We start from the raw sequence: 72,089 nt of genomic DNA on the forward strand, positions 1-72,089 counted from the left end.
TCTACTAAAGGAATGTCCAAAACACTGGCAGTGATCTACCCATTGTATTGACCGGAGTTGTTGAGCTTCTTTTGGGGAGCCAGACTGGGGGTACAAAGATCGGCCAGGGGTAGATCGTGATCGACCTGTTGGACAGCCCTGCTCTACTTGAACCAAGACTAAGACTCTGCAGTGGAGGGAGGTTAATCTTGCTCATCCTACTGCCCTTCAACTCTTCGAGAGTTCCTGGAATTGGAGGGATCTTTTCACTCAGTGGATAGACACATCAAGCAGTGGTCAGGCACCAAGACCAAGACAAACCCAGTCAATGACTTCTGGCCAGAAAAGGGAGCGGGAGCAATTCACTCCAATTCCATGGCCCTGCAGAAGAGGACTGGGGAAGCCTCAGCAAAGAGAGTGTTCTCCAGGCGTCATGTTGCTATTGGGTGAGGATCTCAGATGGGAGACGGGATAGGCACAAGAATGCCAAAGTTCTGTCACCTTCCTCCCTTCGGTTTTTCTGTTGTTATCATTTCCCCAATCCATTGGGGTAATTTTCATTGCAGAAATGAGAATCTTCTGAGCAGGATTCAAAAGATATCCTTTAGCTGGGCCCTAGACGGCTTTTATTTGAATTTTAAAAACCCAACCACTACACTGGGCTTTGCACTGGATTATGGCGGCTTTTATTTCTTGCTGTATCTGTTGAAGGATCTGCCTAATTTTATTTGCAGTTTAACACACTGTTGTTTCTCTTGTTTTATTTTGTTTGCTATTTACCCAACAAGGCTTTCGAAAAGAAACACAAAAACAGTCATTTCGCAACAAATTATTTTTGAAACTCTACTCGGCTTCTAAAGAGATGCACCACGTAGCATAGAAATCCCAAAGTCTCTCTGGGTGCATGGAATTAGTTACACAATCCTTTGGATCCCAGCCCTGGTATCTCAAATTTCAATTAACTTTCAGAGTACAAACTTAATATATTAAAGAGAATTCAAAGCCATTACCCCGTCCACACACAAACACACATATGGAAAAAGGAGAGGACACAGTATGGCTACATTTCCTGGCTTTTCCTCCTCCTTTTAAAAACAAGTTTTCATGGTCGTCTCCAGTTATATCAACGCTCAGAGACCAAAATCACACATTAATGGTTGCTTTATTACCTACAAAGCCTTTCAAAGCCAAGAAAGGTTAAGTCTCTATAGAAGCAAATAATTTTACATGGTAAGGATATTTCACTGTTTTATTTTATGAACTGATAAACACCTAGCCAAGTTACAAACAGAGAGGTGGAAAGGCAAGCATCATATTTAATATTTAAATTCATAGAGACCTTGGCAAAAAAAAAAAACCCTCCCTTTTTCCGACTGGGCAGGTGCTGCTGTTTTGACTGTACAGCTTTGTTTTGGAAATATGTATAAATTAGACATCTTTAGAGAGGAAATACTGCAGATTTCAGGATTGTTGGACAATGCTTTGTTAAAATGAGTTCCCTCTCAACCTTCAAAGAGACCGTCAGTAAGAAAAAAGGCATCCTTGCTTGAACCAAGAATCTTTATATTAACCACCACCTGAAAACCCCCCACTAGTTTTTGAACCGCTTTGGATTTCATCGGTCTGAGTCACTTTCACTCTCCTCCTTGATTCCACTGTCTTCTCCAGCAGCGTTTTCCCCATCACTCTGTTTATCCCAGTCTTTCATGGAAGCTCCCATCATGAAGTCGTCTCGCAATATACTCCAGGCTGGTCCCTCTTCCGATCTAGATTCATCCTGAGGGTTGGGAAAGGAGACGAGTGAATGGTAATACCAAGCAGAAGCAAATTAAGTTTCCTTAACTGGAAGCATCCAAGACAGACTAAATTTAGAATTATAGATATGCTACCTGATCCCTACAGGGATCTTGCTTTAAAAAGTAACGGAAACCTTTAAAAAGTAATGAAAGCACTCCCGGGCAGAGGGCCTTCTTAGTATCACAGTAGTCTCCCACCCATGGCTGTAGAACGCCCTCCTCTCAGATGTCATGGAACGAAACAACTATCTGACTGTAGAAGACATCCGAAGCCAGCCCTGTATAGGGAAGTTTTTAATGTTTGATGTTTTCTAATCTGTTGCAAGCCATCCAGTGTGGTGTAGTGGTTAAGAGCGGTAGACTCGTTATCTGGGGAACCGGGTTCGTGTCTCCACTCCTCCACATGCAGCTGCTGGGTGACCTTGGGCTAGTCACACTTCTCTGAAGTCTCTCAGCCCCACTCACCCCACAGAGTGTTTGTTGTGGGGGAGGAAGGGAAAGGAGAATGTTAGCCGCTTTGAGACTCCTTCGGGTAGTGAAAAGCGGGATATCAAATCCAAACTCTTCTTCTTCTTCATCCAGAGTGGCTGGGGCAACCCAGTCAGATGGGTGGCATATAAATTACTATTATTAATATCTTCACTCAAACCCCACCTTACCTAGCTCACTACTGACACCTTCTCACATGGCTAGAGCTTACAAAAGAAAGGCCCAAGATCCAATTTAAAAAAAGAAATTAATGTACGTAAGACAAACCATCTTAAAAGCAAGAAAATCAGTAAGTCAAAGAAGCATCAAAAGGGTTCTTTCTCCAGTAGCTACTCATGACACCCCATAGAGTGGAGGTACTCAGAGAGGACTTGCCTCTACTGAAGGTCGTGGCAGGGAGTCCTTCACAGTCCTGAAGTCAACTAAACCCAGACTGGGCGCTTGCAGAGCTGACAAAGCACTGCTACAAACCGATCATGTTGCCTGGCCCAGGCAGCCCCATGTATGGTATTACAGAAGCCCAACCAGCAGGTTACTGAAACATAGGTTATCAGAAGAACATAGAACACTGAAGTTGGGCTATATCTACCCAAAGCAGACCTGTACCTGGCATGCCTGGCAACCTAAGCTGGTGAAAGGCAACCTGGCCTACAGAGGTAACATGTGTCCTCACTGACAATGCTGGAACACCCCCAGACAGCCCACCCCCTTTTGGGGTAGCACAACCCTGTCAAGAACAGGGTAAACCACCCATCAGGGAGACACCAAAACATGAATGCAACGGAGTAGAAGAACAGTCTGCCAGCACATCTTTTTGGAAGAGGCCACTGAACAAAAGCACTTGAAAATGGTGCCTCAAATTCCGAGCCATAGGATACCGTGGTCAATTGCATTTAAAGCTACCGAGGAGAATTGCACGCAAACTCCTGGTGGTCTTGGTCCCTCGAGGTGACCAAAAGCAGGCCTAAAGCCTACAATAAATGGCTCTAGAAACTCAGCCCTCATCCAAGAGTGCTTGGCATTGTATGGCAACCACATAAGCTCCGTGGATCCCCAAATAAGGGTGATTCCCACCTCTAAAAACTAAAGTTGTTTAACCGGAGACTTCTTCAGTAAATAGTTTACAGCATACTCCATTATCAAACATGTTAGAGAGCTTATTTTGACATCTGTAAGAAATGCAGCGTTTTAGTAGTAATCCGAGGGCTGGCTCATGCATGACATACATCACTTAATCTCTCAGCACTCGAGGACACGCAGTTGAACGCAAAAACTACATCTGGGATCTACAGGAAAGCACAGAGTGCTGCAGAGTATATAGGAATGCACCATGACTTCTCCCCCATACTCCCAAATCTCTCTTGGTGGATCAAGTTAAAAAGCTTTTTGATCATGCATGCAACTCCCAACTCCATGTCATTCCAAGAGATTTCAAAATACATGTGAACTGAGGACCAGCTTCATTTTATTTCTGCAAACAAGGTGCATGCAAGGACACAGCGTTGGATGCTTAAGTAGCAAGAGTGCTGGCTATTTTCAGACAGGCTACAAGCATGGCATGGTGCACTTTGACCTCCCCCCCCCCCAATGGATTAATTTATAGTTAATCCAGGGAACAGTGTCTTTAAAAAAGGCTTCTATGTGGCAATCCAAGCTGCCTCTCTTTTATTACTCTCAAGATACAGCTTCATTAAGACATTTCCTGGCACATTTCACCAACACAAAACATGGGTTTCATAAAGCCCTGAAACAAAAAACTCACCCCAAAGTTAACATTTAGCATATCTGGTTAGTTACCCAAAAGCCTCCTTGGTGTCAGCCAGTCATATGGTGCAATATCTGATGATAGTCACACTCAGAGGAGACCCACTGATATCATTGGGTCTATTCAGAGTATGACTTAATTGCCTATCATCCACAGCACAAAGCTGCCATGTTGTTGTTGTTCAACAAGTTCATATCTGGATAGCAATACACTGGTAATTTTACTCCAAATTTGTTTTTGGTGTTTTTTTTGCTTGGAAACAGGTAGTATGAGGCTACTTTGAGAAGGTATAAAAGAGACAGAAGAGAGATGCAGTTTGGTTTTCATTGAGGATTAGAACTTCACTAGTTGTCCGTTATTTGAGAATGAAGAAGCAAAAAGGACATTTTCTACAGTGCAACAGCACCACTTTGTGGTGGTCACAATTCAAGCAGTAGCATACCAAAGCATAGCTATATGATAGGCTTTGCAGCAAAAGCTAAACGTGTCCTGTGGCTTAACAAATTTAGTTTGCATTCCTATATACAATTACGTGGGGATAAATCCCACTGAACTCAATGGAGCTTACTTCTAGATAGACATGTATAGGAACTGCAGTGCTATTGCATCAACAAGGCATTTAGCGCTTTCTTTTTAATAAACATTTACCAAAGAAAAATTACAGAGAGATCCACTGTTATGATTCGTTTTCAGTCCTATTAAATACAGCTCAGCCATGTTCAACATCAAACTAACAGCATAATTCTAACCACATCTAATCAGAAATTCCCAAGTGCCGTTGAGTTCCCTGGTATGCAGGTATAGTGGGACTGCAGCCTAAATATATATTTTTTAACTTAAAGGTAAGTATTAATGAAATACTTCATATCCATGACTGCTCCAGAAGGATGTCATCTTGCCAAAAACCAGACCCACCTGCATTCTTCCTTCCCCCTGCCCCTCACATCCCACTATTAAATAGCATTTTTTACAATTATTGTTAGGTTCCATTGTAATTAATTCTATGGATTGGTTTGGTAAGCTTTGAGCCTTACACAGACCCACCGAGAGAGTTCTTGCTATTACCAAGAACCATCGTCAAGCTGTAACACTCCCTCCTAACCAAGCCCCATCACCACCATTAAGATCACTTCCTTTCTTTCCTGCAGGGTAGAAACCAGCACAGATCTCATGTGTCTAGCGTTTGATGGGTGCACACGTGTATTCATGAAATCAGCCAGGCACCAGGCGCATTCTGCACCTGGCTCTTGGCCACTTGCAACCAAGTCAAGATGCCTAGACACCAGGATGGTGCATGACATCTCCACCATCTGGAGGTGCCTGCCTGGGGATCAATGGACCTGGACTGTTTTCACACACTAATGCCACATCCTGTAGCATTCTACCAGTTATATTTTTATCTGCACAATCAGAATGAATTTCAGAAAACTTTTTTCTGTGCAGCCTGAGCAGGAGAAGCGAACAACATTATAGTTAATTGTTGTATCTTGTCTTCACTTACCCCAGCCCCTGCTCACAGTTGTGAAGAATATCCTTATACTATGAATTGTCTGTGTCACCATTAAGAAGAAGGGGGTAGTTGAGACATTAAGGAGAGAAAGGGGAGAGGAGGTGGGTGGGATGGGGGGGTGGTTGAGGTGGGGTGACGATGTTTTTATTTTCCTTAATATATGTAGGGTTTGGTGTCAGCGTTGATTGTGTAGGTTCTCTGTTGTTCGCTTGTGTTTCTTTGGCGATGGGAGAGGTCGGGATTGGCGTAGGGTGTGATTGTTCATTTGTGGTTGGCTGTGGTGATCTTTGGTTTTCTGTGTGAGTGGGGTTGGTGGGACCAAATCTGATTTGTAAAAATGTTACATGGGGGGGGGGGGAATACGAGAGAGAATTGCACACACTTTTGTAAATCAAGAAAATCTTTAATTAAACAACAACAAGAAGATCTGCTCCAGAAAAAGAAAAAAAGAGGAAGAAGAAGGGGGTAGGAATAGGCCAATAGGTATGTGGACAGTCCCTGGATAAAGTGACTTTTCTTCTTTTCGTTCTCAAGGGTTGTCATCTGAAGTAGCCAGATGTTTAACTGATAATCAATCACAGTCAGTCAAACATTTGAAAAATAAGGCTTTAGAGCCGTCTTGCCCCCAAATGGCAACTAGACATTCTATTTTGGTGACTGTAACCTTGGTTTAAGGAGCTATTTGGCATCTAGCTTATATATCTGAATTTCTAACACTGATCTGCTATATGTACAGTGAGAGGTCCTGGGTTTCTGTACCACATCTACATAGCAAAATAGACATATGCACTTTTCATACATCACTGTGTATATGAAGAGTATGTGTGATTTTCTACGTGGAAGTGACAGCCATCGGGAAAACTTGTCTTGTGGGAGGACACCCATAGACAGAGAAGCACTGTGGGCCACCTAACATGTTTTTAAAACTCAAAGCCCACAAACACAAATCAGCACATCTGATGTGCGCACTGACTTCACCCCATGGGCCAACATGTGAATCGATTCTGACCCAGTTCTCCTAAAAGAGAAGAGAAAGAGTCCAAAGAACACAATAAGGTCCTTGTCTACATGATTAGCAATTAGCTCACATCGACTCTCCCTCTGCAAAAACGTATTATCTAATGCCAGAATCCAACTTCCTCTAACAAACTTATTCCTGGCACCTGCAACATGACGCAAGTTTAATTCTACCTTATTAAGCCAAGGCCTACATTCCTTGCCTCCCAAAATGGCACATTCCTGAGAAGCCAAAACAATCCGTATCTCGTATATTCCCAAAACCTCACACCTACACAGGCACTTCTTTTTGCATTTTTGTAAGAAGAATGATACAATCATACGGCCGAAGTACTAGTGTGCAAAATTCCTCACCCACCTAGAAAAGAAGGTGACTGGTCTTCCACATTTGCTTCATTGGTGCAAAGCAAAAAAACTGTAAATTTCATTTGGTGCTTGGGTGCAGTGTCTCATCTCTGTCCATGTTTCCAACAAGTTGTCATTTACTAGGCATCAAAGCATGCAAAATTTCAATGGGGACTGGATAGTCTTGTCTTATTTCCTAACATTATCCTTGCAGCAAAGGCCTGCTTCTGGTGGAACAAACTGCAGAGCTTTACCTCTCCTCTCCTCATACGCACAGAGCACAATGGAGGGCCGAAATCCCAAAACTGGTGCTCATAACAAACCATTGTTTATTGTTGCTTACCAACCAGTCCAACGTGTATGTGAGAAATACTTCTTAGAAACGGCAAACTTAAGCTCTTGTACTGAAATCAAAAGGACTTACAAGTATTTTTTTTTTAAACAGAGTTTATTAGCGTTTTCATAATATAACACAAACCCAAACCCACACCTACAAATACAAAAACAAATACAAATACACATAATGCCAGGATTCTTCTTCTTGTTTGTATACCTTACATAAAAAAAAAATTTCTAGTTCTGAATCTTGACTTTTGACTTCCCCCGCCTTTTCACCTTCGGTTTTAAATCGATATACTACTTTCTTAACATCTTTTCTCTATATAAAAAAAAAACTTTAACTTTAATTAAAGATAACACAATTATCTTGATCTTTCTATTATAACAAAAATCTTAACCAAATATTCTTATAAAAACTAAACTTATTTCTTCTATCCTTTATCATGCTGCTTTTAACTTAAAATTCAATATCTCCCTACTTGTTTAAAATAAACTTATAATTAACAGACTTCACTCTCCGATTTCAGATACCATGACAGACCATTTGGAATATACATTTAATACTTCAACCCACTCCCCCTCTGTCCATTGTCTTTCTCTGTCTTTCACCAGAACCGGATCTCCAATTCTCTTCTTCTAGATGTCCACAGATCCAGGCAGCATTCACAACAGACCTTGCATCAGGCTTCAGGGTGTCCATCACTTCTTTTTTGGGCTCCTCTGTTTCTTTGTACCATACTTCTTCTTCTTGTAAAAATCTTAATTCCATGTCCCTTGCCCCCGAGCTCCCACCTCGGGGTCTGGATATTATAAATTTTCCCGTTCCGGGGCTGCCACCCCCAGAAATCGGTTCCTTTTCCCGGAGTTGCCCAGCCATTTCAAACCATCCTTCAAGCACCCCTCCCAGCTCTTTGCCAAGGTTCGATTCCATTGTATAAAACTTTTGAAAAGCCTCCTCTGTGGAAGTTAAGTCCATTTTCTTTAAAATCCCACACAAGACTTGTAATTTCCGATCAAGCAGTTCCAGCTTCAAGACAGTGAGCATTTCCTCATCTTTTAAACCAGAGTTCAATACAAGTGCGAGCACAAAGTCCAGCATTTTGAAAGGGAGGGTGGGTATCAAATTTCAGCTCCTGTCTCTTCCTTCCTTTGTTTCAATTTTTTCCCACGACAGTCCAAATCGTCGCCATTTTTCCGAAGCCGGAGTGTAAAGACCAAAACTTCAAATGGAGATATTTTTTCCCCAATTAATCCCCAAAGGGAAATCTCAGCAGTCTCAGTTTTCAAATTCCAGATACTTTCTATCGATTATTGTAGCAGCAGTCACTTAAACTGGTTAGTTTCTTTCATCTCCCGAAGGGGAGGGAGGCGGGCTGCCTTTCCTCTTTCCCCCAGATCGTTCCAAGATTAACAAAAAAAGTCAGTCAAGTACTCACAACCACTGGGTTCTTATCAGCTCATTAAAGACAGGTAGAACTTAGACGCTCATCACAGGCTTTGTCGCCGCATTTACATCCCGGTTGGGGCATGTCCCCTATAGCCCGGCTCCGTCGTCCCTTCACCCCCACTCCCCCTTTACAGGGGGAGCGGGGGAAGGGTTCGGAGCCACAACGGGCACAGCCGGGGAGCCCAGGGTGCGGGACGCTCTTCCCGCACCCCAACCGGAGCCCCGCTTTGCGGTGGCGGGGCTCCTAACCCCCGGGATGGACTGGGCGCTTCGCAGCCGAAGCAGCCCACGACCACCCGCAATGGCGTCGCCGCCGGAAGTCCAAAAAGACTTACAAGTAAACATGTTTTGCTCATTACTCTGAGGACTCATTTACCAGGGCAAACTAATCTCCATTTAGTAGAAACGTATTGGCAGTACAAGCTCAATTAGTAAAATAAAAATAGAGACAAGACAACCCTTTGGAGGCAATAAAACCAGCCCCAGTTGGGGCACTGCAATTTTTACAGGGTGGCTTAATGCCAACCATTGGAAAGCATTCAAACCTCCAACCAAAAAAAATAAGGAGGTGGGCTTGTGACTTGTCTAGTTAGGTATGTAAAATCTTCATTTGGCCTTGCACAGGATTGTGGCCAAACTTTGAAGCTGAGAATTTACCTAGGAATTCTCCTGTCACCGAGTTTGCCAAATTACAGCACAAGTGAGTTTCTACACATTTTCCCTGCTTTAATTCTTGATTGCATGAGAAGTCTTTGGATGTAAAAACAATTCGAGTTTTTGATAGGCAAAGACATCAGCTGGGACACTGAGAGAATGCTATATACTAAGAATGGCTAAATACAACCGCTGCAAGCTCGAACATTTAAGCTCCCTATAAATCAATGGGACTGAGACTGAAAAGGGCATTGCTTTCCCAGCTATATCGACTTAGCATCTCTCCTTCATAGCAGAAAGAGATTTAAAGAAAATCTTACGAAGGCTTTTCCTTCCCACCTGCGTTTGTAGCTACCATGTCTATTGCACATCAGGAACAAACCTGACCCCCCTCCTCAGTAAAAACAGGTAACTGAAGCAAACAGTACGCAGTGGGAATCAATGGCAACACAACATTTAAGTGTTCCCTAATGCTGGCTGATAGGTCTTGAACTTGCTTCATTCTTAAGCCATTGTGACTTTGGTGCATTACTGTAATAATTACTGTATATCCCAGGTCCCCCAAAGGAGGAGGAATATTAAAGACAACTATTTCTTTCATGTGGCAACTTTGGTTTATCAGGTCGTTTAGAATTTCTACCATGAAGAAACAAAAATCCCTCTAGTGCCTCAAAGGGGCAGTGCAGCTTTGGAAATATGCAAAATGCATTCAAATTTAAGCAAAGGCAAGTGATAAATCATTAAAAAAGGGGCTTCAGTCAGTTGAGAGCCATACTGAAAATAAACTCCAGTCCTCTCTGCAGACTGTTGGTGGGTGGGTGATGGAATTGGCCACTGCTGCCTTGGAACAAAACCCAAGCAGCAAGTTATACTGGCTTCAAAACACAAATGTGAAAAATGATGTACACAATTGAACACCCACAGTCCCATCAGCAGCTCTTAATCAGGAGGCTCTGCTGCAGCTGCTGGAAAGCATTCCCAGTAAGCAAACATCGCAGAGAATTGTTTACAGCACCTGGTCTCCATTCTATTCTGGATAACTTCATCTCCAGCACACAAAAGTGTTGTGTTTGTCCTGCTTTAATTAGCCACAGAGCTGTGGAATTACAGGTTCGCGTTCTGAGTCTTTGCTGGGGGACCACCCAAGGAAGGCAACCTGTCTCCATGTACACCCAATATTTAACAGCCTCACTTGGGTCCTGTTTCAAACCATGTGAATAAACGCATGCTTCAGATTGACATTGACCAAGGATGAAGCTCCTGCAAGCTTAAGCCCAGCACTTAATCAGGGAAATGCACAGAGGGCATCAATGGGCCATAGAGCATTTCTAGGATCAGAGGAAGCCTGCCTCTGAATGCCAGTCACTAGGGATATCGTGCTCATCGCCTGCTTGGGGTGCTTTCCCAAAATATCCCTGTAGTCTCCCACTGTAGGAAACAGGATGCTTTGATAGACAGGCCTTTTGTCTGATCTGGCAGTTTCAACCCATCTACCTTGCTTATGACAGTTTTTCCCTGGCCACATTCACTCCGTATCAGCTGGAATGTGCACAGTTTCTACAGCAGTTCTTTGACATGGAGGCAATGCTGCTTTAAATGTATGGTGTACAGAAACTCTGCACAATCCAACTGACAGGTGAGTATTCCCAATTAAGATTCAGTCGCTTCCAATACTATTCCTCTCCAGCTGCTGACTCTTCCATTTTTGGCGTTCAGGATTCAGCGGCAGCCCAAGACCACCTCTCCTCTACTCCTCTGGTTTATGCACTGGTACATGTCAGTGGCAGCTCATTTAATCAGGTCAGATATTCAGCACATACATTAAAAAATGGGCAAATAACTCATGTTTTCCTACCTCCAGTTCAGTAGTGGTTGGTGCCCTGGTTTTCCCTGCTTCCTCCTCTACAAAATCAACACTGAGCCCAAGAAGCAGGATGCTGATGGGCAGTGCCACCCCCTTGACCTGGTTGCAAGGAGGCAGGCAGGTAGAAATCAAGGGCAAAATGTGTTTGGTGGGGCAGCGCCCCACTGGCCCAGTCCAAGCTGCTGAATTCCAGGGCACTAACAGATTGATGGGATTTGCTTCTGAATAAACAGGGATAAAACTAGACTGCTTTCCAGCCTACAGAACTTTACTTTGAACAACCAAATGGCAGTAGAATTATAGAAATGAGCATTCATAAAGTCACGTCAAAGCAGATACAGTTAAGCAGCAGCAGCAGCAGCAACCGTGGCTTTCAAACTACAACGCAATGAGCAGACAAGTGGCAAATTGCACCTGCAAATTAACCTGGAGGGGCCTTAGAAGCAGGGTCCTAATTATCCTTTTCAGTCCCATGGCTCTATGAGATTTGCAACACTGCCAGATAATTTCCATGTGACCCACCAGTGTTCAGCGCTGTTCCACCCCTGGGATTCCATGTTTGAAAATATATACAATTAGTACTGGGGCAGAAAAGCTTCATTGTTCCATAAAGGAAAAAAATACTTATTAACTTAAATCTGCATCACTAAACTTGAGATGTTTTCAATAGACCAAGATTCTCTGTAGAATTCCCCCTACTTTTAAGAATGCACTCCTTATTAGGGGAATATGTGCAGAGCCTGTTGAGAGACTGGCAGTACTAGGGTCTAAATTCTCTGTTCATGAGCCAGGTAGGGTTAACGAAGGCGTAATGCTTTGTTGAACATCTTAATCCTGACCTGGAAAGATCAGACCGTCTATCGGAAAGAATCCATTTTTATGCTAGCTTAGCCCTTGGCCTCCCTGGAGAAGAGCCTGCCAAATCCTGGCCATTCTGTACCAATTCCTAAAGTGTGATATGGACCATATAAAAGGGCTTGGGCTGTGCTTTTCCAGTTAATTCCAAAGCCTCTATGATCTTTCCAGGTTGTTACTAAGATGCAAGCTCAATAAGGCACACAAATACACACACACACACACACACACACACACACACACACACATCAAAACTGCTTCCCAAGGTGCATTGCTTACTGATGGTTCAACATGAGGCTCTGATTGCAGTAGGCTGGCTACTGAAAAGCAACAGGATGGTGGGTGCAAAGTCTCATAAACGAGGACACATACAGCTCGATGCACCACGAGCTAAGGAGCAGGGGAATAGAGAAAGGCATCCTCCTTGCTTCCCATCTTCTTCTGGCTGGTTTGCCAGAAAATGCATTTTATTGACCACTTTCTTAAGAGTGAGAGGGATAAAGTCACACTTTCACTACCACGGCCTTTCACTCCACATTGCTGAACACACGCCCATGACCCTGAAGAAATTTGGAGGCAACGTTCTGCAAGAAAAAGGCACGTTGTCTATCTATACAACTGAATCCAAAGCTAGAAGTCAATTTGGAATTAAAATGACACCTAATGAAAGCTTGGGAAGTTTATATTTCAGAATTTACTATGGTTACGGTAGTCCACAACAACGTGACTCAACAAAGATCTGAATGGTGCCATTTTCAACTTCAATGTAAAAGACAGCTTAGGGTCGGGGGAGCCTAAATGAGAGATAGTGCAGGTGAATGAGCATTCGAGACAATCATGACCACAGGAATAACGGAAGCTGTTAGTATAATACTGTCAAGTTAAAACTCAAATAAAGTATCTGTGACTATCATGCTTCTAAAGTTCAATAAAGCAGTCCTAATTGAATCAAGAGATTTTGGATGTCTGTTCATAATGCATGTACTAGATCAAAAGGTGTGTGTCACAGGTTGTTCCAAGTTGTTTTATATACCATTGCTATATTTAAACAAAAAACAAATTCTGGCAGTAATACCAGGGGGAAATAAGGTAACAACCCAAGTTCCCCTTGCAAGATACTTCAACACAATGGATAGTACTGGTCGTTAATTTAAGGTCCTGCATTACATATGAACACATGTACAAAACAGGTCATGTAATTGTTGATTTATCACCACTATGATTTAATACGTTTTTTTTTCCTGTTGCAAGTTTCTACAATGCAGTCCTGTTCTTCGGGCTACTTAACAAGTTCCAAACATCTCCCTAGCTCATATATTATAATAGCAGAGGGAGATTCTGGCATGCAGACAAACAGCTACAGTGCTTCTAGCAGAGACACCCAGCAGAAGCACCTCCACTTTTGCACAAGAATTGTTAGGATATATGAGGTTCAGCTACACTTCGCAAAACAAACTTTTAAAAAGCACAGAGGAGCTTTTTAACTGCTCCTCTCCCCTAGTGGACTTGGATGCAGCCTGTCTACAGAGTGCAGATATGCAGATGCTGACATACAACACAACTGCAGGAGCAAGGGGAGCAAAAACACAGACCTTTCCAAATTGCAGAGGAGGTGCATTATGATGAACAAGGGAGGAAGATCCTGACCAGTAGGGAGGGAGACACTCTCTGCATCTTGCATCTAGGGGCAGTGTAGAAATCAACGCTACGGCACAGCCTGCCACTCTTCTTTCTCCACTGCCAAGTTCTTGCATTATCTCCCTCCAAAACCACGCTGGTGCTCATCCTCTATCTCCCAGATGATTGTATCTTAGTACTCCCTGTGCAAAGGGGTCCAAGGCAGGGTTGGTATTCCTGGCTGGCCCTACAGTGGGCACTGGAGAGGTGGAGATAAAACTCTTCCAAGTATTGGGGGATATCCAATAAAGATATACTCAGAGTAGACTCAGTGGACTTAAGTCCCCATTATGTCTCTGTGAGAGGCCATGCTCAGAATGATTCAACTCAACGCTGAGAATACACATGTTCCAAGCCTGCCACCCCTCACTGCTACCACACTCTAAATAGCACAGCACTAACAAACCCTGCTGCCTTCTCTAAGCAGGCTTTCCAGATAAGGAAGATGGGAAGGGGGCAGAGACCACAAGATCCTGCCCAGAAACAAGCAGTATGGAGAGAGAAAAAATATATTACAAAAGTCAGCAGGTTCAGCGAGGATTAAGAAATACTTTGATAAACCGTTAATGATATGAAAGGCAAAGTCCTTGGATCCTGTTCAAAAAAATAATTACTCCCATCTGAGCACACAAAATCTGCAGAGAGGGCTACAGTTTTTAAAGAAGCATGAACAAGTTTTTAAACACCAGACCGTGAAACCTCACTGCAGCTGTAGAGGAGACAGGCGATAGGAAAACCCTTCTCAGCTGGTGAACGTGAACGAGCATGCACAGGATCTGCACAGGCAGCAAAATTAGGTGGCACAATAAAGATGGTATCGGATTGTAAGCAGGGGTGGGGAAGGAAATCAAACTGTGTTCTCCCCCCCCCCCCCAACACAAAACACTGGCTTTTTAGCTGCATATAATTTTAGGCAGGGAAACTTCCCACACTTCCCAAACTTTGGGACTTTACCACCTTATTCGGCTTCATGTAAAGATCAGCCTTACATCTTTTGCAGTTGTAGAACTCTGAAAGCTTCAAAAAAATCAAAAAAATCCAGCTCAAAATGTAGCGAGGAAGATGTACCACAAACCCTTCCTAGGAATGTACCCTCCACGGCATTAAATTCCTCTATTAAAGAAAAAACAAGGCACTTAGGTAGCGAGGCTGGTGTTCAACTACTTCAGATCCTGCTTGTGCCACTCTCTTCCACCTTGGGTCCCCAGATGGTGTGGGGCAACTCCCATCATCTTTGAACGCTGGGCAAAGCTGGCCGTGGATCATGGGAGTTAGAAGCCAACAACATCTGGGGCCCAAGGTTGAAGAATTCTGCGTTATAGCATGCTCTATTATCTAAGGATCGCATGTGCTAGTTTGAGAACATGGTGAGATAACGTGTATGCTTGAACACAAGCAAAGCAGGTCTAACCTGCAGCATGCAGTTACTTGGGAGAGCTATACGGAATCGCAGGCACTGGAGAGGTCTTGCTCTCTGTTTCAGGGTTTTCTCAGCAACACATCTGCTGGCCACACAACAGTTCAGGCTACAGTGTGTACTGCTCAGTAGGCAGTGTCATAGTGGAGAGGCAAAACAAATATTTTCTTCATGACTGAGGGCTTCTGAATGACCTGTGGCTGACCTTAAGCTACCATAGTGTAGGAACTGATAAGATTCCTTCCCTGTGGCCTTGAATATCGGCACTTACAATTTGGCCTACCAGAGCATTCATTCTTCAAGTTCAATTAAAACTTTTCAAGTTCAATTAAAACTTGTTTTCCAAAGCTGGACTTGCCAGGTTAAGAGAGAGAGAGATCTGCTCAAAGCAGTTTAGAAACCTAATAACCATGCATTTATAGGTATTCCCACACCAACAAAAGGACACAAAGTGATGGTGCACTTTTGACAATGCACGGCACAAAAATGCGTACAGTTCTGACATCTACTCATTGCATGGAGCTGAAGGAAATCTGATCTATGGCCACAATCAAGCTTCATAACCCACCTCTCTCCCCACCTGTCGGAATACGTTTCACGGATCCGCCATGGATTCATATTTATTTGGTTATTTAATGAGGTTTTCGAGATCTACTTTTGGTATAACTACGCGCAAAAGCGAAAGTGAAAGCATGAATGAATAGTGTGGCTCACTTATGAGATTAATCCGCCTTTATTTTATAGTTCCGGTCATGTTCAAAGTTGTTAATGAGCGTTAAACTTGCTTCCCGCCTTTTTGGAGGGCAGCAACAGTGATTTTATTGGTTGAGGCATTGATGATGATGTCACGTTTGTTCCCTAATAAAAGGCAGAGGCACCCCCGCTTAGGCGCGTTTTTCCTTGGTTTCTTTGGTTTAGTCAGTCGACGTTCTTTTACCTTAGTTTAAGTTCAGGGTTTAGTTTAAGGGTATTGGGAGCGGGCTGGACGGGTTGGATGGGTTTTTCTTTAGTTAGAGTTAGATCGCGGAAGATCATTCGGTTTAGCCTTAGACAGGTTTCTTTTAGGTTTAGCCTAGGGCTAGATTCGCGGAAGATATTTCGGTTTTAGTGTTATTTAGCTAGCCTCGCGGAAGATTGGGCGCGCAGGGACTTTAAGCTTAGGTGAACTTAGCTTAGGGGACGAGCCTATGCGGGTTCTGCCGAAGCCACTAAAGATACAACCGGTGTCTGTCTTCCTTTGGGGTAAAAGGGGGAGTAAAAGGTTTAAAGTAAAATTTTATTTTTCCTAAGTTGGTCCATCTATTCAGAGTCAGGGTATATTCTATTTCACGAGGCAACTTTTCACTAAGAAGGCAACTAGGAACTCATACACCTTCGGAGTCATCAATTGGCTTACTCAGCTTCCTTCGGATTGTGAGACTTGGCCGGCGACCGTGCTCAAAAGCACGCGGAACGCTGGCCGCTTTCCCCGCAACTGGTACCTCGTGCATGACTAGTTCAAGTTGTGCACGAGGAGCTCCAGCACCCAAACCCCGACACCCACCCCCCATTAATATGTTGAAACAGTACTTCTCCATTGCAAACTGATTACCCTGGAGATATTCATGCAAATTTGCGGTTCCACTCAAGAGTTTAGATGCATTAACAACCTACCTGTCACATAAAGGCTGCAGAAATCCATAAGGAAGGAATGTTTAATATGCATGTCCCCAAAATACCTCCATCCACAAATATTTGTGTTCTGAGGTCAAGTTCCTACCTGATGCTGAACATTTCAATTCCCATTTATTTCTTAAAAAAGTGAAGGGTAGGGAACAAAAGCAAAACCAAAGCCAGCCTTGACCGAGAGCCGCATAGCAAACCCCCCTCCCCAAGGGTTGGTTTAGTTGAAGAGATTTAGAGTTCAAAAAGTTGCAGGAAGTGAAGGGGGGGGGGGAGAGAAGAGAATAGCCACAAGTACCAAGGCATTACTGTAAAGGCAGATTTTGCCACAAATGCATATGATCTAAAAATCCAGGATTTCACACACCTCCCCATCAGCTTTAGAACATTATTTCAACTAAGGGGTTGAGGGCAAGGTATCAGATGTTAGGTTTGGAAAGGTGACAAAAGCTTCTGCCATCCAAAATTGATTTGGCAGGGGTGGGTGGGCAGAGAACCAAACACCCCACATCATACTTTTTACCATGCAAAAAACAACAACCAGGACATTTCAGCCGTACAGAAGCAAGACGTCCTCCAGCACCCGTTTCGCTCATCAGTTCCACGGGTAAGATATGTATGGGGCCTAGTCAAACCACAGGAGTCTCTGCTTGGCAGCTATGCATATTGGCTAGATACCGTGCACAGCACACCTGCATATGCTGCCGAGTTGTGCACGGTCTCCATTTAACCCAAAGTAAAACTGAACACACACACACACGACTTCACAAGAGAAGAGGAGCTTGTTCTCTTCTCATTCTGCAAGTACTCCAGGCAAAAGGAGAGTGAAGACCCTCTCAAACGGGAGCCTGCCCAGGTCCCGTCACCATATACCATAATGGCATGGGTTTCATTCTCCTTGGCTAGGCACCGCTTACATATTAACCCCTCCTTATTTCCAGATAGCTCCTGGTCTGCCTTCCCACCCAACCTCAATGATTTTTAGTGACAAGACTTGCTCTGTCAGCAACCAAAGCACCAACTCTGACCACAGTGCTAGCTATGCAACACGCCCTGTAAGTCAGTTTTAAGTTTCTGTGTACCAACAGATTACGAACAGCAGCACTGGAGAGCTTCTATTACAACATCAAGCTTATTATTCTAATTTTTCCAGCCTTTGAAATCAAGCAAGCCGGACAGATTTAAGGAAAAATGGAACACTTGGCGACAGTCTAAGTTACTCTTATTACCCAATGAATTTTTAAAATACTTTAATCGTACACTTGCGTGAAATTCAGAGGGTTCTTCATGCCACGGAGTGTTTCGGCATGCTTCCCGAAAGCACACTAAACAAAGAACGCATGACAAACTGTTGTCTCCCAACTGATTAAAGTATTTCTTGCTGGCACAGGGAAGCGCTTAGTTAACTCCAGTGGCATGGGGCCAAGAGAAGTATTCCACCCACTAGCGAGCACAAAGTTCAAGCATGAACGCAAATATGCATTATAAACATGCAGCTTCTGAAATTCTAGATTCCGAAACCCCAAGTCTTGCCCCCTTTCAAATCTGACTGATCCAACATCTTTGCCCTTGAACGACTTTTTAAAAGCAGATTCCTCTCAGAAGGAATTCTTGTGTGGGCAGTAACCCTGCAGCTGGGCTGGAACACAGGTAACTCAGCAGAACTTTTAATGAAAACTAAGAAAACTGCAGATAAAGTATCTCCCCAATTCAAATCAGTGTGAACAAATGTCATTCTGAGGTCTGAGGTCAGCCCCAGAACAACTCATTCACAAGCCCACCACAGGTAATGGTAAGTACCAGATGAAACGTAGGAAAGACAGAATTTCTAACCTCCAACCTGGCATTTCAAGTTTTCAACAGTCTTAATATACAGAATGTAAACAATCCTTCTGGTTCAGATCAATGGCCCATCAGTCAAGTATCCACAGCAAGACTGGTTGAATTGGCTGGGTTGATACACAACACAAACCCATGATTTGCTTATTTTAAACTGTAGTCCCATAATGTCTGAATGTGAGCCTACTCACGTTTGGCACTTTCGAACTCAAAGCATGGCTTGAAGCTAGGATAAGCTGTGGTATACTTTTATGTTTGAATTGACAGATCACTGATAAGCTTGTTTAAGGCCACTGCTCCAGCTCATGAGGCTCATGGAGATAGGAGTGAACTTACGAAGCTGGATGATGAGCAAATAGGAAACAATTCAGATAAGCACCATCGTTTAGCTTCTTAACTATGGCTTGGCATTATGCCTGAACTCAGCCAATGCATGTCACAAAGATGCGCAGAGAAGGACAATAGGTGATAGGCAGCACCATAAAGTAGACCACTTGCAAGCAGATAAGGTAGCTTGGAGTTAGAACAGCGCTGCCATAAGATCTCCTTTTTCCTCTTCAACCAAGATGAGAGAGCCAAGGTTTCCTGCAAGTGCTGGCATAGTTTCTAACTCAAATTTCAATACCATTTCCCAGAAAAAATAATCTGTCCAAGAATGAACACTGAAGGACCAAAAAGGGGAAATCTGTCTTAGAAAGTTAGCAGTACTGAATACGTTCATCTCTCCTTAAGATGCTCCAAAAGAAGATACCCAGGACTCTATTGAAAATGTGAAGTGGGGACTTCCAGTGGGGCATTTGGTGTCAATGGCTGTGTTCTTCTAAGTTCCATTGCCCCACCAAGCCCATTCAACGCTATCCAGACCCCAAGGAGGGCAAAACAAAACTGTGAACGAGATAAGGAGTTTGCTTAGGGAAAACCTTAGCAACTGAAACTGTACGAGCTCTTTGAGAGTGGACTAGACCGCCTTGGGAAATGGTGGGCTTTACTTTCCTGGAGGTATCCAAGCTAGACTGCCATGTGTCAGGGGTAATGCAACTGCAGAAACCAGCACTTTCTAAAAGTCAGCAACAAGGGTCATGAAACACCGCATGTCTGGGGAACCTTGGGCCCTCCAGGTGTTGCTGAACCCTCATCTTTGCTGGCCAAGCTTGCTGTGGCTGACAGGAGTTTTAGTTCAGCGATATCTGGAAGGCCAAAGGTTCCCCAGACATACTATATAGCTTCCAAAACTTTGAATAACATTCAAACAGTAACTTACCTGACACTGAAGAAGTTCCATAATCATTTGAAGCCAGGAGAGCAAAATTACACAAACACGCAAGTTGAATGGCTCACTCTGCCACATTAGAACAACTGCTCCAAGAAGTGGTGCCTACCTGTTTGCTTTTCAAGGTCTTCCTGGCAGCATTTTGCTCTGTTTCCGTCCCTTCCATTCCTCTCAATACGTTGATAAAGTCTCTCTTTGAAACAGACGAGATCAATTTTGCCCGTTTTCTTTCGGAACTCCCCGCTTCTTTCACCTTCTCACTGACGTTCTGTTGATGCTTCCGGACAGCATTAAATAACTGAACGACTCCCCTGGCAGATGAAAGGAGGAGTGGTTAGGCACCTGTGTTTCATTGCCACACCTGCTAGGTAGCATGGCTTTGATAACGCGTCTCCTCAGCCCCACTGCACCAGACACACACAATAATGACAAGAGGAGTCAGCGTAATAAGTCAGAACACAAGTGGGTTTAAGACACCATTCAAAACCCAAAGGGGATTCAAATTATGGCCCACAATTTGTGACAGCATCCAGTAAACATTCTAAGCCCAGTTTCACACCACACTACAGTTTGCGCTTGGAGAGTAGCATCATGTTAAGGAAAATCAAATTTAGAGTCATTGCAATCTTGCGTGTCATGACCATTGGTTATCTTCAGGCTTCCTTGTAACCTTAACGAAACCCACGGACCAGCATTGCCACAAAAAATGACGTGGCCCTATAGAAAAAGCAAGGAATATTCCTACCATTAGCAAAGTGTCCTATGAACCAGGCTGTTGATGCCCATTTTGTGTCAGTGAGTTTGGTTTGTGTGCTGTTTGCTGAGACGGAACTAAGCCTCATTCCCAACACTTTTGTCCAGTAGGTTGTGTGGAATTATTCTCAGTAATTTACAGTACCTTTCAGATGGCCTATAAAAATGTCTCATTCCTGAAACTATTTACATGGATGCACAGGATTCCTCCCCTTCTTTTATAGTGCCCCTGGGTAACCGTTCTCGAAGAACACTGGGCTTAATTCATAAACGGCATATTTTCAGTGCACTGTGGGGGGTCACCTCCCCTATTGTTTTAGTGCCTCTTCACTTTCCCCCAGTTTCTGGGAACCAGGTGGCCTTCTGTGGCACCCAGTTTGAGAAAAGACTTAGTAAAAGTTATTGGTCCCATGTTTTAGCAATTACTGGAAGAAGTGTGGGTGCCTCCCTCACATTCCAGAGGAATCTCAAGCAGAGTTTTTTTTACCATCTCCCTTGGTCTGAGAGAAGTAGCTATTATTAGCTGCATCCTCCTGTCCTTAAGTCAAGACGCAAGTCACATCTTCCTCCCAGGACAGAAAAACCAAAGAACCTCAACGCGCTCACATGCCTTGGCTCTGTAAGCAGTCTCAGCACAGAAAAGGCATTTGCTTCATGCAAAACCTCTCTTATTGGCATGGAGTGCACACACTGGCAGAGAGAATATCTGTGTGCTTGTCCATGCAACCTGACAGGTGTGCATACGCACAATGGAAAAAATATTAAAATGTTTTATTCCTGCTAAGGGTCAGCGCACGCAAAAATGACAGAAGGGAAAAGGAACGTGGAAGCCGTTTGGCCAGACAAACACCAACAAGTAGTAAACAAACTGAAAATTGTGACACTAGGTTTTGGGACATACCAGAGGAGTCAGCCAATGACTTAGCACACCCACCTACGCAAAGTTCAGAGGCAAGCTTTTAAAGCAGTCTCTGCGGAGGTAAGGATGTCAAAAACAAACCCACTGATATGATCAAGAAAATGCAAGACCAGAGCCATGTGGTGCAACGCTAGGTTAATGCAAGACAGTAATCTGACCGCAAGAACAGCGAGTTTTGGTGAATGCACTTTAGAGAAATACAAAGAGTGGGAGAAGTGATTGATCTGTGTATTTTCTAAGTATGGAATTAACAAAAACGATGAGCTCAGGCCCAGAACTCCTGCTGGGCGAACACTTAACACGTTATAGTCTTGTCCAAATTTTAAGCTTTCATAAGACTTCTGAAATCTTTTGTTGAACTTGATACTGTACGAGACAGAACTAGGTATAAATCATTTGACTCCCACGAGTCACTTCTTAAGAGTTCAATTTGATTAGAAGCAGATTACTCAGGCATGCCTTTAGATCTGTTTTCAAAAGCCCAAACACACACTCTTACCTCGTGGCAATTCTCTGAAGGCTTCTCTCCATTTCTCTGTCTTTCGCAACATCTGGCTTCACTCTGCACATCATTTCCCACTCCCGCTTTTTATCAAGCTGCATCATAAATATTGTTATGCGAAAGAGCATTAGGCATTTTAAAAATGCAGCATGCACATATAGATATTTCTTAAGAAAACCAAGTTGATAAATCATGTAGGATGACGTTAGGTGAGGATGGGGAGAATACAACTACGCTTAACAGCATCACTCCTCTAGTGCCAAGCAATAGGCCCAACAGGTCAGTGGTGTGGGTTTTCACATAACAGGCTCTCCACTGAACCTTTCCAACTACATTAGTGCCAATGGATCAAGCAGATTCCTGAGCAGGGATGTTCTGGGCGTTGAGTTCTCCTGCCAGTCAAAGTCAACAATTGCAGTGTGACCTGGACATTTGGGTGCTCACCCAGGCAGGCGATTATTTGTTCTCACCAAGAACAAAGAAACTCAATCAAACAACATCACACCTACTTTGAACCATTTATCCTGGGCAAGCTAAATGTTTAAAGCTGATCTGCAAGGTTGAAATAGTTAGCCTAGAGCATAGCCTCTTGTGAAATGAATTCTAAACTAGAGTTGAAGGGTATGCAGGTCCCAACTCATTTGTGGGGCATTACCCCCTTCCCAGGTGGTTTGCAGCACCATCTGGCCACCACAGATGAGTAATATACAGGGCAGCTCTTCAAGAATGACTTGAGTAAGTTTGCCTGCAAATAAGCAGTGGTGCCCAGTGACAGTGACCTTGTATTCAGACTCTAAATGTTTTGGGAGCAAATGAGCAACCTCAGTACTCTGACAATATATGCGACTATTGCATTTTATGGGGAACCTTGAACAATCTCTAAGACTGGAAATCATTCCAATGGTACAACCATCCAAGCCTGAGACACTGGAAGCAAAGCAGCTTCTAGATCAGTGGTCTCCTAACTTTTTTCAAAGTGGGCTAGATTTGATGAAGTCAAAGGCCATGAGGGCCAACCAGAGGGCCAACCATAGTTGTTGACCTTTTTTCAGGATTGAAGTTGTGGAATTTGTGGAGGTTTTTTAGGATTTTACACCAGGAAATAAACTGAAAAAGACTTTGGAAATGCCTGTTCTAGATACACTAATACACACAACTTTAAATTGGAGTATAATACATATAGCTATGCTTAGCTATTGTCCAGACCTTTTTTTCAACTTTTTAAGGAGGTGTGACAGAGAAGATACTTCCTTCCATGACTCAACTTCCAGTGTCTGTCTTACTGAAGCCGAAACGTTTTTCAGTTCATCATCTATTTTGTCAGACACTTTTAAAGTTGTTTGACATAGCTCAGAACAAATGCAGTTAGTTTTTCAACAAATAAAAGGATTTCCACAATTTTTAAGTGGGGTAGAGCCATCAAACTTCTTCATACCGCCAGACTTCAACAAATAAACACAACAATTATAGCAGCTTGCTAAAAGTTTATATTAAATATGTGACACTTGAGAGAAAGAGAGAGTTACATATTTAATATAACATGAACCAATTGTTTCCCAGTAATTAGGTACAGTTAAAACTGGAGGTTATGCGTTACATGGGAGAGCAGACAGCTTCAATGCCAATATGCAGATGTCTTAGCTGCAGTTCCAAAGCAAATATGCAGAAGCTTGTCCATTAGAGGTAAAGAGCAATATCATGATTTTTGGAATACTGGAGACATTTCCCACTTTATTTTAATAATGTAGCACTTTACTTACGAAGATTAAGACTGGGATTTATTATATTTTGAGATAGCCCAATGTTTAGTGAGAAAAAGAAACTAGCTTCAGTGTGTAAAGATTTCTTTATTTAGACACGAAAACCAAACCCAATCACAGTTCCTGCCTTTATCGACAGCAATTTCATACACACACACAAAACACACACATCTATGTATATTATCCTGCCTTTCCCCACACTCTACTTTAGCGAAACCGATTGTCATGCTTCTTAAAACAATTGAACAGCAAGTTAACATTGTTTGAACTCTCTTAACACTAAGTCTCCATTACCCACAGCCTCTTTTTATGAAGTTATAGAAAACTCTTATCTTTATAATTCCAGGCAGACCGCTATGAATTCATGTCTTGAGGACTATGCTCTGGCCTCTGATCAAACAGCTAACCCTATTTTAGTTTTCCATCAGCATGGAATCAATAAAAGGCAGGCTGTTTCAAGTTTATCTCATGATGAACAAATCAGTTTATAGACTAACAGCACACCACCAATTTGTGGTACCCCACATATTTATCTGATAAAACCAGATTCAGAGAGCAAACAGTGACTGAATAGATCCTATATTATAGCCTTACATTTTCATCCGAAAATATAGGGAGTAAGTAAAGCAGCCACCGTGGTCTGGTAACACAGTGCTATTGAAATGAAGCCATTTCAATACACATTAAACCTTCATTAGATTCATACCAAGTAAGAGCAGCTGGCTTACTTGGTACCCTGGCTTACCTGGGTAGTGAATCACACCATATAAATCAGTTCAGTTTATACAGCACCACTGTGCAGTCATTAAAAGATGTGAAACACCAGACCCTAGAATTTTAGCCCACCCTATCCCAGATTCACTGTCATTAACAGAGTGGAAAACCTAAGTGCCTTTCTAAAGAGACTAGTACCTTGTTCACCAGGTGTATCAGCGGTGACCTAAGGACGTCTTATTAACTCCCTGAAAAGCACTGCTTCCCAAAACTTTACACTTTAACACAGGGAGCACTGTCAGCCGTAAGGACCAGGAACCATGCAAGCCGCGGTCCTAAAATACAGGCTACCACATACTACACAAATTATTACAGGGCCAGGAAACCAGCATCCTTCAAACAATAAATAACTTTAAATCACCAAGTGCCACTACAGTGGCAATCAATGGCCAGCTTTGAATTCTGATTCTTATTGAGGGGCGGGGGGGGGGGGAATGCTCCTTCCTGGACTCTGAGACACAACAATGCAAAGGGTGAGTATGCATCATCTGTTTTGAGCAACATGTTCATTATGCATAGATAACTTGCCAGAACTTGTCCCAGTTTCGGTTTTCCCAGTGCTAATATGCCAACTGAGATGGAATCAACAGTCTGAGGTTGAATTCAGATGGTACTTTTTAGTAAATTACGGGCATGGTCCCAGGGCAGCAGCTAGGGAGCTTTGAACTTCTGCACAAGCATAACTTTGCTTATGTTTTGGCTGCTAGTTTTTACCTTGGAGCACACTAGCAATCCCTACCATGACAAGCCAAAGCATCTGCACAGAGCACAAGCTTGAGGCGTCTCTCAAAGTGACCTTTCATAAATCACTGCCTGCAAAAGGTTAGCAATCTGGCTACTGAGAGTACCGGTAAGTGTGAATAAATACTAAAGGGGAGGACTGTTTTTATGGTGGACATAATGTATGGTATCATAATGCTGCATCTGCTTCCTTACCTTTCTCCTCTTCTCCAGCCTCTCCTGCTTTTCCTTCTCTCGTTCCCTATCCCGCTCTTTGTTTTTAACCAGTATGGTGGGCTTACTCTTGGGAACTTTCTTACTGAGCACTTTTGCCATGGCATCAGCCCAGCCAGCATTTCCTGCATCTTTGTCTTTGGTGTCTGGGGTCTGAGGCTCATCCTCATCGTCGCCATCAAGTTCTTCACCCCCCGAAGAGAAGCTGTCCTCTGGAATGCCTGAGCTCCACTCAGAACCTAAAAGAAGAGCAGAGTGGAGAAAAATCAAACTCAATGAACATGTATGCAACGGTCTTGTTCTGCTAGCAAAAGAGACCTCTCTTTGCTGGAGGGAACGCAGCCCCTGGGGGGGGGGGGGACTCTGGAGCAGATTTTAGGGGCACAAAGCAGGAGGAGAGGAAGGCGAAGTCCCACTACACTTGCAGAGTTTCAATTGTAGAGCTTTGGATGCAACCCTTCATATTTCAAATGGATTTTTTTCTCCAAGTAAATTACAAGTTTCCCTTAAAGGATACCAATACAATGGGATAGCTCGGTTGGTAAGAGCATAAGGCTCTTAATCTCAGGGTCATGGGTTCGAGCCCCACATTGGGCAAAAATAATCCTGCATTGCAGGGGTTTGGACTAGATGCCCCTCATGGTCCCGTCCCTTAACTCTATGATTCTATGACTAATATTAAAACAATCTAAGATAAGTGTGTTGGTCCTAAAGTTCATCTCTAAACAGAACCAATGCCTCTATTACATACACTGAGATAAGGGTTTTCTCCACAAATGACGAACCAATCAGATCACTTCTTAATACATGATAAACTACCACCCAAACACAGCCAGGTATTTCACATTCACCTAAAAATAAAGTGTTCAAGTTTGTCCAGCAACTACTCAGAAAGTGCTTCAATCTGTCACTCACAGGGTTTTGTAATGTTTTCTTTGCTTTCTGTTTTTGTGAGGGTGGGATTACGCCAGCAGAATGGAGCAACTCTGGGAAGAGGAAGAGGAAGCAAAGTTTTCCAGTGCTCAGGGTTCCTATATTCCCAGACTTTGCCTCACAAGCTGCCTTGGCTGCAATATCCTATATGGCAGGAGTTTCTATCCCAAGGCCACTTCCATTCTGGACGAGCTTCCTAGGGGCACATGCCAGGCAAAAGTGGGTGGAGGGATAAATGTGAGTTTTGCCTTTGTACAATAGGCTGGCTTCTACCCACACCCCTCTCTACCCTCCATCCAAACAAGCAAGAGGCAGGACTCTAGGGCACATTCCTAGAGGCAAAAATGCTTAGGGTGCAAAGCAGAGTTATGGAGGAGAGCGTTCCTAAGGGCAGAAAAAGAGGCTGTGTATTTGGCCCTCAGGTCTGCAGTTCTCTAGCCCTACCACAGTCATACCTTGGTTTTTGGAACAGCTTAGTTCCCAAACAATTTGGCTCCCGAATGCCGCAAACCCAGAAGTGACTGTTCTAGTTGGTGAACTATTTTTGGATGCCAAACATCTGACAGGGCTTCCAACTGGCTACAGGGGCTTTCTGCAGCCAACCAGAAGCCACACTTTGGTTTCCAAACGTTTTGGAAGTCGAACGAACTTCTGGAACGGATTCTGTTTGATTTCCAAGGTACGACTGTATTTGGAAACATTTAAGAGATATTCCCTCTAAAGGTAGAAAAGCAAAGCATGCAAAATTAACACAAAGCATACAACAAAGAAATGTTTTTTTTTTTATTAAAAAAGTTATAAGGTTTTTACAATTTATAACATAAAACATTACATGGTTAAATTTTTTCATACTCCCCCTTCTCTCACAAAGGGGAGCAAAAAAAACCAAGCCCCCCTCTCACTGGAGCAGTTACCAAATCTTTTCAAATTTAACCAATTAACTTGCATAAATCATTGCTTGAGCCTGGCCCTTTTCCTGGGCCAGAAATTCTTACTTTCCTTAAATTCATCATCAATTGACTTCCTTGATCCCCCCCTGTTGAATTCCAAATCAGACCTAATTCCCAGTTTTCCAATTCATCCTCCATTCTACTATACACATTATAACATTCTTCCTTATCACTTTTAAACATATTTATTCATCCAACTTAATTTACTTATAATTTTGACTTAACCTCAGCTTCTTAGTACTTCTGAACTCTTCTATAACCTTAATTAAAATTTCAATATACAAACAAATTTTGTTTAACTAAATATTGCTTTTCCCCACCCCCTTCCTCCCTCCGGTCTCAAAAATTTTGGCTCATAATTATGAACATTATCCAATACCGCAATATCCATATCCATCTGTCAAAACCATAAAAAGAGAAAATATCCATAAACATATCCAGTTTTTCAACCCACACCAACCCTTTCAAATCCCTGAACCCAAAAGTCAAGGCAAACTGGCTTCTGCTTCTGCATACAACAAAGAAATGTAGTGGCTGATTGTAAAAATGAAACAATAGTGCAAGTAATTCTCCAGTAAGCTATTTTGTTTAGTGGTCAAATTTGCACCATTACAAAACTATCTACAGGAACCTTTATTTAATTAGACAATAGAAACTGTCCTGTCTCCTTGCTGTTAAATCATGATTTAAACTGCAATTCACCCTGAGAGGAGGTATGCCCAGTTCCTCGCTTCTTGGACAATATCTTTAACCAAGGATAATTTGTCCCAAGTTACTGGAATTCAAAGGACCAGTCACCACTTCCTGCTGTAACTAATCTGCAACAAACTATTTGCAGCAAATTGAGAAAATATGAGGATCCACATCACGCAAAATAAAAAACAAACACAAAATCCTCTTCAGAACAAAGATTTCAGAAGTCATGGCAGAAGAATCAACAAAACCCCAATACTTTATTATGGAATTAATAATGTTTTGGGTAAGAGCAACACATTTGAGGAGGGAAATGTGTTTCTGGTTTATTTAAAGAGATTACAATCACAACACTGACATCTAGTGTTGAAATGCCAAAATCAAGATAGATTAAAATAAGCATGTGAAGGATAGGCGTGCCTGGCGTGCTCTGGTCCATGGGGTCACGAAGAGTCGGACACGACTGAACAACAACAATAAACCAATTTCAGCATATACATGCCAAGTGCATCTCTGATTTCACTTGGTGCAAGTTTGATTAAAACGGTCACTGGTATTTTCTCCATGCAGAGAAGATAATCTGAGGCTTCGCTCTGCTGCAATTGTCCATCCCTTTGATTCTGATACCTCTTAAAGGAATAAAGCTAAGGCTACTACATCTATGTTGTAAGAATTTAGTTGATCAGGCTGTAAGAATTTATAGTTAGTTAGTTAGTGGCTGATAAGGGGAAGAACACATCCAGCAGTCCATTGGGAAAGGAGAAAAGATTACTAGCACACATTTTCTTACTGCTCTTCCCACTCAATAGTTTCAGAAAACCCCACAGGGAAGCAGGATGAAAAGACAGCCAAAACACCTTTCAACACACTTTGGTACAGCTTTCTTTCTTGTTTTTTGACAGATTAAGTAGATGGCAACATCAACCACAGCCTACCACCAATCAAAATCCTCACAACCCTTAGCTAACATTATTTCAGAAAAGACTAAACACAGCTCATGTTTAATCAACTCTAATTCTCATACAAACCTCAGCCATTCTAAAACACAAATGATGGACAGAAGAATGTACTTTGGCACACAGCACAGAATTTGCCCCTACAATATATAGCAGATAGCACTTTCAGTCTGTGAACTGGCTGACAGACATCTGTCACAAGAGATGTTAAAGTGACAATGCAGTAATAATATTTTTTATTATTTATACCCTGCCCATCTGGTTGGGTTTCCCCAGCCACTCTCATCAATAACATTTTTTCATCAATTTCTGGCTACCAACAACATATGCAAGTCTGAGTAACACAGCACTCTACATGATGTTCCTGACCTATTATGTATGCTATGTTTTCAGAGAACAAATTATCAATTGTCCATATTATCCTGTCATGATATTTACTGCCAATCATCAGGGAACAAAGTCCCTCCAATACCCAAGGTGCAGGCTTGCTTACAAGGTACGTACTAAAATTCAAATAGTGTAGACCACTGTCAATCTGTCAAAAAGTAGACATGAAAAACACTGCTTAGCATCTGTTAACACTGAATGACCCCATCCATCTTTATGAAGGCCAGAGTATGCAGACTAACACTAGCCAGCCACTAGAACCAAACCAAATTAACCACTAATCAACCTTTGACATTCAAGGGGGATGCGGGAGAGAGCATTTTGCCAGTCAAAAATATTAAATGAGTTTCATTCTAGTGAAAGAGCATCAGATTAATTTTGCATCCGCATGTATCTATAAAAACAATATGTGTTGGTCCAGAAGAAAAAAACTGCTAAGTCCTCATGTTTGTAATACTTTTATTTGGGCCAACCAAAAAAATCACAAAAATGTGGAAAGTGACAACCCAAAAATGGACTGTAAGAATTAGCCTATTTTCCTCACTGCAGCTGAGCAGCACAAATATATTCATAAGCACAATAAAATCATTTCCTCAGCAGCTGAAGTTCAATATTGGCAAGTACAAGCAGTTCCTGGCTCAGTTAATAAATTCACAACAGGATGCCGATTTATCAGCAGCCAAAAAACATCCCCTGACCTAGGACAAAGTTAACTCATGAGTTTCACCATTATTTCTAGACTGCAGTACATGCTTTCAAGCACTTAATCCCAATTATCCTTAGCGTAGAGGTATTTCTTATCACCATTTGACAGACTAATTTGCCAAGCATCAGGTGATATCACTTAAGTAGATGCCAGCCTCAGCTATAAAGTAATAAAGCACTTGTATAGAAAGCATGTTCAAGATCACAAGTATATAAAAACATGAGAAGAGGCCAGCTGGATCAGAGCAAAGGCCCACCCAGTCCAGAATTCTTTCCTCACAACAAACCTTCCTTTGTGTAGGTAACTGTCTGTACAACACAACTGCATGTCTGATGGCATGATACTAGACAAACTTATCAAGGAGTAATTCCCATTGTGTTCCATGGAGTTTAACTCCCAAATGGGTACAAGACTGCAGAATTAAAATTAGGGTTTCAAACAAATAACCCTCAGGGTCCCTTCCAACTCTACCATTCTTGGATTCTAAGTTACAGGATCAGTACACAATCACACCAAATTTGTCTTCACTTGTTCCACTCTATATCACCTTTCATACCAAAATTTTGTAAGGCGTAAAACAATCCTGAACTAGCTAGTAAGTTTTTAACAAGGGCTAAATCTCTTTGACACTGGCTACTGCAGTATTATTGGGCCAATATATAAGTCAGTAACACACTGGGTGATCTTCTATTTGCAACTACCCTTACTTTTCCTAGCCAACACTTGACTGCTGCTCCATTTTTGTCCAGTCAAAAATGTGTGAAATCTAAAGGTTTTCAACTTCACCAGTAATGAAAAATAAAATAAAAAATAGTACAAATAATTTGAAGGACTAAAAAATGAACCAAGTCATCAGATTCTGTCTCCCAAAGCAATTTCCATTTCTACAGAATGACAATATGAACCTGAGCAATAATACGGATGCATCATTAGGGAAAGCAAAGTTCATTACTGTTCCCTGCTATTCAGAGGAGAAAGCCATCCTACTACAGTATTCTTTCTCCTCACTACCCACAGTGTGGCTGGTGCCACCTCTCCTAGTGTGCTGAGAGAGATAGAAAAGGGGTATATATGAAGAGCGGGGAGAGTAAATACATAGCAATCTTATCTTCCGGGGTTGGGGGTTGGGAGGGGGAAATCATAGAATTGAACAGTCCCCCAAGGCTCATCTAGTCCAACTCCCTGCAATCCAGGAATCTCAACACGTGGTCCCCGATCCAATTTGAAACCATACCCGACCCTGTTTAGCTTTGCAAATAGGCTAGCAGGTTTTTGTTCTTGTTTGCTGCACCACATAATCCAGGAAGCTTAGAAAAGACAACGGCGATCAAGATTCAGGCATCCTGGATAACAAGTTCGCGTTAGGCACAGAAATGAAACCAGCAGTGCTTTTTTTCGGGGGGGGGGGACGCATACCCCTACACATTTTGTGAATCTTTGTACTTCTACTGTATTTATTTTCCCCGATTTGAACTATAAAATAGTGGTTTTCTTTAGTCAAAATGAGAGTGCCCCTAAACATTTTTTGGGGGGGGGGCCACTGGAAACCAGCATACAACAGTGGGCAGAGAGAAGAACACGGAACTGTGTAGAAGGCAAGAATGAGGCGTAGAAACAAAGAGAACGAGGAGCGAATACCGTACTTGATCCCAGGCACTTTCGCCCCATTCCACCCTTAGACGGTGCAGAGGAGAGTTTCTCCATCGCTGCACATCCACGCGCCCCTTAACATCTCCCTTTATAACACCTGACCGCCACCCCCTTCCGCCACCGGGGTTCCCCACCCAGCGCAAACAGGATCCTCGCGCCCGTTACCGCTATCGCTCTCTTCGACTTCGGCTCCGGCAGCCTCGGCCTCCCCACGTGAACCCTCCATGGCAGCGGCCATCTTGCCTAAGGTATGTCCCTCTTCCTAAGCGGTCCGGGTGACCCGCGCGGCTGTCACGGACGTTCCGGGAAGAAACAAGCATCTCGAGATGCCTGCGGGGGGGGGGGGGGCGGGAAGGAAGCTCTCACGGGCAGCAAAGCCATGCCTCGTTTTATTTTAAAGGAGCTACCAACGCACACGCGCCGCCTCCGCTTCTCAGTGAGACGTACTCGGGGTGACGGATACGAAAACAGGCCTGGAGGCATCAATAACGTCGATGGGAACATAGAATGGATTACCATAGAGACATGGGGCTAGACCGGCTCCCTCGCGTACGGCGGTACATATTGGAATAAGAAACAGGAAGCGGGGGCTGTGCTCTCCGCTTCTCCTTCCCCCATCTTTGTGGTTGTTGGGGGTTTCCGCTTCATGCAAGGGCGAAGCTGAACCCCTCCAGATGTTGCTGGACTCCCAGCCCAAACCAGCAGTGCCAGTAGTCAAGGATGGTGGGAGCTGTAGCACTGCGACATCTAGAGCAGGGATGTGGCTCCCTCTCCAATCCCTGCTCATTGTACTAATTGGAGCTGGTGGGAGTTGATGCCCTGGCCATATCAAATACTGTATCATATATCATACAGTGGTACCTCGGGTTACAGAGCTTCAGGTTACAGACTCCGCTAACCCAGAAATAGTACGTCGGGTTAAGAACTTTGCTGAAGGATGAGAACAGAAATCGCGTGGCGGCGGCAGTGGGATGCCCCATTAGCTAAAGTGGTACCTCAGGTTAAGAACAGTTTCAGATTAAGAACGGACCTCCAGAACGAATTAAGTTCTTAACCCGAGGTACCACTGTATTTATACCCCGCCTTTCCCCCCCAACAGGGACTCAAGGCGGCTTACAGATAAAATAAGAACAGCTGTAAACATATATTTAAGGGTCTGGTGACTTCCGTTTCAGTGTATCTGAAGAAGTGTGCATGCACATGAAAGCCCATACCAAGAACAAACTTAGTTGGTCTCTAAGGTGCTACTGGAAGGAATTGTTTATTTTATTTTGTTTTAGCTGTAAACATGAGTTTGCAAATATATATATATATATTAAGTAAACTAGAAATCTGTTGTACTTTGCTATAGGCTCCCTACCCCTTATCTGAAGGACCTCATGTTCCCCATCCCTGGATTAATCCGTGCAAAAACGTAAGTGTTGCCTCAAGCCTGGGTGGACACTAAATTGTCCATCTATTCTAGCATCCTTGCCACCTATCTACTGTGGCTACGCAGATGCATGGGCTGTTATTGGGGCTCAAGGACACAAGCAGGGCCAGCCAAGGGTATGTTCTGGGAAAAGTTCTGGCCACCAAAGACAGGCCCAGGATTGAGGTCCCCCACACCCCACAGTAGATCTCCACATCAATATTGTTTCAGGCCAGATAATTTTCGGTGCCTGAGTTGTAAAATTCAAATAGTGACCCCAGTTTACAGTGAAAATAAATAAATGCCACTTTATACTGAGGCAGCTACCAAAGAAAGGGCCCTCATGATCGAGGCATCCCAGTTGCGGAGCATTCTCCACAAAGGTTTGCCTGGCACCCATTTCATTCACTCACTCATTCATTATTAAAAGTACTTGCAGTCTGCTCTTCACCCAAAGGTCCCAAGGGTAGAAAATTAGAGTCCAAATCAAAAGTTAAGCAATAAAATTCAAACACCACAAAGCAAAATAAGCAACAGCAGCAGACGTTCAAATTCCCAATATACCTCTACTCTCTTCACCTGCCGACAAAAAGGTATCAGTGTCTTGGTGAGATGCAGGGGTCGCCAAAGAGAAAGCTTGCCAGTGGGCCCTCGGACCACAAATCTCATAAGGCTGTTGGGACCACCAGCGAAGCTTCCCTTGCAAATCTTAAAATGTACATAGGTTGGTGTAGGACAAACTTCTTCAACTACTTGTGGCTTAGGTCATTTGGGGTCTCAAACATTAACACATTAAATTGGGACTGGCAACCACTACAATTGTATTTAGAAATTATTTATTTATTTATTGCACTTATATTTCAAATCTCCTCCAAGGATTTCAAGATAGTGTACATAGTTCTTCGCCCCACCCCCCATTTTACCTTCACAACAAACCTGTGAGGCAGGTATGGCTGAGAATGAGTTAGATGGCTGACCCAAAGTCACCAACTGAACTTTATGGCTGAGTGGGGATTTGAACCCAGGTTGCCCAGGTGCAAGTCTGACACTCTAACCACTACCTCACACTGTGGACACCCGCTAGCAACCTGGCCGCAACAGTTGCAACTTCCAGACCATTTTCAAGGACAGCCCCTTGTATAGTGCATTTTCATTGTTCCACCTAGATGTTCCCAGAGCATGAATATCCAACCTACATCTGTCCAGGAATGGCTAAAGCTGGTGTACCAGCCACTGCAGCCAAATGGTGAGCCAGTGTAGTGTAGTGGTTGAAGTGTTGGACTAGGATGGGAGACCAAAGTTTCCTACTCAGCTGTGAAGCGCATTGGGTGACTCACAGCCTAACTTACTTCACAGGGTTGTTGTGAAGATAAAATGGGAGGGGGGGTGAGGAGAATTATGTACTCTTCCTTTCAGGAGAGGTGGGATACAAATGCAATAAATAAAAAGTGACAAAAGTGACTCCAAGAGCCATATGCCTGTACCTTCAAGGGGAATGCAGCCCTGTACAGAACAGGCTGCCCCACCTATGCCTGTACCCACCCACCCACAGAATCTCCATAAATTTCCACCTTTGACCCATCGGTACAACTTTAAGGAGAAATGTTGCAACTCAGTGGGAAAGCATTGCTTTGCAAGCAAAAGGTCCCAGGCTAACTCCCTGGCCTCTCCCGGCAGTGCTTGGCATGCCTGGCTGCCAGTGCTGTCAAGTATCCCGTTTCCCCCAGGATTCTCCCTTATTTCAAGCAGTTTCCTGCTGCTCTCCCTTATTTTTTATTTCCCTTAAATTTCCCGTTTTTAATGGAAGCAGCTCCTCCCCTGCTGGCCTGGACTGGGTGGGAAGACCTCGCCTACTTGGAGAGAAAAGCCTCAGCCCTCAAAGCAAGTGGGAGCCGTTTCCCCGTGCTTACAGGGGGGTGTATTCCTCCCCCTGCATCAGCCCCTGTCCGTTGCCGCCGAGCCCCTCAGCCGGCCAATAGGGTTAGCTGGTGGGCGGAGCCTGGCTGCCTTTGAGCAGCTGCTGCTTCCTGTCCTGTTTTGATGGGATCAGACAAGAAGACAATGGGGCTCCATCGCGCGGAGCACATGGCTGCCCTCCTCTTTGCTTGCTGCCCTCCTCTTTGCTCCGCTCCGAGCCCGAGCCTGCTTGGAGTTTACATTGCTGCTCCACCCACTTTTGCTTCTGGCTCCGCCCACCACTGACATGTGACTGTCCCCGGAATAGGTGAGACTGCTGATCCCTTATTTTCAAAACCGAAACTTGACAGCTATGCTGGCTGCCTGAAACTCTGGAGAAGTGCTGCTAGTCAGTGTAAACAAATACAAAACGTGATACAACCTTTAGGTCAGGCTGCCTTGATCTTGTGTTCTCCCGTTGTTTTAGCTGTGGTGGTGGTGGTTGGGGATGGTGGGAGCTGTTGCCCCAGACAAGTGGACGGCTGGGCACTAGACTGGAAAAAGGTTTCTGAACATTGACAGGGAGCAGAATTCTGACTAACAAGCTGCAGCAGAACAACAGCAGAAGGGAGCAATTGCTTTTGTGTCCTGCTTGTGGGCTTTCCAAAGGCATCTGCCTGAACACTTTGGGGTAAAAAGAAGCTGGGTTAGATGTGTGAGCTGGGAGAGCTGCTCTTAGGAACAAAGGAAGCTGCCTTTAGCAAGTCAGGGCATTGGTCCATCTAGCTCAGTATTGTCTACTCTGACTGGCAGCAGCTCTAAAGGGTTTCTGAAACACGTCTCTCCAGCCCTACCTGGAGATGCTGGGAACTGAATGTGGGACCTCTGCAAAGTGAATCCTCTACCACTTAGCTATATCCCTTCTCCATTCTCCCCACTCCATCCTCCTAGATTTTCAGCAAAATGCTGCTCCTATCTTATATGCAGGGCAACTTGAGTGCATAAAATTTCACTGCAGGACCAGGCCAGTAGATATTACAGCAAAGGACTGGTGACATCATTCCCAGATCAAGCCTGAAAATTAGGCCCTGTGCTTCCAGGGTTGTGACAAAGATAAGAAAATATTATCCAGACCCTTTTAAAACTAATTATGAGAGGTGTGCATGAGAAGCCCTGATGGAACCTTGCAAAAGGCTGCCTCCTTTTTGTCTTCAGGAAAGGGTGTCCCTTTATATTCTCTACACAAGTCCATGGCATGTAGCTACGTAATGGATTCTCGCCCCCCTCTCTCTCTTTTTATTTGCATGTGTTAGCCTTTTTTATTGCAAATAGGGTTCTAAATCTTACTTTCGAAAAGAAAATTGCACTGTATAGGAGTGTGTGTTCAAAGGAAGCTATCAATAATGTTAGTTATGAAAACCTGATCATAAGTGTTTTTAGTCCATTAGCCATTCCGGTTTATTTATGTCCCCTTTCCGGCACAGTTTGGAGCCAGTAATTCAAGAGATGAAATTTGGAAGAGGCACACAGTGCACAAGGATATAAAACACTGACATATCCTTTATGCTAGAAGATCCCTTTTATTTTCTTTAAACTCTGCAGACACCTACTTTGGAAAGACCACGGGATATTAACCTTCATCTAATCTTTGTTTTTCCTGGCACTGTTAAAGCATAATACCTCTCAAGGATCAACTGGAAGAATTAAATCCAAACTAAAGTAATTTCCTGTGCAAAGTTAAAGCAAAGAAGCAACATTAAACAAGTAAGCCTCTATCCAATCAGACCTGGTGCCCAGGATAGAATTGCTGGCGGAAAATGGCGGAAATGACATAGCAATATCCTTAAAGGTAAAGGGACCCCTGACCATTAGGTCCAGTCGTGTCCAACTCTGGGATTCTGGCACTCATCTCGCTTTACTGGCCGAGGGAGCCGGCGTACAGCTTCCGGGTCATGTGGCCAGCATGACTAAGCAGCTGCTGGCGAACCAGAGCAGTGCACAGAAATGCCGCTTACCTTCCCGCTGGAGTGGTACCTATTTATCTACTTGCACTATGACGTGCTTTTGAACTGCTAGGTTGGCAGGAGCAGGGACCGAGGAACGGGAGCTCACCGAGTCAGGGGGATTCGAACTGCCGACCTTCTGATCTGCAAGCCCTAGGCTCTGTGGTTTAACCCACAGCACCTTATTTGTATTTAATTAGTTACTTAATTATTTGTAAACCGCACTGCAAGTATGGTGAAGAAGTATACAAAATAAAAACACAATGCTACAATAGCAACAGTAAAAACACCAACAGCATATCAACAAAAACTGGTTGGTAAATAAAAAAAAAAACCACAAAATAAATAAATCACATTCTAAACACCTGTCTGAAGATTACAGTTTTTAATTGTCATCTGAGAGAAAACTGAACTTCTGTTAGCAAGAAGTTCCACAAGGCAGGAACTCAGTAGCTCTGACGGATAAACTACATTCATCTGTATGTATGGTTATGTGTGTGTTTGTGTGTGCTTTCAATGAATGGTGTGTATGCAGCTAGAGAGAAGGGAGGGACAAAATTCCAACACCCTAAACCAGGACCATGCAACAGAACACAGGTTGGGTTGATTCCTCCGACTCCACATTTTCCCAGGCCGTTGTTACGTTTTACGAAGGGTAGTAAAAGAGAGGCTTACAGCAATAACGAAGAAAAGTTGCTGTGAATCAGATTTTCTTTGAAATGTTACCTTTATTCCCCAAATCAAGAACGGTCTTCTTCTTTTTGCTGTTGTTGGTCTGAGGGCCTTTTCAGGTTTTTTTATTTTTAAAAAATGCTTTAGTTGTGCTACACAGTAACACAATTTGCAATTTATTCCACTGGGCCATGTTCGAAGGCACAGTAACCTCTTGCAAGTAAGGGTCATACCAAACATCACCTTTAAAGCTTGGTGGATGGGAGTGGAAAACATGTTGAACGAGCCTCTCTCTGCTCCCGTCTTGAACTTCTCTTCGCTGGCCTTGGACTCACGGGCCTTGGCCCTTGGATTTTCAATCGGGGTCTTCTCCGCCAACCCTTTGCCTTGTGAGAGCTCTGGGCCCGGATTAGCTCCTTTCCTGCTGCTGAGTCTGTAGCACTATTCTGCTTAATAAAGCTCACTTCCTTGTTCTTACTGTATTTCATATCAGTTATATACCACTTGATTGTAGGGGGGGGGGGCGGTGACCTTAAAACGGTTTACAAGTAAGAGCATCTGCTGACATGTTAGGAGAAGCACCACCAAGACGTTGGAATGCATTCCCAAGTGGGGCTCATCGTAACTCAGAATGCTGCAGCACGATTGCTGAAAGAAAGGAAACCTTCACGTTACACCAGACCAAATTAAAGGTTACTATTTGTATAAAAAAGTGTTTAATGGCTTGAGACCAGTTTGCTCAAAGGATCACCTTACTTCATATATGCCCACTCAAGTGACTTCGGTCTGTGGAGCTGCCATTTTAACAATGTAATGTTTATTCCACACTTATAAAGAACCAATCTTTTCACACCCATGCTCTGAAACTCCCTGCCCATTGACATCATGCAGATGCCTTCATTGTACTGTTTACGGTGGCTGCTAAACACCATTTTTTAAAGGCAAGTCTACCCAGATATGTAATACCAATACAGTATGTATTTTACTATGCATTTTTATTTTATTTTTTATATTTTAATTGATTATTATAATTTAACACAGGGGAAAACATCGTAGTCCAACTGTTATTGTATGACATCACAAAGTAAAAATTTACATACAACGTTATCTTGTCTGTATTTTGTCTTTTGTATCTTAATTAATCCCCTTTTATTTTATTTTTTAAACTGCTGCTTGTATTCCTGTTTTGAAAAATCTTTTTCACTAACTTGTTTTAAACTTCTGACTTTTATCGATAATTTTAATGTATCTTTTATATAAACCACTTGGAAGTTTTTACAATTAAACAGTAAACAAATTCTGTTAAATAAAACACACAAATAAATCCCGATTTTATCTTTTTTCTTCTTAGGCGATGTATGTTGCATCTGGGTTCTATTGAGTCTGGTTTTTGCGTGTATTTAACTGCCGTTGCTTCTGTTGGTTTATTTTCTTTATTAAAAAAAAATCAGTCACTTCAATTTGTTTCTGACCTATGATATTCGGTTAACCTATCATGTTAAAAGAGATATACCCTAAATGAATAGCAATAAAGACAGCATTACAGGGATGCTAGTGTCCTCACTAAGGAATCCTTAATAAGCTTCCCAAACTCCTCAGGCACTGCTGGAAAACAATCTGAAGACCCTTCGTACACAAGGAGATCAGCTGCCCATTGAACCTGGGAGCAGGTCTGATTAATACCTACTTAAAAATCCACATTTTAAATCTCCAGTTAAATCAATTGATTAATTACACCAATTAATCAGATAACGCTGCCAGCCACAATAAAAATTGTATTTGGGTGACATAAATGGCACAGCCAGCGTTTTAGTGATGTGTCCAGCTCCGAGGCGGAAGTGCAGTGCATTTTTCTCTGCGCGGGGATAACTTCCCCTATACTGTAACTTTCCAAACTCATTTCATTGAGGAGATGATGCCACACTTTGGGACACATAATTTAGACGAAAACGAGCTCAAAGGCACGATCCTTGAGCCACCGAGTCCTTCTCACCGGAATTGTTTCTAATTGAATGCTAAGATCAAAGTTTAAGTTTATAAGAGTGAAAAACAAGCACAGATAAATAGTTATTATCTGACATCCTTATGAAAATTCATGACCTGCAGCTTTATCGGGGACCTTTTAAGAATTCTAATTGTGAAGTATGCAGAACTGTTAAATGGCTAGTGCTCCAGTCTCTTGATAAGAAGCGAGTTAAATAATTGTCCTGTTTAACTTGTGCTTGTTAACCTTTAAGGTCAACTAGTTTGAACATACGTTTAATGAAATCCTGGAGCCAGAATTTATGATACTGCTGCTGAATGTTAAATTGGACAATTTACATAAGCAGGACATTAACCTTCTGAGTACTAAATAGCATTTTAGCACTTAGCCGCTGGGGACAATAAGGGACATGTTCTATATATTTGTGATTAGCTTGCCTGGAAACTCTCATGATGACCAATTGGCCTACCAAGTTTAGCAGCATAATTAAATGAATGGACTCAGCCTAAGTAAATTATCATTGCTGTGTACAGTATATCATTATAGTCCTAAGGAGGAGGGGGAGGGGGGGGAGAAAGGATATGAATAATTTAATATTACATTACTAATTTATCAATGCTAAGTGACTGTGAGGAGACTCTCTGTAATTCATTGGTTTAAATTTGATATTTGATTTACTGGTGGTGTGATTAAACTTGAGCCTACTTAATTTCTTTATCAGAAATTTATGGTAACTCAGAATTTATGATAGCGCTCCCAACTGGCCCCTCCCCTCACACACACACACCTTCCCTTTCCGGCAACGGATGCATTTTTCGTTTTCTTCTTCTTTGTTAATAACACCAAATGCAAAATATTACGCATAATCAAGCTTGTCATTAAGCCATTTTTCACAGCTTGCAGCAGCTATTTCCCCTCCCTGGCTGGGTCTCTCGTAAGAGCCACCTTCAGCTTCACCTGCGGGGAAAGCGGCATACAAATTTAACACGTTAACCAACTGATAATAATTAAATGAATGAAGTGCCAGCCTTTGGATTCCTCTGGGCTCCAAGCTTTCCCTATACGAAAATGTCCCAATCAGATCTAAAAGATAAAGCCAGCCTGATACCCTGCTCCCTCTCTCCCTGCCTCACACTTACCTCTTTGGCTCCTCCTCAAAGAGAAAGCTCATTGCAGTAGCCAAATACGATGAGTAATCAAATTTGTCATTTTTCACAGCTGGCTGCCTCTCGCTCCCCCTGGCTACACGCGGCATAGAATAGTAGAGTTGGAAGGGACCCCAGGGGCCATTCAGCCCAACCCCCTGCAATGCAGGAATCTCACATAAAGAATCCCTGGAAGATGGCCATCCAGGCATCCCCAAAACTCGGCCCTCCAGCTGTTTTGGGACTACAACTCCCATCATCCCTAGCTAACAGGACCAGTGGTCAGGGAAGATGGGAGTTGTAGTCCCAAAACAGCTGGAGGGCCAAGTTTGGGGGATGCCTGCTCTATGGGAAAACCTCCAATGAGGGAGGTCCTTCCCCAAGGGAGTCTATTCCACAGTCATACGGCTCTTACCAGGGCCGTCTTTACCCAGGGGTGCAAGGGGTGTGGGGCAACCTGGGCACCGAATTCTGGGGGGCGCCAGACACCTGCCACTGAAGCCGCATAAGCGTATTGTATTGAGCTGCTATGCAGCAGCGGGGTCAGTGGCGCCTTTGACATGACTGAATCTTCCCAAGAAGAACTCGTATGTGTGCGCTCGCAAGGGCCCTCCCAGCTCCTCTAGAAATAAGGTTGCTCCCACAATGAAAGGCTGCCCAAGATGACTGTCCCACGCATGCGCACAATGCCCTCCCATCTCATCTTTCAGACACCTCCCTACGACCGTAAGCGCATGCGTGGAATCTTTACACCGACTCCCAATGTGTTCTTTGTCTTCTTTAGAAAAGCTGGATTTAAACACAAAACACACAAAAAAACCCTCCTTTTGGAGCCGCACAGGCATGAGCGCTATTTATCAAATGATAATAGTGACACAAGCATAATGAAAGTTAATTTGGGGGCTAAACTAAATTTGGGGGCGGGGGGCGGATCTTTGCACCCCGGCAGCGCATATGCTAAAGACAGCCCTGGCTCTTAGCATCGGAAAGGTATTCCTAATGCTGCAGACATGACTCCTCTGCACACCCAACCAATCACTGTGCTCTGTGGGAGAGGACATCCTACAGATACCATCATATCAGGAGGTCCAGTCCACATTGGGACTGTAGTGTGACAGCACCTGCCCCACATTGCCTATCAGAAAGGCACCTTCTCTATTGACTTTCCATTGCCTGCTAAAATATCCCACTTTGTTTCTGCCCTGGATCTAAATTAATCTTATGTATTTACTGCTGTTGTTGTTTTTTAAATCTTTTTATATTTATAGTTGTTTTCTAAAATTGTTTTAATATGCAATAGGGTTGTTGTGTTTTTACTTTCCTATTCCAGAGCAACCCCAGCTGCTTTTCACCACATAGAGAGGAAAACCCCTATGTATTCCCCCCCCCACACACACTCACATGAAGAAAAGCAGCCCAGAAGGATTTTGAGTGGGAAAAGAGCCCAAAGGGGAAAGGGCTGAGCAGCCCTTCTCCGTACAGTGTTCAGCTCAAAACAGTATCTTCCAACCACATTTCTTTCAAAAAGACAGGGGGAGAGAAGACTCGGGTAAATTTACTTGCAATTGCATGCTATGTATAGTTTGGCCCTCAGCCATTAAGGTGACTCAGGAGTCCAAGTGGAAGAACTGAGCAAGGCATGATGGATGGCAGTTCAAGAAACTGTGCAGACTTCCCGGCTGTTGCTGCTGTGCCTTATATAGGCAGAGCAGGGCAATTATTAGGCCCTGTGTTCAGGTTAAGCCTTTGTGGCTCTGATGAAAGGAGAGGCGATGGGAAGGCCATGACTTGCTCCCTAGAGTCTCCATTTACGGCGGACATGGCGGCGATGGGAAAGGAGCACCGAGGCTCCATAGCCTAAATGCTCTTCCTGGTGCCTGCTGCTGTTCCTTAGTCATAGGGGAAGGGGGAAGCCAATGGGGTTGCAGGACCCCGATGAAACCGAATCTGTCACTGTCAAAGCAGGAGAGCAGAAACCTCACGAGATGATTTATACGCTTCAGCCTAGATGTGATGGATCGTGCAGATGCCGAGCCCAACTGCATTAGCCCAGCAGCCAGGGTGGGCGAGAACCAACCAGACACCAACAATGGCACTTGACAGGGAGCGGGGGGTGGGAAGGAAGGAGATGTCAACATAAAAAATGGCAGCGTTGACATTTATAGTTTGAATCTGATGCAGTTTTGCAGAAGCTCAACAAATTGCTCCAGGATGGATGCATGATGTTAATAACGCTTCTCTTAAAAAAAAAAAAAAACCACACATCTCATTTATAGTGGGGTTAGAAGTTATGCAAAATGATCCTATTTCAGAATCAGAATACTACATGCATTGTTTATAAATGCATTGTCTCAGTGGCCGTATCAATACTGTAGAAACAGCTTGTCTGTGATGTTCAAATAGCTCCCTCTCTGACTGCCTTCCTCTGGCTTCTGAATGCTTTGCAATTATCATTTCTCCGGGCTTTTAACTTGACACACTGGAATAGATGTTTCGTGTCCCAGCCTTTGCTTGGTTGATTTTTGCACTTCTGATTTCATATTGTGATTTTTAACTACTGCAACCCTCCTTAAGTAATGCATGTGTAAATATCAGAGTATGCATTTTTATAAGAAAAAAAACAGACACACTCAATCAAGGCTGGATTAAAGGGGAAAGGGCTTTAGGCTGAAGCATTTTCTTTGGTCTCTCCCACCGCCAATCCAAACGCTATACAGGTACATTGCTTTCATTAATTTTCCTGAGACAAGTGCCACAATGTGCACCTGTGTGTGTATAAGCGCGCGCACACATTTTCAACTTCACAACTTCTGCTCTCGCCTATCCTGCTTTGTCTTCTAGCATGTTCTTTGGCTGGTTCTCGGATTCCCACCATTTGGAAAGGAGGCCAATTCTCCGCTACAAGCAGTACTCAGAACTGCGTGCACATTTTAAAAGCATATAGTAAAACAACCCAATAAAAACCAGCACGGCTAAAACAATCTGCAGTCAAAGTTAACAACAGGTTGGGACGACAGCAAAGGAAAAAGAATGCTGAGTGGGCACCTTCTTAGGCAGCATGCAAAAAAAAACCCCAAACCCCCACAATAAACCCTCCAGACCCCCTTAAGACTGGTGGAGTTTTTGCAGGCATATTCTGCTGTGTGTCACTGAGCTGTGCATTACGGGGGTGGGGGGTAGGGGGCTGGGTCCCTTCAAACTCTATGATTCTATGGTTGTTACAATAATACAGTAGTGCATTAGTGCTGTATTCATACTGGATCATCCAAACATCAGCTACATTCATACCATATATTTAAAGCACTGTGATACCACTTCAAGCAGTCATGGCCTCCCCCAAAGGGTTCTGGGGACTGTAGTCTGTTAAGAGTACTGAGTGTTTATCAGGAGACTCCCTAGTCCCCTCACAGAACTACAAATCCCAGAGTTTCCTGGGAAGAGGAATTGATTGCCAAGCCGCTCTGGAATTATAGGTAGCTCTGTGAGAGGAATTGGGAGGCAGACGCCCCAATAAGCCAACCATGGATTATTGGGGATATAGTGATTTCTTAGTTGACTTGGATAGGGAAAGGATGGCGAAGAAATAGCATAAATCCCCAGCAAGGACCCAAGGAGAGCCAGTGTGGTGTAGTGGTTAAGAGCGGTGGACTTGTAATCTGGTGAACCGGGTTCGCATCTCTGCTCCTCCACATGCAGCTGCTGGATGACCTTGGGCTAGTCACACTTCCTTGAAGTCTCTCAGCCACACTCACCTCACAGAGTGTTTGTTGTGGGGGAGGAAGGGAAAGGAGAGTGTTAGCTGCTTTGAGACTCCTTTGGGTAGTGATAAAGCAGGATATCAAATCCAAACTCTTCTTCTTCTTCTTTAGTGATCCCATGTGAGAGTAGAGATCTCTCCACTCATTTGCACAGGGGAAGGCATAGACCCATGTAAAAAATGCAGTTTTTAATTCCTCCCCCAAATCATTGCAGTTGCCTTGAGGAAAGAGTTCACTGTGATAAAAAGCTCGACTTGTTCCTCAAAATGAAAGGTCAGGATGTTTTTTTAGTCTGCTTGGTCTCATATCTCAGGAGGTGGGGGGGGGGGGGTCCATGCGCTTTTGGGACAACCAAGCCATATAGCCTCCCAGAAGCTTAGGGAGTCCATGATCTGCATCAACACACTTAGTTAACAGTGGGATTCAACTCAGAAATGTGAAAATTGCCTCCAAATTAGCCCAGTTCACCTGGTATGCCCATACTATCCTTATCCACCTGAACTATTTCTTAATTGTTTCTCCAATGTAACATCAACTTAGCCTGTGCAGTGTTGCAATGGATATAACAAAGAACCAGGGGCGTCGCTGGGGGGGCAGTGGGGGCGGTATGCCCCGGGTGACAGGGGATGGTGGGGGTGACAAGCAGCGGCCCCTCCCACCACTCCCACGCGCCCCACTCCCTCCGTCACCCCGGGAGAAACAGCGCACGGCTGAGCGAGCACCCTGTCCGTGCAGCGCTGCTGCTCCCGGGGTGACCGGCGGTGCGTGGGGAGTGGCGGGAGGGGCCGCCGCTCGCTGCATCGCCCCGGGAGCAGCAGTGCACGGTGTGTGCAGTGCTGCTGCTCCCGGGGCAACGGAGCGAACGGTGGCGCGTGGGGGTGACAAGCGGAAGCCACTCCCACGCGCTGCTGCTCCCTCCGTCACATTTCACGCAGGCGCACTCTGTCGTCGGACCGCCGCTTCCGCGGCCTCCTTTTGAGCCACAGAGTGAAAAGGCGGCTCGTGGGGCTGCCGTGCGCGATCACGGCTCGTGGGGTTGCGGAAGCGGTGGCGGCACTCCGCCGTGACGGCACATTGTGACGTCACAGTGCCCCGCCCCCAGGGTGTTTCCTTTTGCCGCCCCGGGTAGCTCAGAGCCTTCCTCCGCCACTGCAAAGAACAAACCAGGGGAAGACAGGGGTGGCCATGACTTACATATTGCAAACATGGTTTTGGTGAATGGATCCTGTATCTGTTTGAACAGTGGGTTCCACATTAGTTTAAAGAGTAATGCCCACAATGGATCTTCCTCTCTCTCTTTTACTGTAACAGCTCCCCAGGTGAACTGGGGAAGAAACCTTTTGCCCTGGCAATGGCGTGTTCGACCGGAAGTCTTTTCTAAATATTTTTCAGGGCTCAGTCCTGAGTGAGTCTTAGAAACTGGGAGCCTGAAACCAAGAGACAGGGCTGGAAAACAGGCCTGAGCTGCCCCACCCCTCCTAGGCGCTCTCTGGCTGGAGGGTGCTTGGGAGGGACGTGGCAGCTCAGGCACCCTGCAGGACCAGTGCTGCCTGAAAAAGCAGCATGGGGCCTGCACATGCCAGCCACGTCCCTGCTCTAGGCACTGCAGTCACTCCAGCATGCACCCTGCCCCCAGGGTGTGCCATGCCCTAGGCGCCAGTGGGGCTTGCCACGCCACTGATGAGACCCAGGTAGACCATGTTGCTCAAGCAAGATTCAGCTGGAAAAGGAAGTCTTTTTACACTCCTTCCTGCAACTTGGCTCCCAGTATGTTTCTGAGCACAATTCAAAGTGTTGGTGCTGCCCTTTAAGGCCCTAAACGGCCTCGGCCCAGTATACCCGAAGGAGCGTCTCCACACCCATCGTTTAGCCCGGACACTGAGGTCCAGTGCTGAGGGCTTTCTGGTGGTTCCCTCACTGCAAGAAGTGAGAACAAAATAAAAATAAAAATCATTACAGTAGCACCTTAGAGACCAACTAAGTTTGTTCTTGGTATGAGCTTTCGTGTGCATGCACACTTCTTCAGATACCATGCGAGAAGTGAGGTTACAGGAAACCAGGCAAGAGGGCCTTCTCGGTAGTGGCGCCCGCCCTGTGGAATGCCCTCCCATCAGATGTCAAGGAAATAAACAACTATCTGACTTTTAGAAGACATCTGAAGGCAGCCTTGTTTGGGAAGTTTTTTAATGTTTGATATTGTATTGTGCTTTTAATTCTGTTGGGAGCCGAGAGACCAGACATCTTCCCAGACAGGCTGCAGTTATGCTACAGTTGTGCAAATTGGTGGTGCTTTTTTCAACCCAAAGGGAGAGGGCAAGTGAATGGGGAGTATTATCAGGGGCAAGGAGAAGTTGGCCCAGTCAAACTGAGGGTGGAGGAGCTACTGAGGATACCATGTAAGTGGGCCTCCAAAACAAGAGGTGTGCAACATTTTTGCTACTGGATTGTTTCCCTCCTGTTTTGAGACTGAAGCTGATGAGGGGCAGGGTGACAGATTTTAACCGGAATTCAGTGACCCAGCATTGGCTTAAAAACAGTGTTTGAATCTCCCATTGTTCTGGGCGCATTTTGCGACAGGGAATTTCATTAGCTGTGAGCAGCTTCTGAGCTCTGCGCCTAAGATTTCAGATTAAAACTGCAGAGTGGAAGGAGAAGAGGACCTTTTTCTGCCTCCCCACTGCCAGCTACTCTCTGAAGACTGGAGGAGAGACCATCCTAAGAATATTAGGCGGTGGGTGGGCAGGCAGGCCGGCAGAGGAAGGACTAGACCATGTGAAAAATGAACATAACATTTTAGCTGCAGTTCATTCATTTTGAGCTTTGTATTCTTGTTATCAAAAAAGCGCGCCTAGACATTCCTCTACTTAAAAAACAAAAGCGAAAGAAAACCCACCACCTTCTGAAGTGTCAGTAGCTTGCACCACCAGGAAGTGTTTCCTCATTCGCTTTATTGTAATTCAAAGTCTTACTCTCTGGAGCCACAGAAAAGCCACTTCCACCTCTGGTCCTGCCCCATGGAGGTTGTGCAGAAGGGAATGTGCCCTCCCAGCTGGAAAATGCCCCCCGCCCCGGCCAAAGAGATGTCCACTGGCAGTTGCAGTAGAGAAAATACATTTAGGTCAGGGGTTAGCAAATTTTTTCAGCAGGGGGCCGGTCCACTGTCCCTCAGACCTTGTGGGGGGCAGACTATATTTTTTGGGGGGGAGGGGGAAATGAACAAATTCCTATGCCCCACAAATAACCCAGAGATGCATTTTAAATAAAAGGACACATTCTAAAAACACGCTGATTCCCGGACCGTCCACGGACCAGATTTAGAAGGCGATTGGGCTGGATTTGACCCCTGGGCCTTAGTTTGCCTACCCATGATCTAGGTGGTCAGCTGGTCTGACATGTTTGAGTTTGAAAGCAACTCAGTGAAGGGAGCACATTTTTCTTATAATGACACCTCAAAGGAATCAGGGCTGAGTATATTTTGTGCTAAAAGGAATCTAGAATACTGCAGCAACGTCCAAATTATTTGCTCAAAAAGACTGAATAATCAGAACAGTACAAAACCAGAACTTCTGTTACTGTACTTTTTTTAAAGAAAAAAAGAAAAACATATATACACTTTAAAATGTCAAATATAGGAAGCATGTCTGAAAGCACACATGTCGTCCAATGAAAACACACTATCAATACTTCCAGTATTCAGTCACCGTTTCACATAGTATAAAAGGTATAGATCTGAGGATTTATTACCATCTTCTCATTAGTCCCATTTCATCATCAAGCAGAATTGAGATAAGCTATATGTGTGGCCTAGTCACACATATGGTAAAGGGTTGTGATTGTTTGCTCCTATACCAGCCACTGGCTATATGGGACAAATTGTCCTGGATACTGTCTCTAATTATAAGCTGTATATAAATTTATTGACACCAACCGGGAGCTTGTTTCCAATGCTAATTGCAGTATGTGTGGGGTGGGGTGGGGTGGGGTGGGAAAAATTTCCTGCAAGATCATAGCTACAGAGGGAAGGCCTAAACCTCCCCTCCCTGTGCCCATGCTACTGGTATTAGTGTCTAGATTGATGTTCTTATATATGTTTAAAACTGCTGTGTAAATGATGTTTTTATCAATCATACTTTCCTTTGCACTCATCTGTTTGTTGCACATATTCATGGCACCGTTTGCAAAATGTGTGGTTTTGCATTGACGTTTGAAACGAAACTGGACTGGACGGAACCCCCTAAGTCATACATCAGCCTTCTTTAGCTCAAGAAAGTGGTGTGTGTGTGTGTTTGTGTGTTAAGATACATTGCCTGCGTTACCTGGCTCTATTTTTCTCCTTTGTTGTTGGTGTCACTGCAGTGCATTGGTGCTTTCAATCAGCTGTCACCAGGAGTACAAGGAGCAGGGGTCCTCAGAAACAATTTGAAAAAGAGCTGTTCCATGTCAGACGTTCTCCTTTCCTTTCCCTTGCTCCGCCTTCCGGGTTATTCTTCATTTGAGACACTTCTTTGTACGTCTGGAAAACGTTCTTAACAAACAAACAAACAAAAAAGCATCACAATTTGATACATCAAAACTTTGCACTTTTCCACAGAGGTGAAGAAATCCCCCAAGCAATGCATGGACAGTATGTGTTCAGCAGTTATCCCAGTATGACGTGCTATGAGAGGACTATTAGTGTGTTGTGGGAAATTATGTTGAAAAATTAAGAGCATTGAGGGCCCATCAAAGGCCCCCGTCTGGCCCAGCAACCTGGCAGAGTATTTAAAAGCAGATGTTCTCGCTTGGAGGGCGCCTAAGTGTACTGCGTTACACACAATGACCAGCCAGATGCCTCTGAGAAGCCCCTAAGTAGGACAGGGAGGCAGAAGCTCTCTCCCACCATTGCTCTCCAGGGACTGGTTTTCTGGTTCCTTACCACCAGCCCATGCAGGAATCACAACTCTCTGTGAGTCATTGCTCTGGCATTGCCCCTTTCTAATTGGCATCTAGTGGAGAAGAGCAGCTCTAAGGGAGATTGAATGGCTTAGCCAAGCCTGCCCAGTGTACAGAGATGAAACAAAATTGCATGTCCTCAGAGGAGTTTGCCAGTTGCGTCTCTACATGATTTACTGCTCTGGCCTTGTCCCCTTCCAATCAGCTTTTGCTGTGGGCAGGTCATTCTGCAACACACCTCTGAACTGGTAAGTCTGGCTCATTCAGTTGCTCCCAGTGCAAAAGTGTTTGCCCTCAGCAGAGGTTGCCCATCTTATCTCTGCCTGAGTTACTGCACTGAATTTGCCTTTTTCCAGTCAGAAGGCACATGCAGAACTGTGACTCATGCAGGACCAAATGAGATGCGTTGTGGCAGTTCTGTGTATTGAAACACAGAACCGCACTCCTCACTTAGAAAGAAGGGGTGGTGGAAATGTGACATTTCCTAGCAAAAGGAACATGACTGCAGTGCTTTTCAGGGACGCAGGAAAATTCAAATGAATATTTAGCTCCACGTTAACTTGTTTAGGATCAGTATGCCAGTTTTATTAGAGGACATTAAGTTTGTCTCCCACTTCCTCCCCCTTTCCCTTCATTTCGAGGAAATTATTCATCTGAGCAAAAGGTTATGTTTTCCTTCTGAATCTCTCTCTCTCCGCTGTGGTATATCGAAGTATTTTCCAATGACGCTCCTCAAGAATGATTTTAGATAAAAAGCACCCATGTAGCAGATTGATTGAAGGTAATGTATTTTTTTTTCGTATAAAAAAATCTCTCGAATTCTCTTCTCTGTAAAACACCCTCTCACAAAACAGACTCCCCCTGCCAGAAGAAGAAAGAATCTCCCTCACACCCAGCCCCCCCCAGCCCCACTTTACCATGTAGTTTTTAAAATGTATAATCTCTTCTGTTGCTTTGGTAAGTCAATCACACTAACAGGTACAACGGCCTCAGGCTAAGTACAGCAAGTGACAAAAATGCTTTCAGGTTGTCATGTCTTTAAGCTGAAAGGTTGCCCCCCCTCCAATCCCCACTGCTTATTCATCTTCATCGGCTTGAATAATGCTTTTCCCATGTTGTTACGTGTTGGTAAATTAAAGAAGCCTTCCAGACAGTTCTGTCAACAATTTACTGAAATGTACCTCATTAGTGAGGTTGAGCTGTCACATGGACATAATTTAATCCTACCAAATTATCACTCAAAAACGCTAGAATATACAGACCAAGGAGGCGAGGTTTCGGGGAATGTTGCCACATTTTCCCCGTGGATGAAGTTTCACATGTATTCCTTCCCATCCCCTCTTCTTCTTCTTCTTCTTCTTCTTCTTCTTCTTCTTCTTCTTCTTCTTCTAAAAAAAAGGTTCTTGCAGTTTAGTGTACAATACAACACACACCAGCTCCATATTTCACAGTTTAGCAGTGCAGATTTATGTGTTTTTACTCAGAGATATGCCCCACTGTAATCGATGGGGTTTACTCTCAGGTAAGTGTGCACATAGATATGCAACCTGATGGATGTTTTGGTTCTGTGCTCTCTGTGCTATTTTATCACACTGGTTTTGTATTTGATTTTAACGTGGGCTTGTCTCTCAAGCTACTTGTGAATTTTTATTGCAGTGTGGTTTTATTGTTGTTCGTTTATTGTGGTGTTTTATTCTTATTTCTTATTTTGTATGATGCCTAGAGCATTTACTTTATGAGGTGTCTCATAAATATAACAACAACAACAACAACAACAACAACAACAACAACAACAACAACAACAATAAAAAAAATACACGGCTGGTTCACATACAACAGATTTTCTGCTAAGTTCTGGTGGTAGTGGGGAACAATGTGTGAAGATCTCACACGTGTTTATTTTGCCTCATGTACATGCTTTGGGAAATAGTGGCTTCTCAAAATATGCACAGTCTTTATACATGACCATCTGTATGGCCACACACATATTTTCCCTTATGTGTTTTTCTGTTGTACTTTGTCTCCAAACAGGTACTAATAACTGGTTGATTAACTCAGGCAGGACTCTAAATACAGGCCTGCAGCAGGGTTTTTCTTAGACTAGGTATGAAGAACTTGTGGCCCTCCAAATATCATTGGACTCCAACTCCCATCAACCCAGCCAGCATGACCAATGGTCAAGGATGATGGGATTTGTGGTCCAGCAACATCTGGGGCCGTCACAGGTTCCCTGCCCATCTGGGGTTGTACTGAAGAGGACAGCGCTTGACTACAACATACCCTCTATCCACTTATGCCTGCATAACAATATCACATGTGTGAAGTGAGCCAAATAGCACCAAGGCTATGTGTGAAATATATGAACTGCTGATGCCCACTTGGCACAACTTGTCACCTAACAAACTAAACAGTTCACCTAGCATTGCTGCACATCCTACATTTATTTAATTATTTTCTCAAAGAACCGGTGTGTGTGTGTGTGTGTGTGTGTGTGTACATGAGGCTTCCCAGATGGTTCTCTATGCAGGCACTGACTGGATACAGGCCCACTTAGCTTCAGCAAGGTGGTAGCCCCATGTGCAATGCTCTGAAGGATATGTAGCTATGGGCTGCCTCTGAAGACTTCTCAGAAACACTCTCTCTCTCTCTCTCTCTCTCTCTCTATATATATATATATATATATATATGAGAGAGAGAGATAACACTCAAAACAGTAACACACATGTAGGCAATCTGTAGTCTGTATGTAGCTCCCTTGGGTCTCTTCTGCAGGTCCTTGAATGTATCCACACCACAGCAAATATGGCCGACATGGAAAACCAGGTGCAGGGTGAAGAAATGAGAAGAGCCTGGTAAACAATGCTCTTCCTGCTTTCTCCATCACCTCTGTGGAAGTTTTCCATGTTGTGGATTGACTGCTGCTTTGCATATCAGGAAGAGCAAATAACAAATGATTTCAGTTGAGAGGCATTTGGCCTCTTTTGGGGAAATGGCCGCTCATTCCTTCTCAGGAGGGTGGCGGTTGTGGACCTCGCCTCTGTCCATCATCCCTAGAAGCTAGGACTCACAAGTCTTGCTGGATGTTAAGAAATTCCCTGGCCGACAAAATCAAAGAGTGGGGATTCAATGCCAAAATGCGGGCTTCAAATGGGCCAATTGGAAGCCCCAGATTAGCAGTACCTTGCTGGCTGGCTGGCTAAGCATTGTTGGAGCTCATTCTATCAAACCTCATAGTACTCACTGTACAGGGGAAGGCGGTACTGCGACAGGTAGGCCTACTGCAATCAGGAAGATAGGAACGGGGGAAGATGCCTTATATTGAGTCAGACCATTAGTCCATACTGCCTGGCAATGGCTCTTCAAGGTTTCAGAAAGGGGAGATTCCCAGCTCTAACTGCAGATGCTGTGGATTGAAGATGTGGTCTTCTGAGTGCAACGCAGATTCTCTACCACTGAGATGTGGCCTTCCATGCAAAGGGCTGATTTAAATAGGGACATAGGAAGCTCCCTTATACTATCAGTTCAGGGTGCTCAGTATTATCTGCAATGACTGGTGATGGTTGTCCCTGGTCAGGCAAGAGACATTCCCAGCCCTGCCGGGAGCTGCCAATGATGGAACCAGGGACCGTTTGCATCCAAAGGTCTACCATTAAGCTACAGCCCTTCTCCTAAGTCCTCAACTGCACAGAGTATCCCTGTGTAATGTTCGTTGCTGGTAGCTCTGCTGGCGTTTTTACAGTTTAGTGTTTTTTTTAAGGCATTGTAAATTAGCAGCCTTCCAAGCCCTTTCAAACCTCCTTCCACCTCCTTGCGTTGTACCTGCCAGGCTCCACGGGCTGGCCTCTAAATTGCAGAAGGGAGAACTGCTGGCTTTGCATAACATAAATTTACAAAGTTAACAGAAACATTGCATTTCCATAAAGATTGCACAAGGAAAACCTCATATGCTTCTCCTAACTGGATGTGAAAGAGCAAAGGTCTGTCTTTGTGTGACTCTCACGCAATGAAATACATGCTACTTTCAAAAGGCAGTTGGAGCCTGGTACCACACACTTTCCAGTGAGAATGAACTTTCAAAGCTTTTATTCAGGGAAACTAAACTAGCGTGCTGTGTTTTTTAAACCACTGCTTGGGAAATTCTGAGGTTTTTCTAGCCAGCTTATCAAGGGTTTCTCAACGGAACACATGCCCCAGGTAACAAAGGACAGCCCTCTTTTTTACATGTCTATATCAGGTTGCATAGGGATGCAGGTGTCGCTGTGGTCTAAACCACAGAGCCTAGGGCTTGCTGATCAGAAGGTCGGCGCTTCGAATCCCCACGATGGGGTGAGCTCCTGTTGCTCGGTCCCAGCTCCTGCCAACCTAGCAGTTCGAAAGCACGTCAAAGTGCAAGTAGATAAATAGGTACTGCTCTGGTGGGAAGGTAAATGGCGTTTCTGTGCCCTGCTCTGGTTCACCAGAAATGCCTTAGTCATGCTGGCCACATGACCCGGAAGCTGTCTGCGGACAAACGCCGGCTCCCTCGGCCTACAGAGCGAGTAGTCGAGCAACCCCAGAGTCGTCTGCAACTGGACCTAACGGTCAGGGGTACCTTTACCTTTATCGGGTTGTATGCAACTAACCTTTACTTAGAGTAGACCCATTGCAATTGAAGGAATTGAATTGAAGTCTACTCTGAGTAAATATTAGTTGAATACAACCCAATAAAGACAGACCAATTTAAAAGATGTTTCCTGTTTTTGTTTATGCAGTGTACGTACGGTTATAACTTTTTCGGACACTGCTTTGGAACTTTGCAGTATATATGTATATATATATAAATAAAAATGAATAATATAAAGTGGTGTGTGTGTGTGTGTGTGTGTTTAAGTTGTAAACTCTAGTTTGTTTACTGTTCAACCAATATGGAAATTTCATATCACAGTTACTCTTCAAGGATTTTTCCTTGTGCAGATTTTGCTTGTTTTGTTAACTAAGGACCAAAAATGGTCAGCTACCTCATGTTTCTTCATTGCTGGTAGAATGATAGGGTTTTACAGGCACAGAAAAAAAACAGACCTTTCGACAATAAACTTGTGTGTGCACAGCATCCAGGACACAAATTTTGCCGAAGGTCCACTTACTTTTAGTGCTGAACTGAACCATTTTTTTATTTTTTAAAAGAAAATCAAAAAGGTTCTGTGTACTTTTTCAATGACATTTAACAGTTCAACTTAAAAATACAGAAGATAGCATTATAAGTTTTGCCCAAAATGATTATGGCAGCCATTTGAATAAAACACAGATTTTTGCAAGCTGTAAAGCATATCATTAGAACACATCCTGGCCTAAGGTTTGGTTCACAAACTACAGTGCTCAAACCAAGTCATTAAATCTATCTAAAAGGGCCTCATTTGAGAAGCAATAAAATTTTTAATCATTTTATTATTAAAAGAGTGTTTAATATGTAGCTAATTAAATGCCAAAGGCAGGTTATCTGAGTTTAACCTTCAAAAAGAAAATGATGTATCAAAGTGTGCCTCTGGCATCATGGGATAGAAATGTCATCCTCATAATCAATGCGTGACAACTAGCTAGTGGCCTTTTCTGGAGGTATAGTTAAATTACCTGATTAAATTAATAGCCATTTAGATGTTTTAGGAACTGCACAGACCTACACTAAATGAAAATTAGGTCCATTACATTTTCTGAGTGGGCTAGATAGACCCTAAAATAAAACACGTATGCCATTGTCCACATTTCTGAGATTAAGCAATTAAAAGCCCTTTCTAAAAAGCGACTCATTTTCTATAATGTGCAGACAACTAGATTTGTCCTAATGATCACAGATATGTTTCTATCTCCTCAGCTTTCCTTTTTTATGCTGCTGGTGTGAAACCGCAACAGAGCTTGTGTTCGCTGGAAGGGTTAAATTTCACACCAAGATTTCTACAGACCTCCTGTTCAAGCAGCAGCCTATAGGGACCAGGAGTTAAACACAGAAGCACTGTGTTAAACACCACATTAATACCCACCTTGTGATGGTGTAAGTTAGGCATGGGCAAAAGGTAGACTAATCTGCAGCTTGATTAGTCAGATGGGTGGGGTATAAATAATAAACATTATTATTTATTATAAATAATAAATATTATTTATTTATTTGACATCCTCAGCAGATTGGGAAAGGTTTCTAATTGCAAATAGTTTAAATCCAGAGCAAGTTAGCCTCTCTTTTTTAGGGGAGTGCCCCTGCAAGTAGTTAGCCTTACTTATAGCACAAAATAGACTAGCACTCGGGAACAGAAGATGCTACAGCTAGCCTTTATGTGGGAGGACTGAGCAACACACAGTAATGCTGTTTTTTGAGGGGTAGCTTCAGTGTCTTGCATGATATGCAGTGCTGCCTCTGTGAGGCCCACTACTCACCCACTGTATTTCATTGGGAGCATGCAGGAGAAGGGGCTGTGCCACCACGAGGCCCCTTGAATTCCTTGGAACTTACACTGGATAGCTAAATTTAGGGAAACGTTAGCTGGCATTAGGGAGCTACAGAAACCAATACATCTCATTGGAAGAAAGCTACCTCCTTGTTACAGTGTGCTTGTGGCTGTAGCAGGATGATTTACACCATGGCCTTGGGAGGGAAGGAGTAAAAAACTGCAGGCTGTGAGGACTCAGGCACCACCCAGGTAAGGGAAAAGATAAAAGATAAATCCTCCTCAAATAATTTTTAGTAGCCCTTGGGATAAAAGTCATCCCTGACAGTGATGATTTAACAGTATCTCGAGGTGGGAGGGAAGAGCCCTAAGACTCAGTGAAAGCTTCTCTCTCTCTCTCTTTTTTTTTTACTTCCTTCAAGAACTGTCTGCCTCTAGCTCACTTTTACTTTTGACACTCAGACATTATCCTTATGTTTGGGGTCAAATAGGGAATTGGATGAGTGCAGGACTCCCGGAATATGTCCCTCCTGCGAAATAACCGTTCTCTGTACTGCCGTTCCTAGAAAGAGAAGCATTGGCGCACTGAAGGATATTTGAAATCACATAATAGCCGATATTCAGAGGGAGGGGAGGCAGGGAAAGTTTTTCATCTCTCCAGATCTCAAACTATTCCGCGGCTTTGGAGAGCCACCATGGGCAGAGGAATCACGTCAGCCCCGCCAGAACGGCAGCATCTATTTATCAGAGCACAGCAAGGCGACACAGGACAATCTGTGACAACATCTGAAGAACGACAGTGTGAAGGCATGCAATTACCACAGCGGGCAGCGCATAAGGACACACCAACTCAAATCTGTCCTCCTTTTTGTGTGTGGATATTTCTTCCCATTAAGCAGGAGCCACTAGCCTCTAGGTCACAAACCATTAGCTTGTGGTGGTTTTGTTTTGCTTGGAAATAAGATGTGCGAATGACAAATCCTGACTGCGTTCTATGGGGAGATTTGCACAGGCGCAACCGTGGTGGTAGCAGGCAGAGCTTATCCCCTTTCTAATCTCTGCAAGCAGAGGTTAGGCTGCTGGAAGTAAAGCCCTCAGCTTGGGGCAGGATAGTCATTCTAAGCCTCCAGAAAACAATAACACACACACACACACACACACACACACACACACACCCCTTTAAAATACTAATAGGAAGGAACAAACAAGCCTTATGAACCAGCTGGGGAGAAAACTGTCAGACAGCGTTAATTGCACCAGCTGTACAAGAACATCACTCCGAAAATGTCCGCCAGTGATTTCTAATATGCTTTTGGGGGGAAGGGGAAACACATATAATTAAAGACGTCAGAATGAGGACATTGTTTTTTTCCTTTACGGGCAGAGGTGGGGCCAGCCCTACCATGAGACAAAGTGAACGAGGCGCCTTAGGAGGTGGGGGAGCAGCAGGCAAGGTGCTGTAGGACTAAGTTAGTGCCTCCCCAGTCTGCTGTTTTATTGTGAGTACAGTCGTACCTCGGGTTACGTACACTCCGGGTTGCGTACTTTTTCGGTTACGAACTCCGCTAACCCGGAAGCGCAACCTGGTGCGTGCGCGATTTGTGCATGCGCAGAGCGTTTTTCACAGGTTTTTTTGGTTTTTTCTGGTCTGTGCATGCGCAGAACGAATTGTTCAGGTTACGTCCTTTTCGGGTTACGTACTGTAACCCGGAATGGATTAAGTACGTAACCCGGGGTACCACTGTATATTCTGATAACAGTGCATTAGTGGTGGATAAGTTCTGCTTTTGTTTGTTCTGGGGTGGTTCCCCAAGGCAGAGGCAGATTTAGGGCAGTCCTGCCACACTGGGTGCCAAGCCTAGGGGCCACTGCAGGGCATCACAATGATGACATACTGAATTGAGTAGAATGGAAGGCCTTGCACAGGGCGCCACTGAAATTTGAAAGGCCGAAGGGCTGCAGCACAACAAAAGCAGGGCAAAAAGAAACCTGAATATCATACCCTCCAACATTTCTCCAATGAAAATAGGGACACCCCATTCCTTAATGGTAATTTTACTATTTATACCCCACACATCTTACTGGGTTGCCCCAGCCACTCTGGGCATCTCCCAACATATATAAAAACATAATAAAACATTAAGCATTAAAAAAGCTTCCCTATACAGGATTGCCTTCAGATGCCTCGGGGGGTCAGATAACTCCATACCATCCAACATTTCTCCAATGAAAATTGGGGCATTCTAAGGAAAAGTGAGACATTCCGGGATCAAAGCAGAAACTGGGATGGCTTCTCCAAATCAGGGATGCCCCTGGAAAATAGGGACACTTGGAGGGTCTGGAATATTGGTGGTATAAAAAGTTACAGGAGTTCAGCAGGATGTGACGGGACATACAGTGATTAGAAATGAAGCCGTGTGGCGGCAGCAAATATCTTAAAGGTGACACCGCCTCTTACCTGCAGATCCTCTCAGGTAGGAATGTCAGCAGAGGGATCCCTATTGGTAGTACTGCCACCCTCTGAGGTTCAGTGGGTGGCCCAGAAGAGGTTGTTCTCTGTGGCAGCCCCTAAGCTGTGCAATTCTCTCCCTACAGAGACGTGCTTGGCTTCTTCACTATACGGCTTTCAGTGAATGCTGAAGACATGCCTCTTTATGATGTATACAAAGAAAGTATCAGGTGTTAATAACAATTATAATACAACAAAACCAAAACACCAAACCGGCTTGCAAATATAAAGACTTGCTGATCAGAAGGTCGGCGGTTTGAATCCCCGATGGGGTGAGCTCCCATTGCTCGGTCCCAGCTCCTGCCCACTTAGCAGTTCGAAAGCACGTCCAAAGTGCAAGTAGATAAATAGGTACTGCTCCGGCGGGAAGGTAAACGGCATTTCCGTGCACTGCTCTGGTTTGCCAGAAGCGGCTTTGTCATGCTGGCCACATGACCCGGAAGCTGTACGCTGGCTCCCTTGGCCAGTAACGCGAGATGAGCGCCGCAACCCCAGAGTCGGACACAAGTGGACCTAATGGTCAGGGTTCCCTTTACCTAAACACACTAAAGTGCAACGTGCATGTCAAAGCCTGGAGATACTTATAGACAAACAGTCAACTAGTGGTACAACTCTGCCAAAAATGTATATAATAGTAGCGTCATAGCACAGTGCAAACAAGCAAATCGTTCTGCAGATAGTTCTCTACTGGAAGCGCAAAGTCGTGTAAGTGGGAACGGTCGCAAGAAAGGATACTTCACATAGCCGTATGTAGAGGCAAGGGTCATACGTGAGTAGTGGTTGCAGATGAGCACCTCCTCACTGTCCCTCGGTGAAAGTAGTACAATGGATCAGAAGACGTGTACTCCAGATGTTAAGCAGGTTTCGCAACAGCTTCTTCAGTCCATACTATGTACTCAACACAATAAGATCAAGAATGTGCCTGTGAAGATCTTATATTCTTGATGTAATAAAGTAATAATAATAAAAAAGAGCAAAGAAAATACAGCGCCCTCTTTCCAAGACAGATCTTTTATATTGTGATTTTATGTTGAGATCTACAGGTATAGGGTGGCACACAAATTTAATAAATAAAATAAAAATAAATCTTAATCCTTGTCTCACACAGAAGGGGTGGATCCTCCCAGCTCTCACCCCGAGAGATCTTCCCTTCCCTGCCTCTCACACAGGGTCCTTCACTTTCATGTGTGCATAATCCCCTCAGTGACCCAGAGTAGAGAACACACACCAAAAAATCCCCCCAAAAGAAAAGAAAAGCAAGGGAAAAAGAAGAAAATCAGGGAGATCAAAGTAACAAAAGAATAAGGAAAGGAACGGAATGGAAAGAGAAAGAAAATAAAAAGGGCTTTCAATTCTCCGTCTGCCAGTTATATGTAAAAGGATTATTCAAAGTATTCACTCCAAGATGGTGGACTAGATGGGCATATGACCTGATCCAACAGGGCTCTTCTTACACGTGGGGAACCTGTGGCCCTGCACATGTCGCCAGACTACAACTCCAAGCATCGTTGACATAGCCTTGCAGATCTGAAGAGTTTCTTATCCCATGCTACAAAAGGGGGCAAAAGCATTCAGAGCAGCTGAATAACTGTAAACTAATGATGATGATGATGATGATGATGATGATGATGATGAAATATGTGTGCAATCCTGTTATAAAAGGGCTGGTTCCCCCTTCCCACAAACCAGGATTTTTTTTTTAAAAAAAAGGGATCATGTGTGAAAAAGGCACAACTCATTCATAGGCATAATCAATATGACAATGAACACTGACCAAAACAATACAAAATGCTTATCAAATAGAGCTGCACAGCAGTCTTGCCAAAGGCTCTTCATTATCCACCAGTGGCCTCTTAAGAACAGAAATCTATTGCTTTAAAGAAACTGCTTGAAGAAGAAGAAGAAGAAGAAGAAGAAGAAGAAAAAGGCTAGGTTTTGCAAAGCAGCTGAGGATAAAATAGGATGCTTTCTCTTCCTATACAGAGCTCCCATTAAAGGAACAAAATGACTCAAAGAATCTTTTTAAACCATCTCAGAGAGACAATATCACACACGTTCCTCTCACCAGATATCAAGAGAAGTCGGTTTTCCAAATGCATGAAGGAATTTTGTACTTAAAAAATGTTTCCTAGAAGGTCATTTTCTTTCCTTCAAGGAAGTTCCTCGGATTTTGGTGTGGGTGGGTGTGTGGAATTGCCACATCATTAAAACAACTGAAACCTGGAAAACATCCCTGTTAGCAGGCACATTTTTGGCCATCTCTTGCCCTTTCCTCTTTCTTATACAGAGGAAAATCCTGATGTGGGTTGGAGCCTGTCGCGCTTGCTGCTTCTGGCAGAAAATATGCCCAATCAAGGACATATAGGACCACCTATAATTTGGCTCACAGCTCTTGTACTCCATCCCTGATGCACAGCCTCCCTCCCTCCGCTGTCCCACAGCATTCCTGCAACTGCATTGCTTCTTCCTTAACCTTCTGTTGCAGATTGTGATTTTCTTTGACACACACGCCGAGCATTACAGCTAAGAATGTAACAAAGAGACAGAATGTTGGGAACTGACCATTATATGTAGAGCTAATGTACTTCTATTTGAGTTTTCTGTTTACTTGGCTGGAAACAGTCATCCTAAAACGCAATTCTTGATGCGACTTATGCTAACTGCATGAGCATAACCTTCATCTTTTACACTCCTGGCTTGGAGATACAAATATGCATGGCTTACCCTCCTACCTGAGAAGCATATTTATCATTTTTATTATTGAACCTTCCGCCTTGCAGTGTTGATGCAAATGCCTCCAATACGGTTAGGAAACATGTGTGTTTTAGCATCTGTGCAATATCATCAGTCCTCCAAGGCTGAGCCTGGAGCTCCAGTGTTTAAGAATTTATATGGCCGTCCTTCTTCTCTCTCTCTCTCGCTGTGGCAAAAGCAATAATGAAATGCATAAGCTACACCCTTAGAAAATATAACTGGGCTATTTGTGATTTTGATTCACTGTTTAGTCCCCATCAAATAAATTGTTTTACAGGTGTTCATCTTTAATATTTATTTGTTAACGGTTAAGCCCTAGACAGATTTCCTCCTCACAATGTAAGTATTTGAACTTGGAAGAGAAAACGAGTCCTTCAAACAAGTTGATTTCTTTCAGGGATTCCTCCCCCACTCCTCCCCAGTATGTGGGCTTCACTGTGTAGTGACTACTCATAATATTTTCTGTTATCATCTTGTCAGGGTTCAATTCATTATTCCATTCATTATTCAATTTGTTGGGCTATGAACATCTGAATAATTGAAAACGGCAGAAGTATTATAAATTATCATGTCTCTATGAAAAACCCCTTTTAGAGATTTTATGACATGACTTTAAAGCACACACACACACACACACCGCCGGAATTGGCCTACAAGCACTCATCTTGGAAGGACAGTTTCACATGTGTGTGTCTGAGAGAAGGGGAGAGAGAGAGAGAGCGCACATTGGGAGGAGAGATTAAAAAATATTTTCTGCATATGCATAAACACACACAGCCCCTCAAGTGCACTAAACCTCATACTCATTATGTGCACATTACATCATTTTAATTACTGTTGCATTCACAGCAGTGAACATTGTAGTCCAAGGCGGTAACATAAATAACCGATCCATAGTGATTATTAATGAAAGCAGCTTTCCTCTGGTTAATGTCGGCCTGTCAGTATACAATCCTAAAACTACAGTACCCTATATTATCTCAGACAAGAATGCAAAGCAAAACAGTACCTTTAAATTGGGATGGCTAAACCATTTTTGGGCTGCGTTGACCCAGCTTGCTTTGGGCTGCATGTCAAAGTGAGTAGTATGAGATGAGGTGTGGCCCAAAGTGGTCACAGTGAGTGTGGCGAGCACCTTTTACAGCGTCGAAGCTGTGCAGAAGATAACATTGCCAGCAATGCACCTCGGCATATGAAAGAAGGCAGACCTCTTCTCCCAGTTGCATCTGGTCCCCCAATATGTTTACGGCTGTATTTCATAAAGCTGCAGTGAGAGCATTTGTACCGGATGTTAAATCTGCCAAATTCCACCTGTCTCAGAAGTAAATGGAAACCTGAATATTCATTCAAGGAAGCTGTTGTAAATCAAAAGCTCCTGTCGGATTTATCCCGGCTACCATTTGTGTCCATGAGTGTAGCAGTTAAAGGTGCAACAAAAGGATTGACTTCTGTTCCCCAAAAAAATAAATATTTACATGGAATGGTGCTTCAAACAAATACTGTATTACTTAAGACACTGTGCTGCTTTTCAAAACCAAAGTCCTCCCAAAGCAGTTGTCCCGTTTCAGTTTATGAGTAGTCACATATCTGGGCAACCTAGAAATGCACGATCCAGGGACTGAACCTTCATGCGAAGGAGGAACATAGGAACATTGAAAGCTGTCAGACCACTGTACCATCTAGCTGAAAACTCTACCCACTGACTGGCTGTGGCCCGCTAGAGTGTCAGACCAGCATGTTCCAGTGAACAAGCTGATTGCTTTGTCCTGAAACCAAGTGAATACATAATGAATGTCTAGAAACCAACTCAAAGACAATGTAGAGAAAAGCAAATGTGGCATATCACTTTGTCCCAGGCACCAATATGTCCCCACCATTACAATTTGGATAATTCTAAGAGAAGTTTTCATTATAACATTTAGTGATATAGGGTCCTCCCTTAAAGAGGGCACATATTGCGGTGAGACCTGGAAACCGACACCCTGTGTTGTGGGTGGGTTCGATGGGTCAGGCACAACACCCGATTGGAAGGTCCCTTGATGCTGGGTTCAATTTGGCCAATGGGGTGCAGTCTAATTGTATCGAGGGACCTATGTATGCCCATGCACGTGTCCCAGAGCTTCCTCTTTCGGTGCATGCATCGGAACACCCGCCCACCTCTCCGTATATTTAGGGCTGTTGCGCTTGACCTTGCTATGCTGCCGTGTGTCGTCTGTTGTTGGGACAGGGGCATGGCACGAATTTCCCCCTCTTGGCTGATTTGCTGTTGCCATTTGGGTTTCGCCTGCCGCGTAGCAAATCATCACCACTTGTAAGGTTGCGGATAGGCTCTGGTTCAGGTGATAGGGATGGGAGAAGGCTCTCGCCATCCCTATGTGAAGGGTATTCCGTTAAAGGAATCCAGGGACTTGATGGTTTAGTCAACCCCTAAGAGGGGGTTGTGCCTGTGCCTGAGTCCAGGGGGAAATTTGAGTGGCGGAGATAGCCTGCTCCCGGCTTTCCACTTATCCAGGTGTTCACCCTTGGCTGACCTATGGTCAGCGCTACCTGCATGGCAGGGAGCTAGTCAAAGCAGAGCCTATGCAACCATTCACAGTCTGTAATCAATAAAGTTGTGGCCAAAATTTTGCCAAAAACCAAACCAAATATTTGAGTCACGTGTGAGTTATTTAAGGGGAGGTTTCTGGGTCTGAACATGCAAATAGTGATTTGGAGATTCCATCACGTATATTAGAGGGTGTTCACTCAAACCTCCCTTTACATCACTGTAATGAGCTATGTCCATAGGTGTCAACTTTTCCCTTTTCTTGCGAGGAATCCTATTCGGAATAAGGGAATTTCCCTTAAAAAAAGGAAAACGTTGACAGCTATGGCTATGTCAAATCTGGAATCCCCCCCCTCATGTATTCTGTTGAGTGGGGCTCCAGACATCTGCCCCCAAGTCCTACTTTGATGGCATGCTAAGGGGACCCACAGGCCTCAAAACTGTCATATTTGGCTCCTGCCCTAGAAATGTTGCCTGAAAGAAGTCTTCATATAAAAAGCATGCCCTGATCTGCTCATCCAATCTTGGATTCCAGTAATTTAGAAACCTTCCTCCAATGCAAATCATAACTGTATTCATAAATATAAGCAGCTGCTTTTAATTCCTATTGGGGGTGGGGGCAGATTGTAAAGGTTGGCCTAATATCCCTATAATGGAAATACAGCTGCAGTCAGCTGAAGAAAGCCTGCTATAATTCCACAATATTACTTGCAAAATTGAATCTAAAAGCTATTTTGTTTACTGTTGGAGAAGGATTGTGGAATGAAGACATAAAAAGCTACTGAGGGTTTTGTTTTTTATGCAACTTTTGCATAAATCTTGTATCTATAACCTGATCTTGGCGACATAAATATTAGCAGGCTTGTTTCCATTTCATCTCCCATAGAACCAATGCTGTCCTACAGCAATAACCAGCCAGAGAATAGAGCTATTTGCTGCTGTCATAAATAAGGAAGGGTGTCACGGATGTTTTCATTTGACTGAGCAGTAATGGAGTTAATTATACTTCCAGTCTCTTTGTTTTTGATCTGTGTTTCCAAAGTCATCTTGGTGTCCTGAGTTCTCTCAGTACTTTTAACCTTTCCTACTCTCACCACCAACGGTAATTTTTCCCAGTTCAATGATGAATTTGGAAGTGTTATTGGTGAAATCTTGCAATTGATTATCTATAGAATAAATACCAGTGAAAAATCTTCATTACTGTAGAAGTATCCCAAAACAAAATGTTTTGCCAATAGTTATAGGCTGACAAATGAGATGTAGAAAAGGCTACTGAATATGTTACTTATTAATTAATCAGTACACCATTAAGAGAAAAGGCCCCTTCTAAAAAGCACTCTGTGCTAGTAAGAAAATAAGAAGAATCAGTTATGATACATTGGGCTAAGGATATTGGTTATAATATACAGTTAGAAGATGGGGTAAAACTATGGAAAGATGGAATAAATTTTACGGCTTGCAGTTCTCTTAAAGAAAATATAATGAAAATGTTGTATGGATGGTACATAACACCAGTGAAATTAGCAAAAATGTACAAAACAAATAACCAATGCTGGAAATGCAGAGAGAAAGAGGGTATCTTTTATCATATGTGGTGTGTTTGTAAGGAAGTGAAGGCTTTCTGGGAAATGATTTATAATGAACTAAAAAATATATATGTTGAAATATACCTTTGTAAAAAAAACAAACCAGAAACCTTCCTAATTGGCATTGTAGGTAATGAAATATATAAGCAAGATAAAAAACTTGTTCTTATATGCAACAACTGAAGCAAGAATTTTATTAGCCCAACGATGGAAGCAGGAAGAGATACCAACGAAAGAAGAGTGGCAGATGAAATTGATGGATTACTCCAAGCTGGTGAAATTAACTGGGAAAATTTGGAACCAGCAAGCCCAGACTTTCCTGAAAGACTGGAATAAATTTATGGTGTATCTAAAAGACAATTGTAAACAACCAACATCACTAGTAGGGTTACAAGAAGTTTAGGGAGCCAGTGTGGTGTAGTGGTTAAGAGTGGTAGACTCGTAATCTGGGGAACCGGGTTCGTGTCTCCACTCCTCCACATGCAGCTGCTGGGTGACCTTGGGCTAGTCACGCTTCTCTGAAGTCTCTCAGCCCCACTCACCTCACAGAGTGTTTGTTGTGGGGGAGGAAGGGAAAGGAGAATGTTAGCTGCTTTGAAACTCCTTCGGGTAGTGAAAAGCGGGATATCAAATCCAAACTCTTCTTGTAAGGTTAATTTTATCTATTATTGTGAAGCATAATTTATAATCTGTTTATCTATGAAAAGAATTTAACAGTAATAACTATAATAACAAAATGCAATATCAGAAGGTACGTTGGAAAACCAACAGGCGAGGAGGATGGAAGTCTTAGGCTGTTATAGCCAAATGTGTGTTATGTTATGTTATGTTATGTTATGTTATGTTATGTTATGTTATGTTATGTTATGTTGTTATGTTATGTTATGTTATGTTATGTTATGTTATGTTATGTTATGTTATGTTATATATAAGTTGGATGTTATGTTTAAAAATATGTGTAAAACTAATAAAAATTATTATAAAAAAAGAAAATAAGAAGAACCTGCTGGATCAGGCCAGTGGCCCATCTAAGCCAGCATCTCATTCTCACCGTAGCCTATGGGAAGCCTCAAAGCAGCACCAGGTAAAAACAGCACTTCATCACATGTGATTTCCAGCAACTGGTAATCAGAGGCAAATTTCCTTTGACAGTAGAGACAGAACAACATAACTGTAGCTAGTAGCCATTGACAACCATGAATTTGTCTAACCCTCTTCTAAAGCCACCCAGTTTGCTGGCCGTGATTACTTCTTGTGGAAGCAAATTTCATTGTTTAATGAAACTAGGAAGCACTTTTTTGTGTTAGGAAGTACTTTCTTTTGTCTGTCCTGAATCTTCCAACATGCAGCTTCCTTTTCTCTATTCAATTTTTCTACACTGTGCATAATTTTATGCTCCTCTTTTCATGTCTCTTCCTTGGCTTTTCTCTAAACTAAAAAGCCCCGAATGTTGTAACCTTTCTTCATAGGAATGTCGATCATTTTGGTTGCTCCTTTCTGAACTTTTTCCAGCTCTAAAGTATCCTTTTTTGTGTGTGTGTTGAGGTGACCAGAACTGCACACAGTGCTTTTTTCCCTAGAAAAAGAGGTGCCAGAACTCAGCATGCACCTCTCCCTCATCCTCTTTGAGTGGTGATGTTGCCCACCTGAGAGGTGCCAGAACTGAGTGAGTTCCGATTGGAAAAAAGGCCCAATTGCACCATAGATTTGCATAATGGCATTTTGATATTTGCAGTTTTATTTTCAGTTCCTTTCATTATGATCCTTAGCATGGAATTCAAATTTTTCACACTGGGTTGACATATTCACTGAGCTGTCCACTGCAAACCCAAGGTCTCATTCCTGGTCAATAACTACCGGTTCAAACCCCATGAGAGTACCTCTCTCTGTGTGTAGGTTTATTGTTGTTTTTCCCCCTAATGTGCATTATTTTAGACTTGTTTCCACTGAATTGCATTTGCCATTTTTCTGCTGATTCACTCAGTTGGGAGAGAGCCTTTTCAAGCTCTTCATAGAATCATAGAATCTTAGAGTTGGAAGGTACCCCAAGGGTCATCTAGTCCAACTGCGTGCAATGCAGAAATATGCAGCTAAAGCATCCATGACAGATGGCCATTCAACCTCTGCTTAAAAACCTCCAAGGAAGGAGAGTCCACCACCTCTCGTGGGAGTCTGTTCCACTGCCAAACAGCTCTTACTGTCAGAAAGTTTTTTCCGAATGTTCAGCTGGAATCTCCTTTCTTGTAACTTGAAGCCATTGCCTCAAGCCCTACCCTCAACAGCAGGAGAAAACAAGCATGCTACGTCTTCCATGTGACAGCCCTTAAAATATCTGAAGATGGCTATCATATCTCCTCTCAGTCTCCTCTTTTCCAGGCTAAACATACCCAACTCCTTCAAGCTTTTCTCGCAAGGTTTAGTTTCCAGACCCTTGATCATCTTGGTTGCTCTCTTTTGCGCAGCTTCCAGTTTGTCAACAACCTTCTTAAATTGTGGTGCCCAGAATTGGACACAGTACTCCAGGTGTGGTCTGATCAAGGCAGAATAGAGCGGTTACTATTACTTCTCTTGATCTGGGCACTATACTTCTGTTTATGCAGTATCTTTTTTGTTTTATCCAACCTGACTCACTTAGCCCTGTGTTGAAACTTGTCCATCAATTTCTTGAAAGTTTTCTTTCCCTGTGAAAGAGCTTTCCACTTTCCTGCATTATTCTCTGGGTGCTTTAGAATTTCTTTAGAATTTTGTTTGGTGCGGGATTGAGTCTACCTTATCGTTCCAAGTCGTAAATGGATGGTGAGTGTGGTCATATTTACACCACCCATTTAAAAGCACAGTTATACCTATTCCTCTCACAGAGCTACAATTCTTACAGCTTCCTGGGAAGAGGGTTTGTTTGTTAAGCCACTCTGGAAATTGTAGCTCTGTGAGGGGAACAGCCGTCTCCTAACCACTCTCAGCACCCTTAACAAACTACAGTTCCCATTATTCTTTGGGGGGGGAAGACATGCTTGTTAAAGTGGTATAATAATGCTTAAAATATGTGGTGCTGATGTGGTCTTTCCTTTCCATTAAACATTTCCACAGTGTTCTGCGGCCTCCTCAGCTGCCTGAGCAACTTGAACCTTGGGGGGGGGCACCCATGGGACAGGATTTCTCCCTGTGAGTTTTACCTGAAACAGAATCCCAGGGTGGCTGGGGCGTCTGAGTGCACTCTCTGATGTTGTTTTTAAGAGAAGGCCTTCATTTCACCTTTCTTTCTTTTTCTTTTTTAAAAAAATCCACATGGATTTTTTTTTACTTTTAAAAAGATCCCTGTGGATTCATTTAAAAATAATAAACATCTGTCAGAGCACAGTAGGCTATCTCCCCATCTTCCCATGCTTAGAGGAAAGCCCAGTGAAGGATATCAAGAAGTTTTCCAGAAGCACAGGCACCCAGGGAAGGTGGTAATATGCAGAGTACCAGAAATATGATTTGAGGAATTAAAGAAAACTTCTTTGCTGCCTCAGAAGTAAGGCAAGCACAACCAAAGCCATGCATACCACATATAAGAATTTCATTGATTTTTTTTCTTCTCTCTCTCTCCTTTGATAATTTTCAAAAGCATTGTTTCTTCATTAATTGATAAAGGTAAAAAAAAGTGGAAGACATTTTCTGCACAGCACTACCTTATGCTCATAGTATGATTTCACCCACCTGACCCCCCCCCCCCCCCGTCCTCAATGTAGCCATTCTATGAGAGTAGATTACATGTAGAAAGGTTGAGTTGGAATATGTTATTCTTGTGGTTAGCATGTGAGCAGGCTCTGGCAGGAATCTATGATTATCCTCAGTGGATTGTGGAAACAGTATATGAATAACCAGTTCTGATGCAAATCCTTCCACATGTGTGCACCCATGGGATCACTTTGGAAAAGATCATTCATGGGCAACAAATTGGTAACATAGACAAGTGGGACTTCAACAAAATGTTGCAGTGCGGTGTGTTCCAGTCAGTTAGCCATGCCCTTTTCTCAGATATTCCATTCTCCCTCCCACCTAATTTCTCTCTCTCTCTCTCTCCCCCCCCCCCCCCCCGCAATAGTTAGCCAGCTTGCTATGAGCACTGAAAATGCTCACTCCTCAACTGACTGTTCTTGGGGTCTCTGCCCAAGGTTCATTTCCTTAAGTTGCTTTGTACATCTGAAGACCTTGAGACTCCCCCTCACCTGCTCATACCTCGATCTTGAGTGTGGATGGCACCTTTCTGACTACGTATATAACCAACACAACTATTCAGAAATAGTGGAACAATCTACTTTTAAAGCTCTGTTCTTTGTCCAGAAAAAAATTACATTATCTGGATTAAGACACACTTCCTACGTTCTCTCTAAACCCAATCATGACTGATATACCAATAACTCACTAGCTATTCCTCAACTGAACAAATGCAGGTTTAAAATTTGAAAAACAACACAGAAAACTGTGGATATGTTTGTTTGTTTATTTATTTTTATTTTGATATTGCATATACATACAAACATCAAATGTACAAAGAAATAGAAAAAAGAAAGAGCATAGAAACAAAGGAAAAAAGGAAAAAAGCCTCAGAAACAAACATTTTCTAATACATTTCTATGTAGGGAGTACAAGCTGTCTTTTTGCAACTTCTGGCTTGACTCCTCGCTTCGTAACATGACTTCCTGCTACCCATGAACGTTCTTAATTATTCCTTTTTCTAAATATCTGTATTTAGTTGGTAAGTCTGTGGAGAAACATTCTGATTGCCAGTGGGATTTTAATCTACGCTAAACCAAGTGATAACCTGGGAACCTCCTTTTTTCATATAATTTATACAAAAAATCCCATTCTCTCATTCTCTCCTTTGAGTGATTTCTTATTGAGTCTGTAAGTTTTCACTTAATTTTAAGAGCCATTCTTCCTTTGTTGGTATTGTATTACATTTCCAGTGTTTCGCTATCATGATCCTGGCGGCCGTGATTGCATATAGAAAGACTCTTTTGTTATCCTTTGGGATGTCCGTTGTGAAAATTCCTAATAAAAATAAAAAAATGTGTCTCTAATCATTTTTTTAATTTCTTCATAAATCATGTCCCAGAATATTTTTTTCTTCTGGGGCATGTCCACCACATGTGGAAAATATTCCCCTCTTTTTATTACACTTCCAGTATTTATTACTAATTTTAAAAATTTATTTTAGCCAATTTTGCTGGGGTCATACATCACCGGTACATCACCTTTAGGGAATTTTCTTTAATCGTATAGCATGCCATGAATCTAATGTCGTGTTTCCAGAGGTTTTCCCATTTTCCTAGCTCTATATTGTACCCAAAATCCTGTGCCCATTTTACCATTACATCTTTGACCTCCTCATCTTTTAGGTGCCGATTTAATAATAATTTATACATTTTAGCCAAAAAAAAAAGATTATTTGAGAGTTCTTTATCTAAATCAGAAATTATCTTATCAAACCCGTTTTTCCTTTTAACTTGTTTGAAAATTCAATTGAGTTGATGGTATTGCAGCCAATTTACACCAGTATGTTTTAATGTCATATTTCTTTAGTCTTAATTGGTTATCTCGTTCTTCTAATGAATTTTTATAAGTCAGCCAATTGGTATCCACGTTTTTCCTTTTCACAACCATTGCCTCCATTTTAAAGAAATGCAGAGACACCCATATGGTGAAGACCTATTCATCTTGCTGGAAAAGTTTGTCAAAACAAAAATGTCTTCAATTGTTGTTTTTTTTTTGAAAAATGTGGATAGAGGGTGCCTGTCATATCTCAACAGGGGTAGCCAACACCTAAAAGCCCTACTACAAAGGGGACTTCTGAGATCTTTGGAATTTGAAGTAGAAGTTCTTCTCCAGACTTCAGTGACTTACATCCTCATCATCTAGGCAGTGCTTCATTTTGTCTTTGCGGCATGTAGGTAAAGGACAGAAAACTAGGAGGATCAGTTCCTGCTTGTAGTGGAAGTGACTTTGGGAACAAAAAGGAGACAAGCTCTGGTGCTTCTGGTGATCAGCTGCCTATTAAGCTCAAAGCTTTTCAGAGAAATCTCCTTCATCACAAGCAGTATGAGCCGTTCAGCCTCCTATTTCCAACAAAGTCTGTATGTGTTAGGTTCAAACATGAACAAATTAATCTTGCAGTGTCCCCACAGGATGGAGTGATATTCCCATTCAGAACGCAAGGCCAATGGACTTTGGGAATAAAGGAAAGGTTTGACTGCAGCATCATTTCTGCACTCATGAAAAAATACAAGACTCCAGGCTGTTTGACTAGGCAGCCATACCCATATCTGTACTTTAATGTACCATGGCTATAGAATCATAGAAATTTGGAAGGGTCCACGAGCCTCATCTAGTCCAACCCCCTGCAATGCAGGAATCTTTCGCCCAATGTGGGGCTCAAACCCTGGGATTAGGAGACTCATATTCTGCCAGCTGAGTGCCTTCCGGTTTTTGCCTTTTTACACTACCCTGAGATTTTAATAACGAAGACTGGTATAGAAATGCTTTGAATACAATGAATAAAGGGGAGCAGGACCCTCCAACAGATCTCCACACTGACAGCAACCCTAAGGAGCCAAAGGACCAAAGAAAATAA

At 43.3% G+C, this 72,089-nt stretch overlaps 1 protein-coding gene across 1 annotated transcript; it reads right to left on the reverse strand.

Annotated features, from left to right (window-relative positions):
- Positions 1 to 1,122: 1,122 nt before the first annotated feature.
- On the reverse strand, positions 1,123 to 32,150 carry RRP15 (ribosomal RNA processing 15 homolog). Its single transcript, XM_033144766.1, has 5 exons — positions 32,028 to 32,150; positions 25,570 to 25,826; positions 22,097 to 22,194; positions 20,035 to 20,236; positions 1,123 to 1,756 (listed from the first exon to the last, which is right to left on the reverse strand). Exons 1-5 carry the CDS (start codon positions 32,098 to 32,100, stop codon positions 1,595 to 1,597), a joined length of 792 nt encoding a protein of 263 aa, XP_033000657.1. The 5' UTR covers positions 32,101 to 32,150; the 3' UTR covers positions 1,123 to 1,594.
- Positions 32,151 to 72,089: the final 39,939 nt, after the last annotated feature.

This window comes from Lacerta agilis, chromosome 3 (assembly GCF_009819535.1).
Source record: "Lacerta agilis isolate rLacAgi1 chromosome 3, rLacAgi1.pri, whole genome shotgun sequence".
NCBI lineage: Eukaryota > Metazoa > Chordata > Lepidosauria > Squamata > Lacertidae > Lacerta > Lacerta agilis.

What these genes read in the sequence shown, in the direction of transcription:
- RRP15 (XM_033144766.1), bottom strand. Translation starts at nt 32,100, where the DNA reads ATGGCCGCTGCCATGGAGGGTTCACGTGGGGAGGCCGAGGCTGCCGGA. An exon ending in AGTCGAAGAGAGCGATAGCG is followed by an intron (nt 25,827 to 32,027) that starts GTAACGGGCGCG and finishes CTCTTCTTTTAG; the next exon opens with GTTCTGAGTGGAGCTCAGGC. An exon ending in AGACCTTGAAAAGCAAACAG is followed by an intron (nt 1,757 to 20,034) that starts GTAGGCACCACT and finishes CCCAACCCTCAG; the next exon opens with GATGAATCTAGATCGGAAGA.